The 71587-nt window shown below is 38.4% G+C and overlaps 5 protein-coding genes and 1 long non-coding RNA gene across 10 annotated transcripts in view; 4 read left to right on the forward strand and 2 right to left on the reverse strand.

Annotated features, from left to right (window-relative positions):
* LOC144049357 (multiple epidermal growth factor-like domains protein 9) overlaps positions 1-145 on the reverse strand; it is a 41644-nt gene extending 41499 nt beyond the window's left edge. For both annotated transcript variants that reach the window (XM_077562221.1, XM_077562220.1), the window contains exon 1: positions 1-145. This exon is cut by the window's left edge. The gene's annotated coding sequence lies outside the window, so the exon portion shown is untranslated.
* A 2081-nt stretch (positions 146-2226) lies between these two features.
* Positions 2227-9235, forward strand: ppp6c (protein phosphatase 6, catalytic subunit). The gene is made up of 7 exons (XM_077561897.1): positions 2227-2339; positions 3605-3700; positions 3824-3889; positions 3989-4130; positions 4256-4335; positions 6768-6977; positions 8189-9235. Exons 1-7 carry the CDS (start codon positions 2265-2267, stop codon positions 8435-8437), a joined length of 918 nt encoding a protein of 305 aa, XP_077418023.1. The 5' UTR covers positions 2227-2264; the 3' UTR covers positions 8438-9235.
* Positions 9236-10367: 1132 nt separating this feature from the next.
* golga1 (golgin A1) lies at positions 10368-41467 on the forward strand. 3 transcript variants are annotated; one of them, XM_077561863.1, is made up of 24 exons: positions 10368-10575; positions 11201-11484; positions 14472-14562; positions 21988-22095; positions 24415-24512; positions 24873-24905; positions 26344-26472; positions 27602-27771; positions 29188-29299; positions 29382-29465; positions 29621-29746; positions 29841-29936; positions 32504-32599; positions 33018-33113; positions 33904-34044; positions 35947-36021; positions 36123-36212; positions 36309-36411; positions 37660-37820; positions 37969-38127; positions 38337-38396; positions 39949-40173; positions 40265-40351; positions 40596-41467. In XM_077561863.1, the coding sequence occupies exons 2-24, from the start codon at positions 11356-11358 to the stop codon at positions 40674-40676; spliced, it is 2550 nt and encodes an 849-aa protein (XP_077417989.1). In that variant the 5' UTR covers positions 10368-10575; positions 11201-11355; the 3' UTR covers positions 40677-41467. The 3 variants fall into 3 exon arrangements, with proteins under 3 accessions (XP_077417989.1, XP_077417990.1, XP_077417991.1); XM_077561864.1 differs by having other exon boundaries at positions 21988-22062; XM_077561865.1 differs by lacking the exon at positions 21988-22095.
* A 1691-nt stretch (positions 41468-43158) lies between these two features.
* rpl35 (ribosomal protein L35) lies at positions 43159-46496 on the forward strand. Its single transcript, XM_077562585.1, has 4 exons — positions 43159-43309; positions 43949-44085; positions 45237-45318; positions 46308-46496. The coding sequence occupies exons 1-4, from the start codon at positions 43307-43309 to the stop codon at positions 46455-46457; spliced, it is 372 nt and encodes a 123-aa protein (XP_077418711.1). The 5' UTR covers positions 43159-43306; the 3' UTR covers positions 46458-46496.
* Positions 46497-47223: 727 nt separating this feature from the next.
* LOC144049160 (uncharacterized) lies at positions 47224-55671 on the forward strand. Of its 2 annotated transcripts, none has more exons than XM_077561842.1 (5): positions 47224-47685; positions 48452-48736; positions 50590-50699; positions 50779-50997; positions 53804-55671. In XM_077561842.1, the coding sequence occupies exons 2-5, from the start codon at positions 48534-48536 to the stop codon at positions 53971-53973; spliced, it is 702 nt and encodes a 233-aa protein (XP_077417968.1). In that variant the 5' UTR covers positions 47224-47685; positions 48452-48533; the 3' UTR covers positions 53974-55671. The 2 variants fall into 2 exon arrangements, with proteins under 2 accessions (XP_077417968.1, XP_077417967.1); XM_077561841.1 differs by having other exon boundaries at positions 48498-48736.
* Positions 55672-58099: 2428 nt separating this feature from the next.
* On the reverse strand, positions 58100-59137 carry LOC144048684 (uncharacterized). Its single transcript, XR_013293401.1, has 3 exons — positions 59016-59137; positions 58617-58817; positions 58100-58222 (listed from the first exon to the last, which is right to left on the reverse strand). It is a non-coding gene; the product is annotated as an uncharacterized LOC144048684 (long non-coding RNA).
* Positions 59138-71587: the final 12450 nt, after the last annotated feature.

Genomic DNA, 71587 nt, shown 5'->3' on the forward strand with positions numbered 1-71587 from the left:
ATTCAGTCTCAGCTCTCCATGTAAGCCTCACTAACGGTCTCTCTCAGACCTTTCCCTGAATGGATGCGTACTCCACCATTGATGTCTCCCGGCGGCGTACGGTGCTGTTTGTCGCCTCATGAACCACAAGTCATTGCTCTGCAACCTACCGTGGCTCAACAGTCCATGCCCAAGTGCATGAGCCAATAAGAACCCGAGCAGGTCAGTAGACGACCATCCCGGGGTAGCTGATTGGACAGACTTCATAACAATCATTTCGAGAGGGCAAAGATTCGTGCAGGAAAATAATAATAATGTTTTTGTTTTTTTACCAATTTGACCTGACACCGAAAGAAACATGTCTTTGTTATATATTCTAATTTCACACCACAAAAGTTAATCATAATTTCAAACAACCTGGATTTTTCTTTTTTACATTTGATACTTGAGTCAATGAAAACGAACAATGGTCGGCGAGCACAAAGAAATAATATATATATAAATATATATATACATCATGCTATTTAATTCGTTCAATTAGCAAATGAAAATTGAAATTGCCTCAGAAATTATTTTAAGTGAACAAGGTAAAGGAAGTGTCTTTTAAAATTATTCATCGTTGTTATCCTGTGAAATCCTTTTTTGTTAAATTTGGTTATGATATGGATCTGAACTGCTCCTTCTGTGGCTCCCAATCAGAGACTCTTGTGCATCTGTTTTGGAAATGTACTAATGCTCGCAAGCTATGGCAAGACATTTGCAAATTTATTTTGGACAAAATCCTTTGTAATTTTGAGCTTTCCTTACCGAATGTTTTTTGTGTGTGTGTGTGTGTGTGTGTGAGGGGGGGGGGTGTTCATTTGAAAGATAATATTATTTGATTAATCTTTTAATTCATCTTGCTAAGTTTTATATTCATAAATGTAAATGTGTAGAGTCGAAACCTACTTTTTTTTTTTCTGTTTTTGAAAGAGATAGATGTATATTTACAGTCCATCTTTACTTCCAGAAGGCTATCAAGACCTTAATTTTGTGTTCTCATTTTGGTGTTTTTAATATTTCTTAGTTTAAGACCCCTTTTTTCCCTTTTTCCTTTACTGTTATTGCGAGATTGTTGTGTACTGTGATGATGATTGTTTGCTTAATGTTTGCCATGATTGGCTTTTGATTTCAATTTGTTAAATAAAGCAGTTAAAAAAGTTATATTTATTTTTCCACCTCTCCACTTTCTCAATTAAAGAATTCAATGAAAATACAAATTAATGAATGTATCAACCTCGTTCGTTATATTAGTCACATTAAAAAGGTGCGCCTTTGATAGCACAAAACCAGATGTCTATTACCTTGACGCTAAAACTAGAGAAATTATATTTATTTATTTATTTTATTTTATTTTAATGCAACACCATATTGCAGACAAGCGGATACGTCACCCAAACCGGCACCAAAATAATAAAAATGTATGTTGGGGAAAAATTTGGACCCTTCCTCCGAAATTATTTTTAGTGAATAAGGTGAAGGAGGTCTTTCAAAATTATTCATCATCGTTATCCTGTGACATCCTTCTTTTCTCCCCCTCTTTTTTTTCATTCGGTTGTGATATGGATCTGAACTGCACCTTCTGTGGCTCCCAATCAGAGACTCTTGTGCATCTTTTCTGGAAATGTACTTATGCTCACAAGCTATGGCAAGACTTTGTAAATTGATCTTAGGCAATATCTTTTGTAATTGTAATTGAGCTTTCCTTACAGAATGTGTTTTTTAACTATGACAATTGATTTGAAAAATAATATTATTCAATTAATATTTTAATACAGGTTATCTTGCTCAGTTTTATATTCACAAGTGTACATTTATAAAGTCAAAACCTATTTTTTTCTTTTTTGAAAGAGATAGAAGTATATTTACTTTCCATCTCTACTTTTAAAAATAAAAAGGCTGTCAAGACTTTAACGTTGTGTTCTCATTTAGGTGTTTTTAATATTTCTTAGTTTAAGAACTCTGACATTTTTCTTTTCTTCCTTCCCTCTTGTTATTGTGAGATTGTTGTGTATAATGACTGGTAAGTGTACTGTGCTGCTTAATCTTTGCCATATTTTGGCTCTTGATTTCAGTTTGTTAGATAAAGGAATTAATAAAAATAAAAATAAAAACACACCAAAAATAATCGTAACAGGCTAAACGTAACATACAGACGATAGGTGGCAGTAGAGTGTTTCATAAAACACAAATGGTCCGACCCCAAAGCTTTGCAGGAAGTTGCGCAAGACACATAGCTAGTTACAATGGCGCCTCTAGATCTGGATAAATATGCGGAGATCGCAAAACAGTGCAAATACCTTCCAGAAAATGACCTAAAGGTAACCCAGATATTATATGAACACATTCAGTAAGAAGAAGTAGTGCGCTTGTATTACTTTTGAGTAAGTTGTGGTTAAAATGTGCAATTAATTGAGGTTAGCTTAAGATAGCTTGTAGCGTTTAGCACACTGGCTTCGTCTGTGCGGCCAGGAAGTGAACGTCTTTACCAGGCGAGGAGGTCGTATCTTTTATGAAACAGTTGGCTTGATTACTTTTGTCTGCCACATATTTGTAAAGATCAAATGATTAGACCTCTCTGTATTGACTTGATGGTGGTGACTGCCTTCTTGAGGTAAATGTCTGAACGTTGATGTTACAATCGCTGTATGGACTGCATAGTCATGTGTTTATGGATGGGTAACGACCCAAGTAATTTTCAGTGACTGGGACACATGCAATGTCAGTGCCAGTGGGAAGTCAAATAACAAAAATCACACTATAATATGCTTCCATTCAGAATGTTATTAAAATGATTGTGGGCTGCATGATGCTTCAGTTTATAATTGCTAAATTATACTTAATTTGTCATAAATGCCTCTAAGGCGATCACTATTGTTATGTATGTGCCTGTATTATGTATCTGTCAAAGTACCATTTGTTACCAGTGACCTCTTCTGGGTTAATGTCATGTAATGTGGATGAAGCTATTGGTTTATGGAAAGTGCTCTCACAATGATTAACAAATTTCACTAACATTTAAAACTCATTCAAACCCAGTGGCATATTGTCTTTTAAGAATCCAGACATTCATTCCTAAGTGCAAATTCTTGTTTCTTTTATCTAAATTGGTGATCGGCTGTAATGTTTTAATTTGCCCGATCAATCTGTGTCGTCATTAATCTGCTCCATGAAATAAGACATAAGCCTACAATTTTTATTTAATGTTTATCAGCATTTTTTGAAGATTCACCCCACCCCATGCATTTCAATTGATGTCAATTATACGGGGTTTTTCGCTATTTGTGGACCAGGCCTCCCTATCAACTGCAAATGGCGGCAGTCGACTGTAGAGAAAATCTCAACGTTTTTTTTTTAATAGATATATTGCTACATCATCTGATCGAACTAGGGATCGGTTATCAGTTTTTCCAAAATTGATCGGCCAAAAACTCCTGATTGTGTAAAGCCTAATATTTATAATGTTTTGATAATAAGATGCCCTATCGAGTATATACCATTTTGGTAGTTGCTTAATGCCAAAATGAATTGCTGTCTGTCTGAACCTCCACCACCTGTATAGTATTTTATTTTTTCTCTTACACAGCGATTATGTGACTACGTGTGTGATCTTCTACTCGAGGAGTCAAACGTTCAACCAGTTTCTACTCCAGTGACAGTGTGTGGGGACATACACGGACAGGTGACATTTCCAAACACAGAAAGCTAGTGAAATAAATGCAGTGATTTTTTTTCCCTAGCTTGATGGTATATATGGTATATAATATTTTTGCTAATATTCATTTTTTCTCCCCTTTCCTGCTAGTTTTATGATCTTTGTGAACTTTTCCGAACTGGTGGCCAAGTTCCAGATACAAATTACATATTTATGGTTTGTATTTAAGTTATATTACTCTAACTTGATAACAAATGTTCCTAAAAGTGTTTGTTGCCTTTGACTTCATGTTGATAATAAGTCTCTGTTCTTTAGGGAGACTTTGTTGACCGAGGATACTACAGTTTGGAGACTTTTACATACTTGCTGGTGCTAAAAGCCAAATGGCCAGACCGCATCACTCTTTTACGTGGAAATCATGAGAGCAGACAGATTACTCAAGTTTACGGCTTTTATGGTGAGTTTAGTTTAAAAGAATGATCCGTTTTTAATCCAGTGTAATAAATAGAATAGTATAGTAAAACATTTTTAAAAGCACATGAACAGTAATAGCTGTGTTTATCATTTTTATTTGTTCCACAGATGAGTGCCAGACCAAATATGGAAACGCTAATGCCTGGCGTTATTGCACCAAAGTGTTTGATATGTTAACAGTGGCAGCTGTAAGTATTAGATTGATATTATATACAGTGTACCTCGATTTAATGTATCCTAATTGAAAGTGCAACTCACACCCCCAACCAGACTTTTGCTTCACCACTCACTAATATTTGAAAATGGCGCTCAAAGGAGGACCGTTGGGCTTGCGAGTGGGGAGAAGGTTGGGCTGTGCTAGACATCATCAGTGAAAACTATCATCTAAATAAATGCTATACTACCACACGCTATGCTAAATAAACTAACCAAATACTATGCTAACAAATCACAACACTGAAAAACGATATAAAGATGTTCGCAAACGCTTTAATTCCTCCCACTCCAACTTGGTAAGGAGGCATGTCTCACACTACTGTGCTGGCGGGTGGCAGAGCGACAACGTCGGTCTCACTGAAGTGGGTCGTCTGTGCTTGTGAGGATAGTGCCCCACACACACATTTTGTTTTTATCCCATATTCAAGCTTTCAACAAACACGAGCTAAAATGCCAAAATAGTGACCAGGTCATGTGGACAGTGTAGGTAGACACTAGGCATGGGCCGATAATAGATTTTGACGGTATGATAACCGTGAGCAAAAATATCACTGGTGAGCTATTTTTAGAACAGACTCATGTTGTCAGTAAAGGACAATGGGTTTATTTACTAAATTTCTGTCAATGTTGGAACTCTTATTTTCTAACTTCCTCTTAGGGCGGAAGATTATTTTTGAAAGAATGTGTAAAGGGAGAACGGCGTTGGAGACAGCAAATTGATAGAGAGAACAAGACATTGGAAGAGTTAAATATAGGTTTGCGCACGACAAATCCAACATTTTAAGATACTTAGTCCGGTTGAAAGTGGCAACAAGGTAAATAACTGAGCTTATCTTTCATTAGATTTATGTGCGTGTTTACCTTTTGAGTTTAATTAGCCTAACTATATCTTTATGGAGGTAAAGTAAACATGTCTAATTTACGGCATCAAGCCCCCCCCGCTCATATGGTTGTAAGAGGTTTGTGTATTAGACAAGGAAAAGTAGAATTTAAAGGAAACATAAGCCCGCCAGTAAAGCTTCATTATTTTAACCGATGCTACATTGTCCTTGTGGACACAACACGCTTGCTCCTACACTTGTACACTTATTTATTAAATAATTTTTTAAGGACAATAAACTTATCCCCAGACTTCTTCCCTTTTCCTCCTTCGTGCACGACTGCATGTGCAGTCATTCAAGGAGAAAAAAGTTAATTGAAGGCAAATAACTTCAAATAGGCTCGTTTACACAACTCCATTACCGGTGACAGACAGAAATAGCGGTTATTGAAACCTTGACTTCTTAAAATCACGGTATATCGTCAAACCGGTTATTGGCCCATGCCTAGCAGACACCCGCTTATACTGTTTAGCAGCAAATAAATAAATAAAAGTTGATTAGGTGTTGATTAACTCCTATAAAATATTTTTTTTATTTAAAGGACAGAACTAGGTTCTAGTCCACTCAAAATGCCCCCTTTCACAGTATTTGTCAATGTTTGTTAGCTCTAGAATTGGTCGCTGTTTTTTTTACTGGCGCTCTGTCATAATGAACAGACAGAGACCGGTACATAGATTTGCCGGATGTGCCACTGTGCTTCAGATATACAGTGCACACCGGTCTGGATAACAGACTTGGCCATGTTGGCAGGGGGATGTTCCCATCAAAGGCAATGGAAAGCATGGATCTCAGCATCACTGTAGACACACAGCTCAAAAAGGCTGTGTATATAGCTGTTGTTTAGTTTAGTTTGCACTGTTGTGTACATATCACTTGGACATTCTATGTACTGATCTATTACAGATTTTTTTCTCTGTAAAGTGTTGTATACTGTACGGCTGTTTTTTGTGAAGCCCTTCTCTATGGCATCATATTGTAACAGAGCTGAAAAAAGGAAGAACACTAACCTTGCAGCTCCTGAAAGCAACCAGCTGCACGCTAGTTTGGTCGGAGGCAACCCCTGTTTTTTGTTGAAAACACATATTGGAGGCTTATCAATGTTTTTATCCAAGAATTTTGGGTGTTAAAGAAAAAAAATCATGAAGACAATAAGAAAAAAACAATACTGCAGGCTAAATTGCCATTTTCATAACTTTCAGACCGACTGTCATGTTAAAGCAGGGCTGGGCACACTCGGTCCTCGAGGGCCAGAGTCCTGCAGGTTTTGGATGTTTCCCTTCTCCATCACAGCTGATATATGATCAGCTCATCAGCAAGCTCTGCATAAGCTTGGTAACTATCCTGTTGATTGGAATCAGTTGCGTTGCAGCAGGGAAACCTCCAAAACCTACAGGATGCCGGCCCTTGAAGACCGAGTTTACCTACCACTGTGCTAAAACGTCCATCCCTTTACCAACAGCTGCACAGTTGTTCTTAAACTATTGCTGCATTAAATGTTTTTCTGCTTTTCCTATTTTCACCAGTTGATGGATGAACAGATCCTGTGTGTACACGGAGGCCTCTCGCCTGACATTAAAACCTTAGATCAAATTCGGACCATTGAGCGTAACCAGGAAATCCCTCACAAAGGAGCCTTTTGTGATTTGGTTTGGTCTGACCCCGAAGACGTAGACACTTGGGCCATCAGCCCTAGAGGAGCAGGTTGGCTCTTTGGTGCTAAAGTCACAAATGAGGTACGTCACATCTGTTTTTACACCAGACATTGATATTTGTGGGGAAGATAATGTTCATGTCTATTACTGATGGATATGTTTGGTAGGCAGGGGACATTTCTCCACACTGAAAACAAAGAGTACATCTGTTAATTCAAAAAAATGCTAAATGAACAGTAAGCATGCATCAGTGGACACAACCTAAAACTACATGCACCCATTCCCCTTAAAGTTGAGATGGTGTAATGTAAACCTAAATAAAACACATACAAATATTTGCATGTTGTTTTTAACGTATATAAAGATGAATGCAATATAAAGACAAGTTATTTAAAGTTCAAACGTCATTGTTTTTTTGTTTTGTTTTAAATTTTCCCCAAAAAGCTGGGACGGTGCATGTTTACCAATGTGTTGCATCACAGTTCCTTTCACAACAATTAAGAAGCACTTGGGAAATGAGGACACTAATTCTTGAAGCTTTGTAGGTGGAATTGTTTCCCATTCTTTCTTGAATGCAACTTTAACAGCCCGAAAGTTTGGAAATTAAAGCCGTTTTTTCTAGGGATGGGTGAAAAAATCGATGTGTAAAGCCCGAATATATATATATATATATATATATATATATATATATATATATATATAGATCTTGCATCGACATATGGATGGATGCCTTGGAATTAATGTGCCCATCACAATTGTTTACAAAGTGGTGAACCTTGCCCCATTCTGCTTGTGAACAACAGCCTATCAGGGATGCTCATCAAATACCCAATCATTATACTTACAGTACCTGTATCCAATTTACCAGTCCACATGGGGAATGTTCCAAACAAGTCTTCTTCTTTTTTTAAGCCTACCTCAACTTTCCCATTCTTTTTGTTGGCCCTGGTCCCAGCTTTTTTGGAATGTGTTGCAAGCATTAAATTCAATATGAGATAATACTGTATTTACAACAAAACAAACAAACACAATACTGTTTTTTATTTACATCAAACCCATAACCTCTCGACTGTGAGTCCGACATGCTTTCCCACTATTCCACTGCTTCTATTATGATTATTTGAAGAATATTGTTTCAAGTCGTACTGGAATTTACTCATTTATACATTATGTTAATAGCAGCTTTTAAATCGCTGAGATTTTAGCAAAAGACGGGTGTTCTCACCTGATGATGTATTGTTCTTTTCTTTCCCCCTAATTCCTAATTTCGGTGTTTTATCAAATCCCTGCAGTTTGTTCACATCAACAATCTCAAGCTGATTTGCCGGGCGCATCAACTGGTCCACGAAGGCTACAAGTTCATGTTTGATGAGAAGTTGGTCACGGTGTGGTCTGCTCCAAACTACTGCTATCGCTGTGGCAACATCGCTTCCATTATGGTCTTCAAAGATGCTAACACAAGAGAGCCAAAGCTCTTCAGAGCAGTGCCTGATTCTGAAAGGGTCATTCCACCTCGGACAACAACACCTTATTTCCTGTAAGATAATGAAGTCCTGTACATTTAGTTGTTGTTGTTTTTCCAGTGCAAAGACACCAAGGAGAGTGGTGACAGCACTTGTGAGTCTGTATGACTTTTGTAGTGTAAATTTAAAGTATTTACAGTGCCAACTATAGTTTATTGCCCCCCTGTACATTTAAAGCCATGTATCTGCAACTTAAATCTGAGGCCCCCTCACTCAACCTGGAAGTTAGCGAAAAAGTACAGACGCGTATGTGTAATCAATATAGGTTTGTTGTGCACATTTATCATTATCCATTGCATTACAGTAGCGTTGCAGTGATGGATGGAAACTAGATGTCAACCAATCATTATTTCTTTGTTGATGTTTGTTGCAGTCCAGTCTCAATCTCTTGATCCCTCTTGCTCTTTCTATCCCGTTCTCCTTCTGAATTGAAAGTACCATGCGACCACTAGATGGCTCAAATAGCAGGATGTTTGATATTTCTGTAATGAAAAAAAAAAAAAGAACACAACAGCCAAATATAGAATACTGTACATTGACATACGGAAGCTTAATGTTGCTACCTGAGCTGCTGTTTTAGTAGAATTGTTTTTATTTTTATTTTATTATTTCACTGAAGCAGTGATTCCCTAAACTGCCTCTCAGACTTGCAACTCCTCGCAGATGTTCAGTTCTCACTTGGGGCTTAAATCACAAAGATATTTCACAGCTAAGCAAGCTGGAATCTGTGTTCTGAGGTCATCTGACCATTGTAAAATGTTCATATTTGCAGATCTCTGTTTTACTTTACAATAAAGATTTTCTTGTCTGAACTAATTCCTGTTGTAGTGGTTTGGACATGACAATTTTATAATAGCTTTCTTGGCATGAGAAAATGACAAAGCAACAAAAAATGTGTATCATACATTGTGGTATGTTTTAAATGAGTAGGCTATGATCTTTATATTTTTGTCTCATTATGGAATTAAAAGTTGGTGGGGAGTCCTGGGGGGTGATCTTTTTATTTCCCCAGGAGAGCTGGTAAAAAAAAAAAAAAAAAAGAACAATTCTGGGAAAAACTGGACGGGTGGCAACTCTAGGGGTCGTGTAGGGGAGCGGGGGCCGGTAGGGTGCCTTGTCCATGTGTCGTGGCATCAGCGGCGTAACTTCCGCTTATGCTGCGGAGTAAAAACCAAACAAAAACAATTAAACAATAAATTAATAACATACAACAAGACCAATACCAGACCAATGTTGACATTCGTGTCAAACTCACGCGTATACGCACGCACGCACACACAAAAAAAGATACAGTGCCCAATCACTGGTGAGCTACATATATATATATATATATATATATATTTTTTTTTTTATATATATATATATATATATATACATATATATATATATATATATTTTATATCGTTATCGTTTCTATGTAAGATAAATCAAACAGAACATGGTCATTTAAACCTTAGGTACCTATCTATGTTTGTGATTATGTCATCATAACATGCAAAACACTAAAGCAATAGATATATTTTAGTATTGGACATAACTTTATATGTCTTCTAAGTAAAGCTGGACAAATATAAATATAATTGTATCTACATATACAGTGTATATGGCAAACGGTTAATAAACGGACAGAGCTTATATAGCACTCACTCACTCACTCACTCACTCAAAGAGGCTAGTTACCCACCCATGTATTTATCTCTAATCCATTTACAATAATACTTTTTCTTTGATTAGGTTAGGGGAATAATTATAGATATGAACTAATATGACGTCTACTTTTATTATTTAACTCCCCCCCAGTCATATCGCCCCTACTTGTAGTTAGGTATGGTATGGATATATGGATAATTGGAGGGAAGCTGAAATAATACTGGACACGGGAGCGAATGTTGCTTTTACCTTTCCCCGGATAGCAGGCGCATCTCCTCCTTGTTCTTTTCCACGCCCCTCTCCAATGAACAGGAGGCGCAGTCGTGATGTCATCGTTCATCTGTGTTGGTCGATTACGTGTAGCTCACAGACCCGGGTTGGCTAGCTTGACAGACGAAAAAGCAACGACACGGCTACTACAGCAACGACACATCTGTTATTGGAGCGTAAAAAGCAAAACCAGCAGGCACGAGAAAACCTCACCAACTAAATGTGGAGTTGTTAGGGTAAGAGAAAGTCCACTCTAAAGAGCAACCAAGCTAACAATTGCTAACCATACACGGTCGTTGCAACGTTAACTTTCATTGTTATGACTAGTGTCTGATCGCTTTAGTGCTAGGTGGCTAGCTATTTAGTCAAACAATTTACCAGTCCACCCACATTATACACATCCAACTTAGTCGTTTTTAAAGTATGACCAACAAAATCCCGACAACCAAGCTAAAGCTGTCACCTGACATTTACATATCTGGTTTCGAGTTAAGGATGTGCTCACTGAAACGGAATCAGCAAATTCTTCAGCACTGTTCATATAGTTATTCCAAAAGCCCTCGTTACCATTAATCTGAATTTAGATATCTCGTTCCGTTCTTTGTGCAGCATGTAAAATACGATTCATTGTTAAATTCAGAGGTGACATTGCCCAAAATATAATTTACCATCTTTTCAATGTATCATGGAATTGCTAAATAAAACATTTACCTGTATGTTGGCATGATGCTGGTCAAAATCGGTTCACTGCTATTGCAATCCTAAAAATGACCCTGCTGTCACACTATGCAAAATTGTGTGTTTTAAAGTGTGATCAGATTTGTCATACGAAAGAAACATCTGTTTCTGTTTCCTCCCCAGATTTAGCGGAATGGCAATACTAATGTGTTCTTCATTTGAGGGGTACCACAGAAGGACACGTGTTTGTTACGCAAAGAGGCGATGAAGTCCCTGCACCGTATGGTGTTTAATGCCCTCTAGAAGCTTCTGTTGAGGAAGTCGCTGCTGATAGAGACATGTTTGCCAAGCTCAAGAAAAAGATTGCAGAAGAGGCAGCCACGGCCCCACGGAGTGGCATTCGTTTACCCCGCACCATCAGCAAGGAATCCATCACTTCAATGGGAGCAGACTCAGGGGATGACTTTGTAAGTTCTCTTTAAGAATATAGTATTTTGAATGGCCCTGTAACGTTGCCTTTAAGTCCATACAGTTGCCGTTTCTCAATATCAAGAACACAGAGTACGTTCTTGTGATCCAATGAGTACGTTCTCGGTAAGCCCGGTCTTAAGAACGGACTTCCCAAGCACGCATTATCTTGCATTTCTGTAATTCATCGCAGTTATATCATGTGACTAGATTTCAATGAACTATTTTGACGTTTCAAAATGTGTTTGGACAACATACATAGGTTAAAAACCTTACTTTCATCCTTGTGATCTCGTGAAACGTCATCAATGGCGGCCCAAGTACTGTTCCAATCAAAAGTATGCATAAGCCAAAACCACACAGAATTCCCGGATGTTGTTCTTTTTTGCTTTTTTTGCTAGCTTAAACCCAGGATGCATCGGTTGTTGCTTGGCTTGGCTGGGAAAATATCCCAAGATGCATTTCGTACTTCAAGGAACGATTGGCTTACCGAACTGCAAGTCCAGAATTGGAGAATGCAGGTCCAGAATGTAAAAAACCTGAAACTCTTTGGCTTTAGCTAGAGGTGCTTCTACTCAACAGGTGGAGACAAGCTCCTTTAGCTGCAAGTTGAGTAGGAGCGCCTGTGGCAAAAGCCAATCCGTGGCAGGGTTTTTACTTTCTGGACCTTGATTCCCCAACCCTGCAGCACGTCAAAAGTGTTTAATAAGTTTATACCTGTAGATAAACGGGCTTTTATATTAATTAATGCTTCATTTGCCTTTATTTTAGTATCTTATAATTCACAATAGATATGATATTGTTTGTTGTAATAAAGAATAATAAAATAAAAATACATTAAAAAGGGGCCTTGAAAACAAATCATCACAAATTAAATATCAATTGTAGTTTTGAGGAAATGAACGTCTAATTAGATGATTTTCTAAAATCAGTCAGTCCTAGGCGGCACGGTGACTGACTGATTAGCACATCCGCCTCTCAGTGCAGAGGACGTGAGATCGAGTCCGGGCTTCGACCTTCCTGGCTGGAGTTTGCATGTTCTCCCCGTGCCTGCGTGTGTTTTCTCCGGGCACTCCGGTTTCCTCCCACATTCCAAAGACATGCATGGCATGTTAATTGAACACTCCAAATTGTCCATAGGTGTGATTGTGAGTGTGGATGGTTGTTCGTCTCTGTGTGCCCTGCGATTGGCTGGCAACCAGTTCAGGGTGTACTCTGCCTACTGCCCGAAGCAAGCTGGGATGGACTCCAGCGACCCCCGTGACCCCTGTGGGGATAAGCGGTTAGGAAAATGGATGGATGGACAGTCAGTCCTATGTAGAGCTGTAGGAATATACAAGTGTGTTGGGCAAATAATCCACTAAATTAAATCTAGTCATTTCTTGTTATTACCTCAAACTCATTGTCTATGAGATCACTGCAGAGAATCCATTATCATTACTCCTGCCAAATTCTAAAATATCTAAATATTTACACTACAGGTCTCCAGACTGACCCTAAATGCTGGTATTTTGCCCTAAAATTTTAGACAGTGCAACTATAACTTACATTTTCTGATGTTGTTTTTTAATTACATTTTTTGTTGTAGACTTTTTCTCCACACTTCATTCGATTTATCAGTAATTTAACGAAAATGCGTGGGATCGTGTGTGTAGACTATAGAGTATGCTCCTAAATTTCAGGTTAGGTGGTGCTACTGTGCTCCTATAAAAAAAAAAAGTTGGTCTAGAGCCCTGATTGAACAGTTCATTCATACTCGCATTGGTAAGAGCCCGTTCATTTAATTAATTTCACAAAAGGTTATGCAGGGGTATGCAACCGCAGTACTGCATGTTTTAGATGTCTCCATCCTCCAACACAGGTGATTCAAATGATCAGATCATCTGTAGGCTCTGGAAAAGCACAGGAATACCCCTACCGATGCAGGAGCCTTAAGCATAAGCAAGTACCTCGCAATCATCGTCTTTGATTTAGGGCGGCCATTGTACTTTGCATTTGTGTCGGGCGATGGGGGTCGTACAGTTTACAATCTTTGCCCTGACTTGCTTCCAAGTCACGGGTGGAAAGAGTCGTTGTAGGAGTAATGTCATATAAACTGGCCTTAGTGTTTTGTCATAATCTGCAAAAATTCAGGGTGTCTTGCTCACAGCCACTTTTTCAGAAAAAGCTCATACTTAATGGTAGTAACATTTTACTATTTAAATCCAATCATGCGGGCAATTAAAAAGTCAAATTTCCAAAATAGTCCTGATTCATATTCTTGACTCACCACAAGTAAACTCGAGTCTTGGAATAATGGTGACATTAACTAACCCTTGTCAAATAATACAGTAACCGGTCTGACAGTTAATTGGGTGTGACTTTTTGTAAACTAAAGTGATGACTTAAGGGATGGACTGTTGCATTCAGTGTTTGCCATGCATCAGAATGTTGTGTTACCTGACTCCTTAAATGTAACACACCTCTTGATTTTTTTACTTTTTTCTTTGAAATTTTGTTTTAAAAACAACAACAAATAAATCCTGCTCGTTTTGCTGCTTACCTGTTTTTGTTTTTTGGTTTTTTTATATTTATGTGTTCACTTGTTGAAATGGTGCTGTGAATGTGCTGATATTGTTCCAGGTAAATACTGTCATATTTATGAGGACGATTCTCCATGATCAGGCTATTTTCCTAAGTTAGCATAGTTATCGTTTGGCCCTGCAGTGGAAGGTGTATTCCTAAGGCTGTAGTACAGGCTCAACTCACCTACATCAATTATTTAGAGTTGTCCAAGCAATGATGCCAAGCGATACATGACTCGTTATGTTTATGGAATCATGCAAGCGTTAATATTTTTATATTAAATGTATGCAGTATGTTGGTTGCCATTTTAGAATACCAGTATGTAAAAAGTCTAAAAGTGGTGGTAGTAGAGTGAATTTCGAGTTGTTTAAAACTGCTGCTCACTTTCAAATGTAATACTGTGCCATCTCTCTGTCCCTAGGCATCTGACGGTAGCAGCTCCAGGGACGACCTGCCCGCCCAACTGCTCAGGAGGAACGATCAGATCCGTAAGCTAGAGGCAAAGCTATCAGGTGGGACATTCAGTTTATCGTTACATGATAGGACAGGTCTTGAAACGTAGGTTAAAGTAGAAGTCTGCAAATACAACTTTACCCTAAATCAAGGAAATTCAATGGAAATTTAAAGTGGTTCAATTCAAGAAAATTTATTGAAGCAAAGGTCTGAAAGATAATAATGTGTAACTGTTTATTGTGGTACTATATACATTTAAGTAGGGCTGGGCAATAAATAGAATTCATTTGATACATTGCCATTTTAAAAATCGAATCGTTGAAAATTTGCTAAATCGTGAAATTGAATTTTGTCTTCTGGATTATTTAAAGCTGTTGTTCTTATGTTCTGTTACATCCAGATGTTTTTGTGACTTGTAGTTTTGCAGAATGCTGGATGGGTGGTTTACAAGACATGTTTAGTACAATAGCTAACAACTACTTAATTGTGGCATTTAAGCACAAACTATGAATGTTAAGTTCATGTTAATACTGATCTAGAATCAGTATACGTTATTGTTGTTGGAACGTTTTGCACAGGAATTATTTTTGAATAAATTAAACATTTAAATAAATGTTTGTCGAGTTTATTAGATTTAAATTGATTAAAATCGTAATTGTCCTGATTGACTGCAAAAATCGACATTTAAATTTTTGGCCATATCGCCCAGCCCTACATTTAAGTATACTAGTTGTTGTATCTACATCCGCAAGTAGTTAATAACTCAGTCATATCAAATAAATTTACTACAATTCAAAAGTCTTTTGAATTTTTTTTTTATTGTCATGTAATGCAGAAGTACCATTAAATTAGCAAGTAACAAGTGTTCCCAAAAATGACCGTCTGTCAGAATGCTGGAACTTGTTGGAATAGCCACTTCAACCTGAGTATGAAGCACTAATAATTATGAAGATCAGTTTTTGTCAGAAAAAAAATGTCTTTTTGGACAATGTTATTGTGTAACGCCTATAGAAAATGTGGTTAGAAAAAATCCTTCAAAGAACTCATCATCATCTTTTTTTATTTTTTATTGTACGGACATGTACACAAACTTTGACCTCTACATTTGATCTATCGCAGTGAACACACGCTGTAGTGGCACAAACTAGATCAGCACCTTGGGAGCAGTTTGGGGTATCAGTTTCTTGCTCAAAGACACCGCAACCATGTGACTATCTTCAGCTAGGTTACCCATGGCAGCAGTTGATGATCTTAACCTCTTGGCCATATTGCAGTAAAACAGTATAACTTCATTATTTCTCAACAGATCTCATCGGCGCATCAGTTCAAAATTATCACTAATAATTTCGTATTAGGCCTGGGGGATATGGGCCAAAATTCTGAACACAAAAATTGCATCCCTTCACGGTATGTAACGATATCTATCACAATATAGAATTATGGGTAAAACAATTTCCAATATACTGTATAATAATTTAATGAATGAATAATTTTTGAATAGGTTAATTACAGTTGCGCTTGAAAGTTGACAAACGTATGTAAACTTGAGTGCACTGTCTGGTTTATTATATTTTATTCAGTTACATGAGTTTACATATTATAACCCCTGCAACGTTAAATCGCTGTCATTCTTTACGTCATCTGAAACTACGCTATGCAAAATGAGATGACTTACATGAGCAAATACGGTCAAGCTGTATCTCCCCAAAAAAAGGCACGACCAAAACCTGTGTGGTGCAACCAACTGTAAAAGCTGGTAGCAACAGTGCTACCAGTGCAAAAGTCAGTGTAGAGCCCTGAATATTTTTTGTTTGCACTATTTTGCAGCAGAGTGCGCTGACTTTTAATTTTGATTTGAGATTTGCACAATAAATGTAGTAAGTAAATGTATTCTTTCAAAAAAATCTAAATAGCTTCTATAAATGACTATGTAAACCCGTAAGCAAATTATTTATAAAAACAAAACAAAAAAACAACTGAATTCTATTCCGTGATATATATCGTTACTGTGAAGGGATGCCGTTTATACCGTGATATGAATTTTGGGCCATATCGCCCAGCCCTACTTTCAAGTTCTGCACACAGTACGTTTGCCTTACAGTTCTGAAATTTGTGGTTCGAATGTCGGCTCCAGCCTTCCTGTGTGGAGTTTGCATGTTTTCTCTGTGCTTGCATGGGTTTTTCTCTCTGTAGTTCAGCTTCTTCCCACATTCCAAAAACATGCATGTTAGGTTCACTGAACACTCGGAATGGTCCATCACTGTGAATGCGAGTGTGCCTACTTGTCCTACACATGTGCTTTGTGATTTCCTGTCGATTAATCCATAGTGTAAACCACCTCTTGCACAGTCAGCATCCGTTATTCGGCAATCGTCAACAGTTGTGACACCCTTCCGTCATCATCATCTGTCAATATTTCAAGCCGAGCCAAACCGCATTGTAATCATCAATCCGTCATTCATCATTCTTAAGCGAAATGGGCGTCCGTCAATGTAGGGGTGCGCGATAGAGACGACGTATTCAATATGAAGTATGAATTTGCCCAAAGGTAGAGACTGGAACCCTACTGTCAAATTGCGATAGTTGATTGATTACATTTTTGTATCCTATTTTGTTTGCAGTGCGCACTGCTCCGTGTGACAGAATTTCCCAAGATGTATGCCTCCATCACTTCAAGCTGAGAGTGGATGGCTCAACATGATGCAACGGCAAAAGTTCTGTTTGCATCCGTTGTCTACATAGCATAAGTCAGGGATGTGATTTTTCCGCTAATTCACGGAATTCCGCTTTTTTATCTCCAAAAATAAAAATTTAAAATTTCCGATTTCGTCTCTACAGCATTCCATTTTAGTGTTTCCGTAACTGAAATGAAACGGATCTTGCGATTGGCTGAAGTAAAACGGCTCTTGCGATTGGCTGAAGTGAAACGGATCTTGCGATTGGCTGAAGTCTCCGTGTTGACGCGCTTGTTATAAAGGCATAGGAGTATGCCATTGTTCATTTCTCACACGTTTTTGCCGGGTGTTTAAAGAAAGATGTCCGTGATCGAACGCAAAGATGCTCCGCGAGTTAAGGAAATTGACAAGATCGTAAAAAACAAGTTTCGATGGGACTGGTTAGAGAAGGATATATCTACAAATGTTGGAAAGAAGACTGTGACAAATTTGTTCAGTGACTTTATTCGGAAGATTGATCGTGCCGGGAAAGCGCTTTGCATTTGGTGCCATGATACCATTGACTATGGTGGGAGAGGTTTCAAAGCTCTTGAAAGTCACGCAAAGAGCAAAAAACACGTGAAAGAACTCCAGTCAAGAACAACATATGATTCCACTGCTGGAAGTTTTGGTGCTCAAACGAAAACTCCAAAACTTTACGGCCTCCATCCCTTATTGACATCACAATCGGAAGCGGTAATAGAGAGACGTGATCCACCCCAACAACCTGTACCAGTTGCTGATAGAGTCGTGAATTTTGAGGTAGGTGGTAAACTTTTCAAATTAATTTGACAGTTTTCCCCTTTTTTTCGAAAATATTATAACGTAATAATGATCATGTTTGCACTTTTCAGGTTTCAATATGTTGATATGCGGCCCTCAGACCCCCGGCTAAATTTTCAGATAATTTCACTTTGGTCAAATCACATTCCTGATAAGTGCCTTATCATGGCCTCCACTGCAGCGAAAATGTGCTGCGTTACGACGGGGACTCAAGGAGAAGTTATCAGAGTGCTGTCGCAAAACAGTGTGCTGTTTCTACCCCTAGATGTCAGTAATGCCTTGGGCATGGATTTCATTGCTGGCATGACAAAGTTAGGTTTGAGAAGAAAAAAAAAGAAAAAACCTCAGATCAAGACATACTGAATACGGAGGAGGCTTTGTTGTGATATTTTGCATAAAAATACACTGTCCTTTTCTATATTAGAAAGAGGCGTTGATGACTTATACCACAAAGGTTAAAGAAAGGTTTGAGAGAAAAGAACAATTTTTTCCGGAGAGCCTTGTAATGTGCTCAAAAATGAAGGTTGCTGATTGAAAGAAAGTGACACCTGTGTATCTGAAATTGATTGCTCTTCGTAAAGTATCTGGATGTCTGTCAAATTAATATGTTAAAATAAACAATACCAATTCAATTTATGTGATTCAAATTAAATTTTTCAATGTAATCAAGTTTAGCAATTTGAATTAAAATCTAAATTATATAGATAACATTTCTGGTGGCACTTATTTCAGCCCATAGTTTTGTTCTGTGTGTTCTGAGTGTTTGTAAATCCATTACGGCACGCGACTCACTGGAAAGGAAGGAGGAGGGCAAGTGGACGGGAGGAGTTAAGGCAAACATTCAAGGTTGTTGCTCATCTCGGCACTTTCGTCTGACGCTGTTGTTCTTTTTTCACCGTCGGCTATGGCCAACAGAAGCTGTTTGTGTGCTTAATGCTAAGTTGTTATAATAAGTAAGATGAGATAACCAACCAGCGTCTGCTGTCAACGTACTTGAGAGATATTACACAAGTGGGCATCTGTCAATGTTTCCCTCATTCATCAGTCAATGGCCCGGTTATTATCGATGATTACATTGATAAGCAAAAACCCACTTCCGGCATTTCTGAATCAGTCAATTTTTTAAAAGTTTTTCGTCAATCATTTATCGTCACCAAAATGAGCGTCCATCATTGACAGATTCACGGACCTTCCAGTATGTTGACGGAAGGCCCACTAATAGGTTATAATGTCACCTATGACGGTTCTTGGTGGAAAGCAAGTTTCAGAACTTTGATGGTGATTTGGCTTTTTTGTGATTACTGTACATTCTTGTGAATTTGATGTTTTAGTGTTTTGTTTGTTTTATTCATTTTTTCCTTTTGGACACATTATTACAGGTTACATCGATCATATCATATCATTTGCAACAATGACATCCAAAAGAGGGGTGACGGGTAGAAGCCATGGCTTATTAGTAACCCGTCCCCATCGATTCTTACTATACGCATCAGTCATATACATTGATTATGATAGTCATTGATTCATATTGTTATCAATTCCAGACTTAAGTCTGCACACTCCTCGCTCAGTTCATCTTGAGTAATGTCCGTGTATAAGTTGCAGCCAGTACCAATCATTTGGAATTGGTAAATCGGTTCCCGGACGCCACCAACAGGCCCACCCAACCAGGCGAGCAGACAAGGCGAGCGCATGCTTGTTCACCAGTAGCGTCTTCGCTGACCTTGGATCAACTTTCACACATGTTGTGGTATCTAGAAGAGTAGATTGGCTTGCATTCTGCCCATTGCATCCACAGCAATGTTCACTCCATTCTGGTCAGCTCAGCCACCGGTCCACCACTGTTGCCAGCATCCGATGATGCTTAGATCGTGATACTCCTGAGCGTTCACCAAGACCAGCCCACCTGGCGGAGTAGCCCCTGCTAGCCGCATCTCGGAACCATGTTCACCAACCCCATTGTAATTATTTACAGCAGATACATTGCAGCCACAGTACAACCTTATCACGACAGCCTTGCATGTTACAACAAATGTACAGAATGATGTACAGAAATAGAGCCAGACAATGTTCTTACAGGAACAGCAATACATGTAATCAATGCAGTTGTATAAACAAGAGTTAACCTTGGCAGTGTCAGCAAGTAATCTTATGCTATATTTACATTATTCAAATCATAACAGCTCCAGTTTTGGGTTAATTAGAAAAATAGTTTCATTTGGGTAAATTAGAAAAATAGTTTCATTTGGGTAAGACATAATCCACAATTTAATGATGCGAGTTACTGATAGCAGTTATTGTCTCTCAAACTCCGCTAATTTTTCCATTCTTTTCACGATCCGTATTTTCGTCTCTTCTTTAGTTTGAATGAAGATCCGACAGTCTTTTGTCCATGCGTTCTCGATAAGTCCATTCTTTCTCAATTGTTGCGCCCTTCTGTCAGCATTTCGTTTTGTGAGATTTTCATTGACGTAAACATGTTTACCTTTAAGCTTGTAGCTACCTCTGAAAAGAGCAATCTTTTTCTTCCTGTCAACAAACCTGATCAGAACTGCCGGTGGTCGTGTCCCCCCCAGTTGCAAGCAAAAAGCACATCTGAATGTGCGCTGGATCCACAATTAATCCCAAATCTCTGAGTTGAGTTGTCACTTGCTGTCTCGTTCGCTGAAGTTTGATAAGAATCAACTGCACTTGTGATGGCCCCGAGGGCCCTGCCGCGGTTTAATCTGGATAGACTGTAACTATCACATCGTTGATTCGAAGATTCTGTTCCAAATCATCTACTTTTTGTTCCAAGGCGACAATGCGTCAATCTTTTTCTTGTGTCTCTTTCTTCAACTGCTGAATTTTCTCCATAAGTGGCTCGATGCTCTTTTTCATTTCAAGTAATTCGGTGACCCTTACTTTGAATTTTGCAAGAGAAGATTTTATCTCCTCAGTCTCGTCAGCTCTTTTCCCGCAAGGCATATTGCAACAATGTAGTTAAAAATCCCAATGTTAACAAACTAGTTAGAAGTCACAAGCGAGTGCAGGAGCAAGTACAGATGCGTCCTTCCTCGACAGATGCGTCCTTGATTTGAGTGTAATATTAGCTTTGATTGATTTTAGTTTGTTAAAATATGACAAAAGGTAAAAAAATTGTGCCAAATTTCAATGGGGGCATGGCTCTGTGGTAGAGTGGTCGTCTCCCATCCGTGAGGATGTGGGTTTGGTCCTCTCCCTTGGCGACTATGTTGAATGTCCTTGAGCAAGACACTGAACCTCGATTTGGTCCCCAGTGGACCTGGCAGCGCCCTGCGTGGCAGCAGCCGACCATTGGTGGGTGAATGAGTTTTAAAGAGACTGCACAATAACTCGTACGACGCGTGTACGCTCACACACTACTTTGTTTGTTCGACAGTTTCTACTTTGGCTCGGCACAAAAGCAGTCATTGAACTTGACTCTCAGGAACGGTTCTTGTGTCCTCAAAACGTGCCTTTGTGCTCAAAATTTCCCCGTACTTTTAATTGTGGCTCAAATCTTAATGCTACACTTTAGCCTAAACCTACAGCACGCACAATGGCACGGTCGGTGACTGCTCCCATATTTTTTTCAATCAAACATTTCAAAACATAACATTATTAAATGGTATTGATATTGATCACGTATCTGGTGTGATACATATTAATATTGAATTATTGTCAAGCCCTATTTTGTTTTCTTGTAATAATTGTATTTATAATTATCCCCTCTACTCAAATAGAGTAGAGCCTTGAGATTTTGATAAATGCTGCTTTTTTCCCTCACAATAATAATGGTTTTCTTAAATAAGAAAATAATTAGGTTTATTTTTCATTATTTGTCAATCACATTTTCCCTTTTGTTTTCTCCTTTTGTTCTCTCTATCGTCTTCCTGTTTTCTCGTGTGTGTGTGTGTTGTGTGTATGTGTGTGTATGCGCGTGTGCCATTCATATTCTATCTTGTCCCTGCGTCTCAACAACACTAGACTATGCTGAGCAGCTGCGAATAATGCAGAAGACCAAGGAGAAGCTTGAAATTGCATTAGAAAACCATCAGGATTGTACGTACCTCTCCTCTCGCTCCCCTCCTACCAGTGAGCTTCTTTTCTCTTAACTGCCAATCAGCTGTATTAAATAACTCATTCATTCTTCCCTTTTCCCCGAAATCAGTTCTCACATTTCCTGTGTTACGATCAGATGCTTTGTAAATGTTTTCTGTGGTCATGTTGAAGAATCTTGAAACCCCAGATCTTTTTATTCTGACAGTTTATTTAAGTCATAGTTAATATTTTGGGAGAATAAATGGTTAAGTGGTGCTCTGCATGCTTTGATATACTGATTGCTTTTTTCGCACAGGTGTTTTGAGATTTAAATGTGAACAGCCTTCTGAATGCTACATTGATATGTGGTCATGAGCCAGTGTGTAAGCATGCAATGCTTTGTTCTCTTCTACCTCTGCCTTTAAAACAACACATTAGCCCCCTTTAACTTTGTGACGTTTGTCACCTTTCAGTCTTCAAACATAAATAATGAAACTTGATTTTTTTTTTATATTTATTTATTTTGCAAATAATCTACACCAAGTGGGACACAATCGTTAAGTGGAATGAAATTAATTACATTTTAAACTCTTTTTTTTTTTTTTTTTTTTTTTTTTTTACGAATACATAACTGAACAGTAGGGCAATGTCAAATTATTCACCCCCTTTTCTCCCAGTGCAGCCAACTGACTTTAGAAGTTCCCTGATAATTTCTGAATGACGAGATTCAATGTTGACCTAATAGCTGATTATAACAAATAGTCCACCTGTGTGTAATCTAGTCTCAATGTAAATGCACCTGCTCTGGGATGGTCTCTGATGTCTGGTAAAACAATAATGGGGAGCAAACCGCATCATGAAGACCACAGAACACAACAAGCAGCTAGGTCTGGGATAAAGTTGTGGAGAAGTTTAAAGTAGGATTAGGATATACAAAGATTTCACAAACTTTTAAACAACTTGCGGAGAATGGATCAATCATATTGAAACGGAGAGAGTATCAAAAGCAAAAGGTGGTTCTACAAGGTATCCTACTTTTCATTTTTTTTTATTTGTAAAGAAGTTTAAAATATTGTATACATTTTGCTCCTCTTCACGTTTGTGTCCTACAAATCCAATTGTATACAGTATCTTTGTTTGAAGCCTAAAATGTGGCAAAAAGTTCAAGAGGGGGCTAATACTTTTGCAAAGCACTGTATATCTATGTACTGTATATCTGTGCGGTAACAAATGGCACCGCGCCGCAGACCGGTAGTTAGGGACAACATTAACATAGTGTAGTGCAGCTGAGCTTTGTATATGATTAGTTTGCAAGTCACTGTATAAAAATTTGTCCCAGCACATTTTTTGTGAATTGCAATTTGAAACATGAATTTTGACAATTTGTTCCTGTAACACATAATATGTACAGCCTTTCCAGTATTAATTTGCAAGACTAAATACATATTTTTTTGTCTTGCCCTGATGAAGGCCTACAAAGGCCAAAATGTGTAGGCAAATTTTTAATCAAATGGCCACGTTAAAAAATAAAAGCCTTTTATTCATAAGTACTTTCAGTTCCTCAGCCTCCTGTTTTCTGCTGATCGCTCCACTGAAGATAAGAGTGATTTTTTTTGGAGAAAAAAAATCCAACACATCCTATAGACTTACCCCTGCATACTGTCATTGCCTAAATATTTTTAGATTTTTCCAATCAACTACCTGCATTTAAAAAAACAAACAAAAAAAACAATTGTGAGGAATAATGAAATAACTTATTTTATTTGTGTGTAAAGGGTACATGACATCAGCTAAATTACATTTGTCAAGATACAATCATTTTATCTCAGACAAATCACATTTCTGTAATTGTTGGAGCTCTTCCAATGACCTGACAAGTATGTAAAAAAAAAAAAAAAACTCTAAGCAGTTTTTGCATTAAGGGATCCATCTACTATCAGTATAGTCTTCACACAAAATCAAAAACATTTCCCCGTCCCCCAATATTTCTTTGACATTACTGCTTTTCTCATGCTGCTTTCCCCAAACCATGATACTGACTTTAATCTTTCCATTACATAAAGTACTGATACTTGGTTATTTCAAGTGACTCTCATATGAGTGTTCAAATCCTTGCACGTCATGATGGTACAACACATTTTCAAGCTACTGTCAACAGCAAAACGGGTCATGATCAAGTGTGGAGAAAGCATGTATGGCATTTGTCAGCCTTTGCTTTGAATCATGTCACAGTCTAATACTTTGACTTTTCAAATATGGTAACCGTTTCATTCCTCTTTTTGGCTTTTGCTATCTCAGATTTACTTCCTGCTAGCAGTCAACTATGTGTTTTTTGTGCCATTTGTTTTACTTTGTCTCATCTTTTCTGCCTAGCTTCCATAAAAAAACTTCAAGAGCAGAATGAGTTTCACCAGGTTAACAGAGCCAAAATGGCAGAAGGGATGACTCTAGCACTGGACAAAAAGGACCAGGTAAATGTTAATCTGACCTATACATACATACAAGGCTGTGGTAAAGGATTTGCCCCCTTCCTGATTTCAGATATCTATATTTAATTTTTTGCATATTTATTACAAATGTGTCAGATCACCAAACCAATTAATAGCTCAAAAGACAAACCGATTAAATCTCAACAATAAATTTTTGAAATGCTTATTTTATTTGTTCAGGGAAAGCAAGACCAAACCAAACAAGTGAAATCAAGGGTGTATTCAGACCTGCACTGTTTGGTCCGCTTGCGTCTTCTTGGCACTCTAATTACAGTACATACGTAGCCACAGTCACATTTTTGTGGTCTGAATGCATCATTGTTGTCTATACTTTAACCACAGGACTGGATGAAGAAGTTGGCTATTGTGGAAAAGGTAAGCATTATGTTGTGATCATCATGGTTCATTATTTTAAATACAGTGTTCCCTCATTTATCGCGGGAGTTACGTTCCCAAAATTACCTGCAAAAGGCAAAATCTACAAAGTAGAGGCTCACCTTTTTTTGTCTTGTCTTGTTTTGGGGTGGGATTTACACCTCTATTAAACCATTATGACCCCACCCATGATTTCTACCCTTCTAAACACTTGTTGCACTTAATAAATGTAACTTTTTGTGAAAAACAAATGCCAAGCTGCTAATCATTAGCTGCATTCATACTCACATACTGCACTCCGGCACGTGGGCAGAACATTATTTTCGGGGTAATCTAATTCTGTTGGTGGAACTGCGCTAAGTTAATAGTGCTGCAAAGTCAAGCTTTTGGTCACATTGCAACAACGCGCTACAACTTAAAGTGTATTCTGTCACATTGCAACATCGTAGCAAGGGTGATAGCACTGACATTTACTTTAACCCATTAGGGCCTAAAGTGTCTGGCAAAACTTGTCTCTAAAACCTATAGGTGAATTTAAAGTCACCCCCCCAAAGTTTTCCTGGAAATTCAACAATCTTATTGATCAATTTATATCTCAGCTCCTGAAGCAGATAGAAACATAATTCCGAAAACATTTATGTATGTATGTATGTATGTCACTGTCGACTGGTTACACTGATTCGAATTCCTCCCGCGAAAAGCAGTGATTACAATTATAAAGTATTAAGAGATTTTTGTGTCATTTTGCTTTTTATGCAAAGTGTGGTGTCTGTGACAATCGCTCTGATTGGCTTTTAGCCACTAAATGCAAAACAGTGCATGAAAAATGCATTATCTTAAACTCGGCAAAACTTTGCTGTTTACTTGGAATTGGTCCTGCGTGTTCCTTGCGGATGTGTTGTGGTTATGTGTGATTTTTGTTTCATGGAACCATGACTGTGTGTTGTGTACTTTTAGTAGAAGTCATTTGTATTTATAAAAAAATATATTTTTTTAGGGTAACCTGCCCAATGCCGCACGTGCGTGTGTTCAGAAATAAACTGTTTAGTCACAGTGCCACAAGATAAGGAGCCCAGTGTGGGCAGTTAAAGGTAACGAGCGGAGCACGCTCATCACCAAGGCAGCGGACGAGGACGTTGATGTGGTGACAGTGGTGGCTGTTGACTACGTTAAAGCTTTTCTTTTTACCGTTGTGTCTAAAAATGGCTTACCTTTTATCCCGCATCACATTGCAGCCAAAGGCACGATCCTGGTGGATTCATGTACCTTGTAGATCTAGATTTAGGAAACCCGCAAAGTATCGAGGTAAACCTGCAGTTATGGTCGTGAAGCCGCGATAACCCAAAAGTGATGTAGTGAGGGAACATTGTATTTTGTCATTTTACTTCACTTGATCATTTCCAAAATGACAAAACTCAAACTGCGTGTATTCATTTAGGAAAAGACTGCCTTATCAGCAAGAGTGGATGAGATGATGGAGCAAAGCTTGACACTCTTCCAGAAAAGGGACGATATGGATGAACTGGACGGCTTCCAGCAACAGGAACTTGCTAAAGTTAAACACATGGTACGTTTTTGTTTGTATAAAATACTGATACTCCCCAACCTATTAGGACTTAAAGGGGGATAGAGCAGTCACTATTGAATATTTTTAGAACCGATTATCCTGTCGACTAGTCCATCTAGTCATCAGATGGATTTGTGTCAAACATATCATTTATTAGATGTCATTGATTGCAGTATCAACTTTCCACCAATAGAGGATGCAACTATAATACACTGAAAATGGCATGGGTAGTTTAAATACAGAAGAATGGGGGTTTATGCAGATTGAAAATGTCTGTGTGGATGGCTACATGGTGCAGACGACGCCTCTGTGCAAGAAGTTTATGTCTACTTGTTTTTGTGCTCGACTTATTCAACTTGGTTGATTTGTGTTTTTTCCCCAGCTGTAAATTTCCCCAGCCAATTTAAAAGGAAAATACTTTTGGTCATACTGTCTTTGTCGAAACTGCCATGTCACGACCTATCGGTAGTACATGATAACTATGTGATTAAATCAGCAGTTCCTTGTGCCTTTAAGTTGATTTGCAAGAAACCACACCTGAGGAAACATAACCAATCAGAGAGAAAATGCTTATCATTTTTTGTGCACTTGCAGTCACACTCATAGTGAGCTCACAACTGTGAGCAAAAAACCCCCCAAAACAAAAACATGTTAAGTGTTACAGTAACGCTCCCTTAGAAATAAGTGTCTCTTCTGGGGTAACAAGGTAGAAGGTCAGCACGAGGACATGGGGTTATGCCCGCTGTGAGTGTGCCAGCAAGACCAGGACAAATGATTGAGATCTTGTAAATCGAGCCTTCTGTCTGTGATTGGGGATTTTTCTTCGAGCGCAGTCATTTCTTGCAGTTTAGAAGCATAAGATGAGGCCAGCAACGCCTCATCCCCCCGCAGATCGTATTTATCATTCATGTCATAATGACTATTTTAACAAATGAGAAACAGTCCTCACTTTTTCCCTTTTTTTCCCTCCATTCTTTTCAATGCAAGCTCCATCTTTATAGTTAGCAGGGTCATAAACCTAAGATTGTGGATTTATTTATTGATTTTTTATTGCAAGTTTAAACTTTGTAGTTAGCTTGGGCTTAAACCTAAGGATTGCTTGTTTGTGATAGTCCGCTGTGTCCATCAGTTGCTGAGAAAGGAAGAACAGCTGGGCCAGCGTGAGCGGGACCTTCAGCAGCAGGAGGATGAACTTCATTCAGCGAAGCAAAGGCTTTCCGAAACTCAGGGGAAACTTCAAGCTTTACAAAAGCAACTTGAAGAGAGCTCCAGATTCACAACTGAGCTGAAAATTGAACGGTAAATGGCACATTTTTATTTTAACCTTCACTTGTTTGTTTTTGCTCAGGAATTTACCATAAGGAGTGTAGTAGTTCACACGACAATTCAGGGTGTAGTCTTTAATATGATGAGCTAAGTCAGGGGTCACCAACCTTTTTGAAACTGAGAGCTGCTTCTTGAGTACTAATTAATTATTATTAATAATTGATGATAGTCGTATTTGAAGTAATTTATCATGTTAATGATTATTTAGGAAGTAATTAGGAAGCAGATAGAAAGATAGATATCAATATGCAACAATACTTTATTTCTAAAGGAGATGTCCCCGTGAAATGAGTCGCTAGAACAGGCTCGCCTCATTTTCACAAAATATTTCTACCTCCTCCCGCATCACTCTTCTGTAGATATGAAATGGGGAAAATATGAGCCCAGACAACGGACTTATAAAAGTCCGTGCCTCTGACACGCTGGACCATACGTATTTACTTCCGCAAACACAGCGTTGTGAGTGACGTTGTATCTTCTGCGCATGGGGGTCACTTTGGGGATGCATTACGTCCACACAGCAGACCAAAATTAGTTCGCAATTAATAGGTAATGTGAACGCTTACTCAAAAAAAATTGGATTTCACCCAAAAATTGGAATTAAGCATTAAGACCTGCACTGTGAACATAGCTTAAGTCTGCCTTCAAAAATAGAGTCGGGCCTAATTAAATCATTTGAAATCCTACTTTAAATACAGAATCTTATAAATGTAAAAAATTGCTGAATCAAAAGTCTCAAAACTTTTGCCATATGCATTTTGCAACTCTTACCAGAATTTACAAAAATTGTTTGGGAAGTCACTACAGTCTACTGTGGTGTTATTCAACAATAAATATATAGCAGAGTGAGAACTGAATAATCAATAAATTTGAATTATCATTATTAACACGAAACAATGTACAGATTTGGAGATTTCAAAAAGTAATTCCTTGTCTGAATAAAAGAGTATTTGAATCATAAACATTGGTTTGGATATGTACTGTATGTTGCAGGTGTATCACTCTAACAAAAGACAATTTAATACATATCTCGATACATGGGGTGTGATAGAATTAAAGAACGGCTTAATCTTAAAATGGAACAATTCGATTTGGTTTGATTCAGTGGGATTATGAGTCGATATGGTTCGGCTCAGTTTGAATGAGTTGTTATTTTACATGCATATGAAAATTAACTTGTCAGTTCTGTAAATGTGGCCATTCTCTTGAATAAAATACAATTCTATACATACCTCAATATATTGTAAAGTGGAAGGATTTGGTTGAATTCGATGAACTCGCATCTTTTAACTCAAAAGCAATTTTCAGATTCACAACGTTTTTTTGTCGAACAAGAATCCATTTGAATCGGAAATCCTAGTATGTTGTAACAAAACTGCATTTGTGCAGAGAGGAACTGCTGCTACTCAGAGAAGAGGCAGATAAGAAAATTGGTGAGTTGGAGGGACAAAACCAGAAGCTACAGTTAGCCGTCCAACAGGTCTCAGAAGACTTGCAGAAGGTCAGTGTGAATGAATGTCTTTTGTCATTTTATCTGTTATTTATTATGAGTATCCTACCCCAATACGTGATTTTTCTTTCAGTCACAGAGTATGGTGTCCTTTTCAGAGAGCTCCCTCCAGGATCTTCAGACTGAACACAATGCCCTAAAGTTGAAACAACAAAAGGTCAAAGAAAAACTAATTTGCTTGTTAAACAACTGTGGGTCATTACAGAAATATATGATGTATTATTTAGCTTTTGATGCAAAAGCATTTAATTCAATAGACCAAATTTAAGAATTTATGTTGTAAATTTGAAGATGATTTCTTGAATTCATTAGGCTGCTGTTAGTGAGGAGGACAAGGAGCGTGTGTTGGGGGACCTTCAGAAGAAAGTGAACTCTTTAGAGAGGCAATTGCAAGGAAACCTGAGCCAGGACGACTATCTGCTTGAGCTTCTCCAGGAGGTGAATTAAAAAGCTTAATTTCCCTCACAGTATTAATGAAGTTTATCGATCTGTCTGGGGAAGCCTAGTGATTATTTGTTGTTTTGCTATGCAGAGGTCTAGTCTCGAGCAAAGACTGGAAGAGACCAGAACAGAACTACTAGAATTTCGGACAAAGCATGCTGATACAGTCAGCTCCTTGGAGGCACAGGTTTTCACGAAACTCTATGACCTCTGATTTATACAACTGTTTGTTGTTCACGTTAAAACTATGCTACTTTATTTTATATCTGGAGTGTTTGAGTGCAAAATAAAAAGATTGCTAAGTTTTGCGTAATAAATTAAAGCTGCTCTATGTTGGAATTTGCCCAAAATTTCTTTACAATAACATTTTTATTTGCCAATTTATGACTCAAACATCTTGTAATTAGCAGATTAACACCTTAACTATTCACAATGGGTACTCCTTCTAGCCTCTGGCCAATAGTTTTCAGACAGGATTTGGGTTTGAATTTCCCACCCTCTGACTGCGGCTGTGATGTCATGCGCGTTCTTGTGTCGTTCCAATCAGGCTAAATGTTGGCTTGTTTTCCTCTGTGGCGATTGTAGCCAATTGTAGCTACAGCATGCTAGCGGAATGTGAATGCTATAATGCCGAGAGCTGCACATTCATGGCTGTATAAAACATTTCTTACGTCTCCAAACATAGATAATTTGTTGTGATGATTCCAGCCTCTGTGCCATACTTGCCAACTTTGTGTTGTGAAAAATTGGGAGATTTATTTTTTCCATCTGCGTGCTTGGGGTGGTAGTTGGGCGACAAACATTAATTCGTAGACGGGGGTGGTGAGGTGGCGTGGAGAGCATAGGGCGACTGGCCAGCATTTTCTATTCATCGTTTGTCACCGTGGGAACTGCGCACGGGTGCTGGACACCGGCCCGAAATGGCTGTTCACAAAATTCTCAATGGTGTCTGGTCGTCTCTTTCACTATCCATCCGGTGTAACACTGGCGTGCTGCAGTCCCCTGCCCTCCAGACCCTAACAGCTTTCCCGGTAGATTCTTGGATGTGTTATGGGTAACCAGGAAGGTGTGTTCTGCTTTGCCTCCCTTTTATTCATGCCCGCCGACATCCACTGGATCTCCGGGCAGGCTACCAGTGGCTTGTGCTCGGTCCGTGGCTTAGCTGTAGCAACAAGAGGTGTTCTTTATCCATCCTGTTTTTATGCATGCTCCATTCTAACTCTGGAGCTTGAAATATTCCAAGTTAGTTGCCCCACGGCCCCCACTCCAAGTGAACTGGGAAGGTGCCTTGTGCTCGTCTCAAGGTTTCTTTACTGTCACTGCCTCCAGCGGGAGTCTCCTAACCGGCTGCTTTTCGTGCAAGCAGGCCAGTGTTGCCAGATACTGTGCCAAATATTCCCCACATTGTAAACTGTTTACTTCACTGCAAAATCGGGAGATTAGCATGAGAAATGACTGATCGGAAGCTGATGAATTTGGGAGTCTCCCACATGAAACGGGAGAGTTGGCAAGTATGCTCTGTGTTGCGTCTTCATTAATAAAGTTGGGCTTGTACGAGTGTGCACAGCGTGCACGTGAAGAAGGAAGTGTGCAGTTTTTTTTTCTTTCGGCAAAACAGGGAGGTAGTGTTTCGAAATTCTATTTCTTACACAAATCAGCTTTAAAGTAAACTATAATTCTCAAACGACCTTCTTTCTTCTGAATGGACATACAGCAATACCGAAATAAATACATTTAAAATCAAATCGAAAGCTCATGTATGATATTAATTGACCAACACAAAAACAAAAGACATGTTCACTCTAATTATAGTTACTTTTAGTTAGTTTTAGCGTAAGATGTAGTTTAATTTATATATATATTTTTTTAAGAATATTAGTTTTTATTTCATTAAAGCTCCTGAAGGCAGAAAATACTATTTCAAATTGCTGTTGACAAAAAAATAAAACTGCACACACCCTTCTTCACGTACACAACGCGCACATGACGTCACATCCGCAGACCGACGGCGGGAAATTTTAACCCGAATCCAGTCTGAAAACTACTGGCCAGAGACTTGCAGGAGTACCTGTTGTAAACAGCTAAGGTGTTAATCTACTAATTAGAAGATGTTTCAGTCATGAATGGTCAAATAAAAAGGCTATTGGATAGATATTTTGAGCCAAATTGTTACAGACAGCAGCTTTAACAAAAATGTTTTTTTTTCAATTTTTTGTCACCACTGCAATGCCACAAACAAAAGTGAAAAAGACATTATTGTCGCTGACTTAAAAACAATATAAAGGGATTCAACCTTTCATATGGTTTATGGACGGTTTGTTTTGAAGTGCATGAGGACCTTTTAAATTAATCTCCCCAATAAATGTAATTGTTGTGACTTTGGGTTATCCTATGCATCTTGGGTTGCCACAGCCAGTCACGTGCATGATTTTTGTATGGGATTTGGCAGCCACTGGCAATGCCTGAGTATTTCAGCACTGGCTGGAAATCTAACCCACACTGTTTGCATGAAAGGCAGCAGTATATGTCACTAAGCCATCCATCCATTTCCCGAACCGCTTACCATCATCTGCATTGAAATTAATAATTAATGATAGAGAACACATCTTTTTTTAAATTTTATATGTATATGATAAAATAGTCAGAACTTTGCTATCCCATAGGTGGATAAAGCAATTTTGGCTTAGCAATCATCAAAGTTCTAGCACAAGGTCTTCTCTAGCTCACTGAATGTTTTTGTCTGTCTGACCTAAGGTATCCAAAATGACGTGCAGCATTACAGAGCTCCAGACACTTCTCCGGCATAAAGATGAATCCTCAAGGTCCTACCGAGACAGAACAGACACACAAGTGAGCAAGGACATCCACAAAAGATAACCAAGATGACGTAGAGTTTCCCTTTAGTTGAATGGTGTACTGATAACCCGATGAAAGATAGAATAATCTTTTTTGTATGTACACACATACATGAAATTCTACCTCAACGTTTGACCCATCACAGTGAATGAATACACACTGTTAGTGGCACCTGCTGGAATTAGGATTTCCATAAGTTATGAAAAGTCTTGTACATTTTAGTTTAAAATCGTGGTGAAATCTGGCATTTAAAGTTGTCATGAGTCATCAGCTTGCTTTAAGAAAATGAAGGCAAGAAAACGTCCAGCTCAGCTAGAAACCTTAGAAATGTTCATTCTTTTGAACTGCTATACTGTATATGTGCTGTTAAAGCTTTCATTCTGTTGTATTATTGTGCTGATTTCTTTTTCAGATCGCAACCCTGGAGCAGCAGGTTCAAGCAAGTTGTGATCGCCTTAAGAGTGCACAGCAGCAGATTGAAGTGAAAGAACAGCAAACAGAAAAATTGGTTAGTTCCCATTCAATGGTCAAGAATGTTTTATTCTGAGTTTAATTTTGTAAGTCAGTGAAATTAATTAATATCGGCGGTACGGTGTTCGAGTGGTCAGCACATCAGATCACATCACACATCACGTCAGAGATCCTGGGTTCGAATCAGGGCTCAGGTCTTCCTGTGTTGAGTTTGCACATTCTCCCCCTTCCTACATGGGTTTTCTTCTGGTATTACGGATTCATCTCACATTCCAAAAACATAGATGGTAGGTTAATTTGATACTCTAAATTGTCATTAAGTGTGAATGTGAGTGTGACTGGTTGTTTGTCTACATGTGCCCTGCAATTGGCTGGCAACCAGTTCAGGATGTACCCGCCTCTCTTTTGAAGTCAGCGGGGATAGGCTCCAGCACATCCGCGTCCCGAGTGAGGATAAGCGGCACGTATAATGAATGAATATGAATAATGAATGAAGATACGTATAAATAGCGCTATGGCGTTCATCTTGTTTACTTTTTTAATGAGTTTGAAGTTGTTGTTTTTTCAGACAAAAGTACTTTTTTCCAGTAAAGAGGGGAAAAAATCAATTTACCTTGCTGACAGTTTCGGCTGTCACTTCAACTTCCTTGTGTGACCTTTGAGGCTGAAGCGACAGCCGAAACTGGATCTTTTTTCCTCTCTACTGGATTAAAAAAGTTTTTCTGTCTGTAACAAAAAGAAACCTAAATATACCTATACATTCACCTCTTGTTTTAGTCATTTTACAAAAACAATATATTAATCAAGTGATGCATTTTGTTTTTCAGCAAAGAGAATGGAGTGCAGAGAAAGCGTTTTTGGATCAGCAGTTGTGTTTGTTGAAGCAGCACAGTCTAGAGAAGCAAAACAGACTGGAAGAGACTATAACTGCTTTACAAACAGACAAGCATGCAATGCAAGACACAATGGTAGGCTCTTCAAAATTCTGGGTTGGATTGTCAATGGGCACTTTTTACATACTTTAGTCTCCAGCGTTGCTGAAATACGTCTCTATCTTTTCCAGTTTCAGAACCGTAACCTCCTCCAAAGCACCATACAGCAAATAAGAGATGCTTTAATGCAGTTAATACTTTAAGTTCATGGTTTCGTGGACCAGCAAGCATTCACTGACTGCTACAAATTTTTCTTTACATTGTTTTTAAATTGGCAGTTTTATAGCATCTGGACTGAAAAGTAAAGCTGGAAGGTCATTTAACATTTCATTAACATATGAAGTATGCGGACGTTTTACAAAGTTTATGCCCATCAGTCATAACTAGATGACTGTTCAGAATAAATTTTTGTTTGGGGGTGAGGGGTGCTATGCATCAAGATTCAAGGTTGCTTTATTTAAGCCATTTGTGTAGAAACACAGGAATTTCATATCCCACGTGGGTGTATCTGCTACATCGTTGTTTAAGAAATGGTGCTTTGTGGAGTTTGTCACTTTTTTGCTCACAACTGCTACCTCTGGCCTAAAGTGTAACTGCAGCCTCTGTGTCAAGCTCATATATGGTGCACGTGCGCTCGAAAAAACTCTGTTTTTCAGTTTTTTTGTAGTCTGAGCTTGTGTTCGGGCTGTGCTCGAAGCCGGCCTCTTGTTTGTTTTTTTGTTTTTCATCCCAATTGTTTCATAGTAAACTAATGGTACGTTCACACCAAAAGCGGGGGAATCGTTCCACCTCGCTTCCTTCGTTAGCGTTTCACCCCGTAGAGTTTTTTTGGAACGCATACCGCTCATTCATGCATTTGCGCACAACGGAGAGGAGGCGGCGTGTCACTTGGTGAACAACTACTCTAGAGCACTTTAGTGAGTCAACAAAAGAGCATCACAGTGTATTTCCTCTTCTTTCCTGGGACTATATAATCGAAGCACTATTTTCTCTAGCATCGCCTTTTTTTTTTAGGTTCGTGTTTTAGCACTTCCGCTTTTTTAGTGGCAATCTAGTTGTGCTAAAAAGCATATGCTAATGGATGCTAAACACTGAAGGTGACAACAGACAGGACGCTGTGTGACGTAGCTCATACTTGAAGCTGATTGCCTGCCACAAGGCGAAACGTGAAAAAAGTTCACATTTTTCAACTTTGATAAATACTCGAATGTGCGAATTTTCGCTGCGTCCCACCTAACCCTAACCCTAACCGCTCCAAACGCATGCTCCGCGCCGCCCCACCCACTGTTGACTACAATGCAATCGCGCCGCCTGAAAAGTTTCCCCCGCTTTTGGTGTGAATGCAGTAACACCTAAATGTCTGCGGGGGACAAGCGGACGTCACCCTCCACCACTCCACTCCTCCTCACCCCCAAGAAACTGTGGAGTGTTCACCCCGTCCACTCCACACTAAAGGGAAGATGCATGCTGAGAGGCGCAGTCACAGATTAGAAGTCAGGGCTCTTTGTACTTATCTGGGTATCGGTAGAGCATGCATGCATATTTTTTGGGAGAGATGTGATGTGAACCCATGTGACCCCACAGAACCAAAACATGACACATATACATTATTTTAACATTTTTAAACTCCACAATACACCTTTAATGTTAACTCGTTAATGCACTAATTTTTACACCTCATAGAGGTACATATTTTATTCAACTATGAAGCAAAATTCAATATAAGCAGTTGTCCTCGCTATCGAAAATGTCTCCCATCAGTGGGCATATTCATAGTCCATTCTCTGCGTTTGTTGCTGATGATTTGTTTCTGTATAGAGCATGTTTCTGATGTCAGAGGTGTACTGGTGTTCTTGGCGCTGTCATTTTTTTTATGGATCATATGGGAACGTTGATAAGGAAGAAGCTAATTCTTTGTCATCACTTTTCTTGTTCTAGTCTGACCTAATGGAGCAAAGAGATCAGGCAAATGTCAAACTGAGACAGCAGATGGAAGAGCTGGAACAGTGCAAGGTCAAAGCTGCTAATGATTGGAAAGCATATTGTCTTATTGGTAATATTTTTTAAATGAACTTAATATTTGAATATAAAGAAAATACTCATTCTACATGCAGGTGGAATTGGACGGCAGGCAGACAGTTAGCACTGAAATTGCCAAAGCTCTAGAAGAAAGCAGGCGGCAGAGAGAAGAACTACAAACACAGGTCTGTTGGCATCATTCATCATGTTCTCCTAATCCAATTTCACGTTTGTTGTATGAAATGTAGAATGTTAGTTAGTTATTATGTGTTTGAATTCAGGTTGAAGTGTCGACCGCATCACTTGAGAGATTACAACAAGAATTGTCAACTGTCAATGAGAAGCTATTAATGAGAGAAAAAGAAATCCAAAGACTACGTGAAGGTACATACACACACTTTCAACCCAAAAGACGACCATCACATTTCCGTGTTTAATTACTTTAATTATATTTACAAGTAAATTAAATTAACGCACAGTGGATTATTTTTTTTTTTTTTATTAAATTGAAAATAGTTAAGATTTTGTGTAGGGATGTTCAATACCACTTATTTTCAGACCGATACGAACGCTCATCTCCAGTACTCGTCAATACCAATACCAAGTGCCAATACTACTAGTACTCTTGATGCATAAAATTTCCCCAAAATATAATGACAGATGATTTTAAAGAAATACCTTTGTCACAATGTAGCACATTTCCTTAAAGTTACATGAAATGAATGGCAATTTCTATATTTACCCCATTTATTCATAAAGGGTTTATTTTGTATAAAACACACGATAAAATTAATTTTAAAAATACATAAATAACCCAGTGGCCAGAAAAAGTCCCAATCAAAATATGTGGTTGCATAACTTCTTTTTAAGGAACATACTTAAGGAAAATACTTTGAATACAGTGGTGCTTCAATTAACATTTAGGAATATCTACCATTTACCAGAGTTGTGGCGAAACAAGTTCACAGTTTATCACCGTTTAATTCACCTGTGCTATTTCAGTCTGACCACTAGGTGGCACACAAGTAAAGACTTACATGAAGAAGAAGAACTACGATGTCATTCATAGCATAGCTGAAAATAAAAGAGCTTGAAAATGTGGGGAAAAAAAGAGATATACAAAACTAGCTGTTGATAATTCCGGTATACATGTACAATTTTAGAAACAGATCTGTTTTTGATTTTTGTCATAACAGTGATGTCGTATTTTTATTAGGACACATCTTTAAGCATTTCTTTCCTCCAGATGTGCACAAACTACAGTAAAAGCAAAATGTAAAAGAAAAAGGAATAAGTTATTGGTATAGAAAATGATTATTGTTCATCCTTCTTAATTGATTAACTGCTCATCCATTTTGAACTCTGCGGCTCATTGAAATTGTACCGCCTACCTGCACTCTCTCCGATGATGATGATGATGATGATGATGATGATCTTACATGAAGTGAAGACTGCGTGTTTTAAGGGTCATTGTCATTCCAGTAAATGCTCTCATGCTGTTGTTTTGCCCATTTATTCATATTTTCCCCCTTGAATTCATGTCCCTCATAATGGTTTCAGTTTACAATGATCACCGGTATTGTGAAACATTTTTTCTGTCAAGGAAATACACTGTGTAAAATCCTGTTACAGAACTGCAGAGTCGGCAGGCATCACTGGCCCAGCTCCAGGACGAATTTGAACAGCTGCGGGTCCAACGGGAGCAGATTGAGCTCGACAAAGACTCCCAGCTAGCTCACCTGAGAGAAGAGCTACTCAGCCAGACCCAACAGCAAGATGCTTGTCAGGCTCGGGTCAGTACCTACCGGTACCTGTCCGTTAGGCTAATGATACTTAATTCACATTTCTGCATATCTTAAAATGGCCTCAGACTCCCAACCCATGTAAAAAAATATATATACAGTATTTAGTTGCTTACAGATACAGTTGGTGTGTTAACAGATCTCATATTTAGAGGTGGAGGTAGAGACCCTGACAGAGCAGCTTCACAGCCCTGCTGTGTGCGCGGAGGACTACAATGGCAGCGTGTCAGTGGATGATCTAGATCACATTCAGAAGGTTAACAAAGAGCTCGAGCAGCAGCTCAGTGACAAGAACAGGGTATGATACATTTTTCTTCTCATTGTGTAATCTCTACTTATTAAAGTTTCAAAAGGGGCCACATGCCCAGTAGTTCTTGACTTAAATGACGTAAATCTCTTGTCAAGTGTATCCATTAAAACAGGTGTGATGAAAATAACATGCCGATATTTTCAAATGTAGAGTAATTGAAACTACCATCTTTAAAAAAAATTGTGGTTGACTTTCAGACTATCAAACAGCTGCAGCAGCGAATGGCAGAACTAAAAAGAACCTTGCAAAGAGAACTGGTAAGATAAAGTAGTCTTTGTTGTTGTTGTTTTTGTTGTTTAACAGAAACCCTCATTTAAAGTCCAGTGCTTTAACTATGTCTAATATGCTACAAATGGCTTTGAATGAAAATTCTCAAAGATGCACCTTATCTTTGAACTCACCTAATTGCCATGTAAGAAAATGTTTGAAATTCTTTATTAGCAGTTTTTTTTTGCACAGGTACAGTATATGCAATTACCATAATTTCCAAAAATCACATGCGCTCGAACATTATACGTGGTCGCCGTTCAGTAGATAATTCTCCTTCTCATATATTAAGTGCTCCTACAATTCGCTGGTATTCATGATTCTAAATTGCAACATTATCTGCATCGTAATTTGATAGATTGTTCAGATATATTATTTTGTGCCGAAAAGACCTTGCTAACAATTTTGGCTGTCAACGCTTGAGCCCACAATTATGAGCAGGAAGATACGGCATGCCCCTTTTGAGCTGTGTGCCTATGACGACACGAGGAAGGTCAAAGTCATCAGCACATTTGATGTGTGTGGACAGTTGGAAAACTACCATGACCTTTTTTTTCCCAAATGTCATATATTGATAGCTTATGCTTATGACAAAAAAGTAAACCTCATAAAAATCGTGTTAGAAGTGTGCGAGATGAAACCTAACTTCATTGTCCATGCATTGCCTCTGATGGTAACGCCAACCTCCCCAACATGGCCGCCACGTACACACGTCGATTATCTAGCTGGTTCATTGCACTACCGTATCTACCGACCATTCAGAATTGCATTGCTTGAATTTGCCATTCAGAGTGCACCAAAAATGGCATGTCGGTGCGCAGACTAGGTGCTCCGACTGGGGACACTGTACTGGCAGTACACTGGTGCAATCGTAAATGAATGGGAGCGGAACGCACATTGCCTCTCTGAACATACGCACGTTCAGTTTAGTGCACGGTCTTCCGAGTCAGAGTGTATTTCCAAACGTGTCCCTAGTCTTCATATTTATGCTCGACATTTGCGTGGCATTACAAACATGAAGTAGAAAAAAATCCTCACATGCATTGCTGCCGAGGCTCTATGGCGAAAGAAACTTGCTTTGGAAAATATTCATTGCTGTCATTGGGTAAGACGTTTGTTTTTATTTACGGCTGTTTACTTGTTCCTCCATTGAACCGTTTCAAGGCAAATCCAAAGGGGAAGACATCCTCAAATGTTTCTTTACAACATGTTGTATGATCCCCCACTAGTCTAACCATGGCATTCTTATTAATATTGTGTTTGTGGAATATGAGCAATATAAGCAGCAAAACCCATCCATTTGTATTCATCTCAGGGGGCAGCCATTTTGCTACTTGCTGTCGACTGAAAATGACATCACAGTTGCTCAGGTAACAACCAATCATGGCTCATGCGTTTTCTGAAGCTGAGCCATGATTGGTGATTTGCGTTACCATTTTGAAGTGCAGGGGAGAAAGATACTGATTGTTCATAACCTGGTCCTAGTACTTTACAGTTTTCTGTTGACAATTATTTTCTGTATTCTTTCTTTGCTCACAATAGAAGCTGAAATCTGAGCCAGAAGAGGAAGCAAAGGAAAAGATCACAGAAAGCATTGTAGTAAAACAAGAAATGGTTTGTGCAGAATTGCCTCCAACATCTAGTCCAAGTTTTTACACCCCAAACACCACAGTGACCAACACCTCAGACCTTAATGACTCAAGAGAAATCAACTTTGAATACTTGAAGCATGTTGTTCTCAAATTTATGTCATCCAGAGAGGCTGAGGTAAGTCATCAGTCCTTTTTCTAAATAGTTAGTCAAATTTAAAGCTAGAATATGGATTTTAGAAACTATGCATGTATGTGTTTTGTTTTAGGCATATCAGCTAATACGAGCTGTGTCTGTGTTACTGAACTTCACCCGCGAGGAAGAGGACATGTTAAAGCAAACCTTGGAATACAAAGTCAGTGTTAAATAATAAAATAAAAAAACTATATTTATAAATTTAGATCAGTAGGAAATAAATATAATGTATTTATTGTACTTTTTTTTTCATTTAAGAATGACTGATGGGTTGTTGTTTTTTTTACTTACACTTATCAATTCCTGAACAAGGCCAGTACAAGAGTAAATGCTAGATAAAGTTTTTGTACTGATTTGGGTTCCTTTTATTTCAATCTTAATTACTTTCTCATTTGCTTTTTTAGATGTCCTGGTTTGGCTCCAAGCCCTCTCCAAAGGGAATTATCCGGCCTTCAGTCTCAGGCTCTTCGACCCACTGGATCTGATGAACTACTAGGAATGTGATCTGAGAGACAGAAATAGGAGGACCACCATCAGGACAAAATCAGTCCCCCTTGTGTCGTTCCACACATTTAGTTGGAAGCTAGCTCCAAAACTTTAAGCAGTATCCTGCTGACACTATCCCCGGTTGTGTGGGACAAAGGACTACTGTTGTTTGTTTTGGTTTGTTTAATGTTTTCCGACGAAGGGCTGCATGGATTTTCTATTTTATTTTGTAATATTGATTTTAAAAATGTCATTATGAAGGCCGAAGCCAGTGACATTGTTAAAGACACATTTACACTGTAAGTGGAGTGGTCCCATATGTTTTCACTTACACGACACACCTATTGGACCTACTTGGCGTGAAGGGAACTGCCTTTCTCAGATGTAGCCGACGAAGTCTCGTTTTCCTGATTGATCTTTGTAGCTCTTTTAAGTATTTGTCTCAATTCCTAAATAGGCCTACATATCATTTTAATATACTGTCAAAAAAGGTTTCTAAATGAAATTACCCTAATTTTATGAGCAATCAAGAGTCAAGATATTCCACCCTAAAATATCAAAAGTCAGTCATTACAACATTCCATTATTTTATTTAGTTGTTATTGTTGTTTTTGACTTTGTGCAAGAAGAAGGGTAGACCCTGGCTTGATTGCCAGACAATCAATCTCAATGAAAATCCATGAACTAACCTAAGCTTTTTAACGTTTTTTTTTGTAAGCCATTCAAATAAATTAAATTTCATGATGATTAAAGGACATACTTTTTACAATAAATGATTGGATGAATTATATAGTATAGTGCAGAGGAGAAGTAGGCTTCTATTCTGAGCTTCTCTCGGGCCACTGAGCTTCTCACCCTATCTTGAAGGGACAGCCCAGACACCTTCCGAAGAAAACTAATTTCAGTCACTTGTATCTGGGATCTTTTTCTTTCACTCATGAACCCCAGCTTGTGACCATAGGTGAGAGCAGGATTGTAGATCGACCTGGTAAGCTTTCTTCATCGTGACAGACCGATACACAGTTACTGCAGACACTGCACCCATCTTCCTGTTGATCTCCCGTTCCATTCTTCCCTCAATCGTGAACAAAACCCAAGATTCTTGAACTCCCCCGATTGGGGCAGGATCTCATCCCTGACCTGCAGAGGGCACAACACCCTTTTCTAACTGAGGACCATGGTCTTGGATTTGGAGGTGCTGATTCTCATCTCAACCGCTTCACACTCGACTGCAAACCGCTGTGTGTGTAAGCCCTGAATCCTATTGAACATCTGGCTGAAGCATGCCATCTAGAGAAAGCTTCCTTCAAATCTGAGACAACTGGAGCAGTTTGCTCATGAAGAGTGAACCAAAATACCCCCTGAGAGTTGCGGAAGACTCTTTGAAAGTTAAACAAATAATGTGATTGCCTCAAAAGTTTGTGCCACAAAATATTAAGGGTGCCATCATTTTTGTTCAGGTCTGTTTCATAAGTTTTTTTTTTTTTTTTTTTTTTAATATTTCTGTTGAACCACAATTTGAAAGTAATGTCTAATTTTATATTGTTTAATTTCCATCAAATGTTTATTACTTTTGTCAGATTCAAGTTATTTTTATGGCCAATGTGGGATTTTATTTTATTACGTGAGGTGTACACAGGGATGGCAGATAATTTGTAATACAGTATATTAAAAAAAATCTTAAGTGTCACTTGAGACACTTTTTTAAAATATAAAATGTGGTGTTTTTAACACGACTGACTAAACACATGATGTACATGATGATTATTTTAGGAAAATAAGTAAGAGCCTAATATGGCACCACATATTTTTGCTACTGGTACCGGTCTACGTCAAAACAATTTTTTGTTGCGGGCTACATCGTAGTAATGGTTTCCTTCGGAGGGCCCTTTTGCCTGTGACCCCAAATAAATCTATGATCGCCTAATAATCACATGTTGTATACAAGACAAATGGAATAACTAGTTTGAGAATCAGAGGCCAATATAACTGTTTGTTTAAATATTTGTAGCAAAAAAAAAACATTGCAAAATCAATGTTTTTAAAAGTGAAAACAATTTGTAATATTTGTGTTTCAGCAAGAAACGAAGTAAATGCCCGTAATTTGCTTTTGCTGTCCACGCAAAATGACGTAGTGGGCATGACGTAAACCATATAAGTCATCAAACACCATAAAGTAATACTTTTTAATATGTTACTAATTAATGGCTCTCACGACAATGACTTATTTTTTCTGAATTATTGATAGAGAAATGGTAGAAGCAATGCCGTGCCTGCCTCCAAACTCTGTAAGGTTGCTAAGTCAAGTGTTATTTTGTAAATATTCTTAACATCTGCTAAAGTACATTAAATCTAAAATGGAAATAATAACCATCCTTATATACGTTGTAACTATACACCAAATAGTGAAATGTTTTATTTGTATCTATTTTATTTTTTAAAACTGGTTTATATTCTGTAATTTTCTTTATAACTCGCCATTTCATTTTGCAATGCAGTCACACCGTGGCGCTGTTGTTTGTATGACGTTGACGCACAATCCCGAGAGGCGACGAAGAAGATCTCCGGAAGCTCGTATTTGCGAACACGCGGTACGTCCGGCCTTTCTAGCAGCGAAGCAAGAGGCAACATGGTGAGTCTCTACGGTTCTCTTTTAATGAGTAAATGTAAGTGTTTATCGCAGTTAAGCTTCATAGCAGATGTCAAATATAAACGCATAAGCAACTTAGGTCGCTCTATGGTTGTCTTTTAATAAGTAGGCCACACTCGACAATAAGTAAAATGCTAGTTTAAACTACACTAGCATTTACTGGCGTCGATGAGCTAAGTTGCTATGTGCTAACGCAATGGCGACATTGGTAGCCGGAAAGCTCATTTCGTGGTGCGATTGATGATTTGAAACTCGCGACGGTCTAGTAATTTAATTGATGGAATTTGTGTCTTCTAATATTATAGGACTAGATATAGGGGTGAAGTAGTCGGTGCGTTAAATGTGATCTTTTCACTTAAGAGCTCGTGTGAAGCGAAGCAAAAATACGTGCTTCACTTGGCTCTCTCGTCTGAGATGATATTTGTTGAGCTGATGTACTGCTGATGCATTCACAACTGCTTACCAAAAGACTGAGACTTGAGATGTCAATTTTGGGCACTGTGCTATCCGACTGCATTGTTTTGATTCTCAGCCCCTGGCGAACTGGCGTAAATGGAGACTGTCCAATTTTTGCCTCTTTCTAACCATTTTTGACATCCTGTTAAATCTCATTTCATGCAGGCCAAGATAAAGGCAAGAGATTTGCGTGGTAAGAAGAAGGAGGAGCTGCTCAAGCAGCTGGATGACCTGAAAAATGAATTGTCACAGCTTCGTGTGGCCAAAGTAACCGGCGGTGCTGCGTCTAAGCTGTCGAAGATGTGAGTACTGTGTGAAATAATGAATTCGTTGGACGTCTTGATGTCGGCTGGGCAATATGGCCCAAAATTCATATCACGGTATAAACGTCATCCCTTCACGGTAACTATATATCACAATATAGAATTAAGTTATTTGTTTTTTTTTAATAAATCATTTGATTCCAGGTTTACATAGTCCTTTATAGAAGCTATATAGATAAAAAAACAATGAAAGAATAAATTTACTTTAGATAACCTTTATTGTTTAAATCTAAAATCTAAATTAAAAGTCAGCACTCTGGTGCAAAAAAAAAAATATTCAGTGCGCTACACTAACTTGCACTGGTAGCACCGTTGCTACCAACTTTTTCAGTTGGTCGCACCACTTTTTGGGGGTGGATACAGCTTGACCGAATTTGCTCATGTATAGTTATCTCAATTTGCATTGTGTAGTGTCATATGACGTAAAGAATGACAGCGATTCAACATTGCAGGGGGTGCAATATGTAAACACGTAACTAATGAAAATAAAATAAAACTGCTATACTATGATCCGGACTGTGTACTTCCTGTTCATTGTTTTGTTTAAAAGGGACTATATTAAAGGTTAGGGGTGTGAATTGCCTAGTACCTGGCAATTCGATTAGTATCACGATTCATAGGTTACCATTCGATTCAATACAGATTAATCCCGGCATGAATCTATAAAATTGATTGTTGCAATTTTTTTACTCAAATTTGGAAAATACTAATCAGTAAACTTGTACATGTATAATGTATTTATCTGAAAATTCAGGCTTATAGCCACTGCATTTAGCAAACAGGTTGGAATCTGTTTCATGTTTGAACAGCACTGAAATAAAATCTCAAAATCTTTACCTTCCGCAAAATTTATAGTGGAAGTGGCAACCTTGTATTGAATATACCGTTTATATCCCCCAGCACTAGCTTGATGTGGTTCTGATTTGAATGTCATCAATCCATTATGTACACGTTTAGGTTGAACATCGTGTTGGGCAACAATGACTTGGCTTAATCACATATGTCATGTACTGTGGAGAATGAATATGCTGTCACATTTTGAGTTGATATATAACCTACAGGTTAAGATGATTGCAGATGTAGTTTGTTCTGGTCTCTGAATGTGTTTACACTGTATCTGTCTTTTGCAGTCGTGTTGTCCGCAAATCTATCGCCAGAGTCCTGACGGTCATCAACCAGACTCAAAAGGAGAATCTAAGAAAGTTCTACAAGGTGAGAAAGAGTAATTTGCACCAGTATGTCTGCATGTGACTTGAGGTTTCACTTTGATACTCTTGTTGTTATTTCTTGAGCTGATACGTTGACAACTGCATACCAAAAGTCTGAGGCGTGATGTCGGTGTTATTCACAACCCTCTATTTCTTAAATGCATTACAATCACAAGTAGGCCAACATTGTTTCCATTTACATTTTTCTTAGTTGTGATTTTTTTAGATTTGATTTTATTCCTCTTCAGTGCTGCTCTTGTATTTTTACGTTACTTTTTGGATGTTAGTACTGTATGTGTGTTGACAAGGCCAATATTAGAGTTTGATGGTATGATCCTCGTGAACAAAAATATTGTATTGCATATATCACAGCTGACATTTTGTGAAATATTACAGTGAATAAAACAGCCCATTTTCTCCCAATCAACAGTTTTATTTTTAAACGTAATATAGAATATTTGGTACAGAAGAAATGTGCACCATGTTAGTACAAATACATTTTAACATAGGTTTTAAATCTTAGTGTCAGTGTCTCATCACTGGTGAGCTATTTTTAGAACCAGATGTGAGCTATTCATTTTGTCCTTGGAGCTAACGAGTACCCGTTGGCGGTTTTTTTGACTATGCACGTTAATCGGAGCAAAAAGATATCTGTTTGCAGTGTTTTTTTGTCGCGAACCAAGCCGCATTTTAGACCTATGATCCACCATCGGTCCTCATCTAGATGTGATTGTTGCTGCTCCTGCTGCTGCAATGATTTAATTGCCCTCACAAAATTGAATGTGTTGCAATTTTTTTAGGCACTGAAAATATATGATTACTGTTTGAAAGACACGTCATGTGGCCACACAAATTTTCATGTACTTGAGTTGGGTGCAAGGACAAACATAACCCAAATAAATAAATAAAAAACACACTTACAAACTAATTTATAGCATTGGCTGCTTGATCTTCACTTCCTTGTGTAACTGGGTCTTATTTGATTGATTTTAGGGCAAGAAGTACAAGCCCCTGGATCTGAGGCCTAAGAAGACCAGAGCTCTGCGTCGCCGCCTCAACAAACATGAGGAGAGTCTGCGCACAAAGAAACGGCAGAGGAAAGATCTTCTTTACTCAATGCGCAAATTTGCTGTCAAAGCTTGATGCGTTTTCTATATACTAAATAAAACATGTTCAAGTTGGGCCTTTTGTCCTCTTCACTATTAACTTGGTTAGTCACTTATGCTTCTATAAACTATAATTAAATAGAATCTGAATAGCCTTTTTTGTCATTATATACAATACAACCCCTTTGGTGCCATAATGTAAAAGAATATGCGCTGCTAATGGAATATAATGAAATAAAAAGTACAAAAACCTAAAAGTTATATTCCACAAAAGTACAAATATTGCACGCACAGGTGCTATTAGAATATCTTCGAAAAGTTGAATACTTTCTGTAACTTCATTCAGAAAGCAGCTCAAGTGATTTCAATTATTTGCTTGTTTATTTGCACATTATTTGGGCTTCCAGCTCATAAAATCCACAAAAATAGGATGTGAAGAAATAACCATGCTTACTTCCCAGTATTTTGCATGGGGGGTAAAAAAAATATGAATAGATGGATGGTGTTTTCAAAATGATATGTCAATCTTCAATAGTTGATTGGATTCCCTTTGCCTTCACCGCTGCCTTGATGCGCAGTGGCATTGCCTGGGGGTCCTGGAGGCCCAGGCTTTTTTGATGCTTGCGGTTAGCTTTTTGTTTTTGGGTCTGGTGGCCCTCATTTTCCTCTTGTATTACAGTACTATCCTGAGGAAAGTGACGGCCACCAGACCCAAAAACAGCTGACAGCAAGTATCAAGAAAGCCTGGGCTTCCAGGACCCCCAGGCAATGCCACTGCGCATCGAAGCAGTGATTCAGGCAAAGGGAATCCAACCAAACTATTGAAGATTGACATACCGATTTGAAAATACCATTCATCTTTTTTTTATGCAAGGTGATTTCTTCACATTATTATTTTTTGAGGATCCGGTTTTCATTGGTTTTATGAGCTGGGAGCCCAATTAATATAAAAATAAACAGATAAATGCTTAAAATCACTTAAGTTTAAGACTTTTTGAATGAAATTATGGAAATTCTTCTACTTTTTGAAGATATTCAAAAAAAATTGACGAGCATCAATATGTCAACATAATTGCAGATCTGGTAGAACAGTTCAGACTTTTGATTCTGAATGAATATCTGTCCGAGTTTCGTGTGACCTCTGGCGACCAAGTGTAGCAGTTGGAAGTGAAGTCGCTGCAACTGCACTTTCTTCATCACAGTGATGTTACAGTTGGCAGTCCAGGAGAGGTTGTCAAGAAGTCTGCAAGATCAGAAATTGAATGGTGTGTACCCATTTCACGCAGTCCCCGTTTACATAGAGGATCTGTAAACGTGCAAGCTTTCTGTCAGTGGACAATATCAGAATAGAATTCTGTTTGCTAGCATATAAATACACTAGCTGCCTATATGCTCATAATAAACAACAATGCAGTTGTGAGCAAAATTATTAGTTCCACTTATCAAATTGGACAAAACTTGATTTCTCCGTGGAAATGGCCACTAACAACACATGTTGCACTGTTGTTATTTGAGTAACAAATACAATCCAAAGATGACTGGTGAGTGTTCTTTTGTGACCTCCAGGATGAGTCATCACTGTGATCGTTGGGTGTGTATCTTTCCAATAAAAGACAATGTGATACGTACAGTATCTCCATATGTGGGGTATGATACAATTCAAGAGTTCACTGCAGTCCTAAAAAATTACGATTGACTTTGCAACTTTGCCAGATACATGTCAGTTACCTTACACTTTACGCAACACAAGAAAAGGGCAAGCATTTTTTTTACCGCACTGTGTATTAGATGAGTTTTGTGCCAAAACTGCACAAGCAGTCAATTAAGGACACAATCAAAACGCTGGTGTTTGAAAGATGCTGCTGTGAGCAAAGTTGACCCAAGGAATGTCTGGAATGACCGCCACCTTGATTCTAATTGCTTTCCTAGTAACACCGAACTGTCAGCTGCCCATCAACCATTAACCAACAAGTTTGTCACTGTGCACCACTCCACCATGAGCTTTCTCCTCAGACTGTGTGTCTGTTTTAGCGTGTTTCCCTTATTTGTGTGCCCACATCTGGTTTCCACCAAGAAGTCCGGCTGCTTCAGAGTCAACAACTGCAAATGCATCATGAAGGATGGCAGTGGCGTGATAAATCTGCAAGCTATGGGAGACGCAGATGGTTTCCTGGGGCGGATGAAGCCTATCCATGAAGAGGACGGGCCAGTCAATGCCGAGTTCCTGCTCACCTTCAGCCCGTGCCAGTCTTTCTCGCAGCCGGAGGACCTGACAGGAAGTGACTGTACCAATGTTGCTGCATGCCTCATTGTCAGGTACAGCCACTGCTGAGATAGAAAAAAACAAGAAGAGAAGAGAATAGCCATATTAAATTTGTTTACAAGTATTTTAGTCATGTTGCAGCTTTCCATGATCAGACACTTTTCTATGCATCTATACTCTCTCACGCAATTTAGTTACTTTCTTAGGGTTATCTGCCAGTATTGCCAACTCATTTTCAAGAAAAGATGTCTATTGGTTGCTTTAAGTTGCTCAATAAAGTTGCCATTGAGTGATGAACATTAAGTGGATTACATACACTGGCAATTCAAAAAATGAACATAATGAGACAAAAGTTGTTTATTTTGAAACACTAACCAATATATTGTATGCGCTGTGTGAGAACTTGGTCAGTACAGTACAGAGAGAAAGAAACAGAATACAAATAAGCTGCAATGTAGTAAAAAAAAAATTTTTTTTAAATTTGGGGTCCCAAATTACCAGTTAAGAATCACTAATTTAGAGGGAAAATGCATGTTATAAGTTAAGTGTTTTACTTAAGTTTCAAAACTAATCATGAAAGTACTTTTGTTGTTAGGTGGGAAAAGTTGCTAAATCGGGCAACAAAATTGCTGCTATTACAGTTAGTTTTTTCCCCTGTATGCGATGCATGTTTGTTGAGCTGTTATGTCGCAGGTGACCAGCAGGGGCCACCCTAAACACATGGCTCTGCTGTACAGTATTATGCTCTGATGTTCCTGTGGCAATTGAGATTCCTGTTATAAATGCGTAGCATTTGTTTTTAAAACCTCCTGCATACATATGGCAAGTATAGTAAGTATAGCGACTGGGCAATATGATCTGCAGAACTCAGAATGATATTCAATAGATGAGCTGTAGTATAAAACTTCTGTTACTTAAAGATAATAAAATGCAGAAGTGTTTATTTAACAGCAAGTTTAATGGTGTGCGTTTAGGAGACTAATACAGTGGTTCTAATTGGCTTTCTTGTGTAGTTAACCTAGAACAGGGGTGTCCAAACTTTTTTCCCCAGACCGGGTTGTATACAGAAAAATCATAGGATTCAAGGGCCACTACTTTAAACTTAATTTATAAAACATGCTAAAGCCAATACATCAATCAATAATATTTTATGTTTAAATATATTACTATATTCTTATTTTTGAAAGCTACTACATCAAAGCTTTCTGTTAAAAGTCTTAAGCCAAATAGTTAAGAATTTTCAGGTAGTCCACTGCCTGTATATGCCACCAGAATTGATCTGCTCGTGCACATTCCCGCATTCAGAACAAAAACATGAGAAATTTTGACTAAGCTGCACTATTTAAAGCTCCAAGATCATTAATGTGGTATGTTTCGAAAATCTGACCTTGACATTTCTGAAAAGGAAAGACTTCAGCCAGAGGTCAAAAATATTAATTTGTTACTATAGCATTTGTAAGTTTGTGTATTTTGAAAGGTGTTTTGATAGGCTTACCTTCCTCAGTCAATTTGCAGGCAAAATATGCCTGACAGTGTAATACTGTGTAATCATTCATTTTACCCTTCATTTCTTCTATGTTGCCTTACATTGATTATCACAAGACTCACTTGCTGCCTGTGTGTGTATGTACCCAAGTGCTGCGAGTGAAACCTCTTGTTATCCGTTTTCTTTGGAGACGAGTGATTAGGAACAAATGCTGCACATGGCAATATATCAAGGCCAGGGGAATTAAATTAGGGTTGCAGGCCATGTTTAATGTGATTTGTAGTACATGCAAACAACAAAAACAACAAAAGGATGGCAGACCACAACTGTATTTTTTTAGACCAAAAAATGGTAGATACTGTATAACTGCGTAATGCCGCACACTAATCAAAATTACAAATATTTTGTCTGTGAGAACAGGTATCAAAGGTTCAACAGAGACATTCACCGCTATATCAGCTTTGGTGGACATGATGGCAATGAATTTCATTACAATGATACTCTGAGGACACTTTCTGTCTCCTACTTTGGTGAGCTTTTAATTGCCAGCGTTCATTTTTCATGCCCAGCCATTCAATTGACAGCGTCACTCTTGTCCTCTCGTTCCAGGGCTCAATGAACTTCCACTGACGATTGTGCATTATTATTGTAATCCAAATGAGTCTTCATCCTTTATTCGGGACCAGAGGCTGAAGGTAGAGGAGCCCCTGCAAATCTGGGTGGAGAGTCCCTGTGCTTGCCCAAACGCCTGCGCTATTGGAGATCTGGGTCTTGGCTCCATCTTCCTTATTATCCTGTCTCTCAGTGCTGCTGCTTACTTCATACTTGGTAATTATGTTTTTCTGTTTGACATAGGATCAAAACAAAACTGTCAAGGTGATGAGGCCTACTACGGACTTAATACATGGCGAGGAGTCCGTTTCCACACAAGTCTGATTACTACGAGACAGATTGTCTTGTTTTAACTCACACAGCCACATAAATGATATTTTTATTAATAAATTATAGGAGGAAAACATATAGACTTTGTGGTAGGTTCTCCAGTGTTTGGATAATAGTATGATATCAATATATTTGCTATTGAGCACTAAGCGTGAATAATTGATGTCATATTGGGCGTCTTGCCTGAAAATGAAGGGATTACAGGGTGACAAATAACCTTCCTAAATAGTGCTAAACTGGGACCAACCAATTAACTGTTTGTTTTTGGATGAATACTCATTGGAAAAAATATATATAAAAGTTTAAAAAGCAAAAAATTATACTTTATAAATATACTGTAATTATAATCCCCGATTACAATGAAGTTGGGACCCTGTGTAAAGTGTTAATGAAAACAATGCAATAATTTGCAATTCCTACAAACAAGCTGATCACTATTCAAACTGATAAACTTTTTAAAAATGTTTAATTATTATGGGACTGCTGAAAGCAGCACATATTACTCTCCACCCTAGAAAATCCCCAGATTTGTCCGCAAAAATGCAGCCCGTACCGTAGATCGCACCGGGACAAATGAGGTATCAAACGATGCGGCTCGATCTGACTCGGTGCGGCATTACTTTTCTAGGAATTCCGAGTTACCATGGCGACGCAATTCCCCAAAAACTCCCAAAAAACTCCCATAGGAAATGAATGGAGAAAGGGAGAACAAATTACAGATCAAGCACCTTTTTCCAAGACACGCTGCGTGCGCATACGTTATCCGACCGATATGAATTTTAGCTCATTTTGTAGCAATTTTTCCCATCTTTAGCTCAGTGTCGAAATTTATTTTAAGGAATGAAAGCTCTCCCCCCTGTGCGGGTTCAAAGACAGTGAGTGAAATAGCCTTCTATTACACTCTGTGGAGCAATTAGGCTTTGAGTGGCGGGAACCAAAAAAATATATTTCCAAAAGTTTCACTTCAACTCGTCACCATGGCCACAATCTTTGCTCACTAGACATCAAATTCTCACATTTTGTAGTGACAAGTCTCTTCTTTCAGACAAACTAACTTTTATTTGGCTAAGTTGTCATTTAGTACCTTTATTTTCACTTTAAGCGAGGAGAAGTCGGACTAACTCGCCTATCTTTTCCATGTTAAATTCGCCTCCTTTTTCCTCTTCATTTTGGATAAATCATAAGTTTTCAACCTGCTCTCATTTGGTCATTTTTCATCCGATTAAAAAAGTGAGAACATGCTCGCGTTCCCCAAACCCTTGCCGTTCTAACGAGCCATTTCTTGAATCTGCATTTTGAACCGTTAAGTCGTGAGATGGTTTTGTTTGAGGTGTGTCTCTCATACAATATCAATGGAATGTGGGTGCGTGACGTCTCCAAGTCAAATGTGTGTGCGTGAAAAGTGCATTTTTCTTAAAGGGACAGTGAGATACTTTTAGTTGATGTTGATTATGATTAACTTACACATTTCTTGACCGATTCCAGTCGTTTAAATTTTAAACTGTTCAGCTCATTTACAAGAGTCAGCAGTCCCATTCAAAATTTCTGCAGGAATTTTTCTAATTATCATTATTATTTGCGAATATTGACTTAATATTATGCCTTCAACACATTCCAAAATAGCTGGGTCAGGGGCATGTTTTACCACTTTCTTTTCCTTTCATTGCCAACTTAAGTAGCTCAACAGTTTGGGGTCTCCGTTGTCTTATTTTGCACTTCTTAATCATAATGTGCCACACAGTTTCAATGTGAGACAGTAAGTGCAGCTATTTCTCCAGATACTCTGAATCTTTTGATGATATTATGGACTGTAGATGATTAAATCTCTACATTTCTTGCAATTGTACATTCAGATATGCTGTCCTTAAACTGTTGGACTATTTGCTCATGCAGTTGTTCACAAAGTGATGAATCATGCCCCATCCTTGCTTGTCAACAACTGAGCCTACAATAAGTGAAATCCACGATATAGAAATAGCCTTTTAAATACACCATTGGGATGTTTTCATTGCATTTATGGCACTTATTTTTAATACAAAAAAGTACACTGAGAGAGAGCAAAAGCAATGGACAGGACTAAAATCTTGTACAGTGTTAGTCAGTGTTCCGATCCCTCTGTGTTTATAGTACATAAATCCCTTTTTATTTACACAATCTTCAGTTTCTTCCATAATCATGCCCAAAGATGTACATTATAAAACAAGTCTACAGTTGTTAAAGTAAAAAAAATAATAATTGTGTCCCCATAGGGCCATTATTTTTGCAGCAAGCAGTAAACAACATTTAAGACAAACAAAACATAAAAAACTAAAAGCATAGAAGGTTTAAGAAAATTTGAGAAAAAGTATTCACTTTCTGTAGGCGTAAAAAGTAGGATTTCAGAGGATTAAAATTTGACTTAGGGCCTTTTTGAATCTCGAAAGAAAGAAATTTCCTTTCCAATCCTTGACCCAGTATTGTTTGTCATCATGGGAATTTTACGCTGTGCTTTGTGTAGTCCCTTACTCAGGGCCTGCTTACCTTGAATGACTCTACCAGGGGCATAACACCGTCGACTATGTATAATAGCTCCTAGGATCATTGGGACGCAGAACTCCCATTCTCCCACAATAGGTTAAGGTCAATGACTACAGTAAACGTCAGAATCTTCAATAGCGTGTCTGTTCTATCCTGTGGTGTATTCTTTTGACAGGCTCCTGTGCACTGAGACCTTTTCGGGGGAGCAGTGGTGTTCAAATCTCTCCAGAACACAATGTGTGGTGTATGATCTGCTACCTCTTCACCGAGAAAAGGCCAGCAAGAAGACAATATACAGACATGACACATTCGGATGCAACGCTGAAAGACCAGATGCTGTCTTAGGTTGAAGTTATGTAACTTTGTGCTGTGTGTCTTGTGCTAAGTCATTAATTGTTTCTTTATTTCATGCTTGTTTGTTTATATTCATGAAACATATACACCACACGTGATATGTGTTTACAGTGTTTACTGTTTAGTATCTTGAGAGCAGGAAGCAAAAGTGGAAGTTTCCTTACCTTCCTTATTTCACACATTCGGTTCACCTGCACAATCAAATGAGATCCAATAATTGCCTTTGCAAAGACAATACAGTAGAGCTTCCAAGGACAAACAAAATCCATTCAGATATATAGGTTGACTTACAATTTGTTCCAATTTCCAAACAAATGTTCAATAAAAATAATGAATTCATAATACCTTCTTTAATCTTTATTGATACAAGCAATATTTTTGGTAGCATTACAACATTCTTAACTTAAGTCCCTGACAACTGGCACAATAACGGTGTAAGACAAGTATAGTGTAAGTCATTTATTGTCACATTGTTATTCATTAGTCCAAAGCAGTGTGGCATCTCTCTCAAGCTAGCAGCTCTCCAAAGGCACATATTGGATTTAAAATGTGTACACACTAGTGTTAATTTCGTCAACGAAAATAAAATAAAATAAAATAAAAATAATTTCATCAACACACATTTTTCACCGGGCTAAAACTAGACTAGACTAAACTAAACTAAAACCCTCTCTAATAAACAGTAACTGGGACTAAATCAGTATGCATTTCCGTCGACTAATGAAGGCAAATGAAAATGTACTTCACTTAATAAAAAGTAAAATCTATGGACATTTTAGTTCATGAACAAAAACGAGGAAAATGATATGATTTTGTAAAATCTTGCCTCTGCTAATCTGTCACTGTGACAACTGTTATGTGACACAGTGTCACGCCCTCTTTCAAATTGCAGCTAGCGAGTGCAACATGCACAAACACATGGGACAGACAGGAGACGGATTCACAGTGAAAGGTTAAAAAAAAGTAAATTATAACATTAATCCAATGGCCATAACATTCCAACATTAATGTTAAACCGACTGCTAACTCATGCTGGCTAATTTACTAGCTTACTAGCATGTAGTCATAGTAGATATACAGTAATTGTGTGTTGTTGTTTTTCATCAAAAATATGAGAGAACATTTTATGTGACTGCAATTGGCTGGCAACCAGTTCAGGGTGTACCCCGCCTACTACCCGAAGCCAGCTGGGATAGGCTCCAGCGCGCCCCGCGACCCTTGTGAGGAAGAGTAGTTAAGAAAATGGATGGATGGATGGAATTTTATGTGAAATAGTTTTAAATCCAAAATGTTCAACATTATCTACTTACAAAAAAAATACAGGGGTTTAATGGTTGTCCTGACTAAAATTAGACTAAAACATTGAAAACAACTCATGTTGTCCTCCATGAACAAAATGCCCGTCAGTAGAAATGCACCAAAAAACTTGTGCCTGTGCTGCCTCGTGTTGATATGCTCTCCATTGGTGTGTGATTTACTTTGTTTGAATTCCTCTAACTGCTGGATGTTCGCATGTAGCGCAGTCACGGAGCGTGCAATAATGTGGTGGTAAAGTCCGCAAAACATTCTAATTTTGCACAAGTTTGGTTTTGGTTTCCTGACACCAGTCTTGCTGACTAAGCAAGACTAAACATATATTGGCCCAGTAGCTCCTCCACACTGGACACAGAGATGAAACATTCATCCTAAATAAAATTTAAAAAACATCAACAAGGATGTACTGCTTGTTTGTTAATGATTTTGAACATTATATCAAGAACTTGTAAGGTTTTTCTGCACTTTCGCTTTGCTGTCTTCAGGCTCATTTGAAGTAAAAGTGTGCTTTGTAGGATTTAAATTAGGAGTTTGATGTAGCCAAGCTAAAACATTACATTTCTTAGCACAGCTGATCTCCTTTGTTGTTTGACAGCGTGTTGGGGTCATTATCTTGTTGCGTGATGAAGCCCAATCAATGTGGTTGCATCTTTAAATTGGCAGACACGATGTTTCTCAAGACACATGCGGTCATTTAGCTGCTGCCAACACTTGTTACATCAATGAAGATTAGTGAGCCCGTCCCAGAAGAAGCCATGTCACTAACAGTTGCAATTTCAAAAAGTCGAAATGTCAATATTGCAGTGTTAAAATATATATATTTTATATTGTACCATTCACAGTCAGGATTTAATTTAAAAAACTATATTTCCCAAAAAATAATGCATTCGATTATCAAATCTGGTGACCCATTCTTTAGCTATTTTTATTTGACTAGGTTTATCAGTTGTGTCTTTACGCTTTGAAGAAGCTTTTCCCAATTATTTGTGCTTCTTCACTCTGACTTGAATGAATGAGCCAGATTCAATATGCAAACTGGCATCAGCCATTTTGCTCGCTGTTAGCCAGCAAATCAACACATGTTGTATTACTATATCTAAGCTAAGATAAATGTGTGTGTGCTTTTTTTTAACTTAAATTTGTTCCTGCTTATTGTGAGGGAGTTGGGCAAAATTGCTATGTATGCATTTTATTTCATGAAACCCTGCAGGGTCACCTGATTGTATGATAATGATAAACAATGACGGTGACCATTGGCTTTGTTTTTGCAAAGTGGACTTGGCAACTTCTGGATTGTGAAAACTACTGACATGATGATTAAACCATAAAGTAGGCGAACTCTCCTCCATTTCTACGTGTGACTTGCTATGAAAGGGTGGCCTATTTGTAAATGCGGTGGCATAGCAGACATCTTGCGACTAGTTAAGTGTAGTATAACGTACAGTAAATGACAACTTCTTGCAAATAATACATTTTGAGCATGTTAAATCAGAAAAGGGATGATTTACCACCTAAAACTGTTATTTTTGTACAAAGTAATCTTTCAAATATTTATACTGTAAAATGTATAGAAGGTATTTTCAAGATGACTAAATTTTACCACATTTTTTTACAGAAATATGGCAACGCAGATGCCAGATTTTTTTTCCTGTGGAATTGACTCTTTGTTTATTTGTTTTTCAGTGGTAGTCTTTAAATTCGCGAAAGTTATCTGAAAAGTAAATACTAAGTACAGAATACAAATACCCAAAAATGTACTTAGGTACACTAATGTACTAACTAAAGTATTTGTACTTTGTTACTTCCCACCACTGCCCTTTCCTCCGCTAAATGTTTGCTTGGGACTGTCCTGATGCGCACAACTTCAACAAATTCTGTTGTTCAGAATGTCGATACACTCTCGTTGTCCTTGTGAGGTTTTCTGTCCTTATTTCTTGTGCCTTTGAGGGATTTGTGTAAATTAGCAGCAGAGTGATGTAACACATTTTTCTACCTGGCAGCCATAATTAGTAGAAGTCTTCCAATTCATCTTTTGATGTCGCCCTATAATGTTTTTAGTCTTCTTTACATTTGATACATTTGAAGGGGAGTGTATATATGGGAGTGTATATATGTTATTGCTGATCCATGATGATGTCCTTGCCATTCTTGCAGGTTGTTGACAGTCTGCATGTACAGTAAAGTAGCCCTGTTACATTTTTTTGCTGTTGTTCATCGTCACTTGTCTACAAATACTTTGTAGTATTTACGTATCTATTGCATTGTATTGCACAAGTTACCAGTATGTTACAGAATAGGACAAAAGACTGCATTTTTTTAGTGTGTGTTTTAATTGCCCTTTCATACGCAACTTTTGCCACTTTCTTTCCAGCTTGAAGCCAATGAAGACATTAAGGAAATAATAAAAATCACTCCAATTTTGGCCAGCTGATAAATATCTAAATAATATTGGTTTTAATTGTATATCCTCAGAGCTTGAAAGAGTAAGCAGCAGTGTAGTGAACTAGAGCACGTTTGCTGAAAAATTCTGTGACGTCATCCTCTTTGGCTGCTTTTGGTTACGTGGAACGATCTCATGCCTTGAGCAGATTCCAAGTAGGCGGCGGGCATGCCTTTATATGTGCTACACTTCCTCTGGAACAGGATGACATCACTTCCAAGACGCCATTGTACTTTTTCATATGGATGCGGAAACTACAGATGTGGCATGGAAGACCTAATCAAAGGAAAGGTTCAGGACAGTGACATGCAGATGGCCGCTCTTGCTTGGATTTGCAAGTACGGTACCTTTTGTTCCTCATATCTTCACTGTCAGCACACGCTTCTCTGCCGCATGAAGAGGGCAAATACAGATGTGGCTCTGGAACCCCTGTACCGCCTGGTTGTTTGTGATGAGCATGCACCGTAATGTCAGTCTCGGGAGCTTCTGAGAGCAAATTCAAAAAGTCAGTCATTGTCGGATAAGCAGATATATTATCAGTTAAAAGCGCAGCTGATCCAGAGCAAACACTTGATCTAGAATGGACTGACATATTGAACAAACGCGATATATTGAACCAGAGCTAATAAATTCTGTCTTCTAACATTAAATGCCTCTGAGGAAGATCAATTACAGACATACAAGTCAGACATAATATTTATTGCAATTAGCATCTATACATTTGTATACGTAACTTCTGCTCTTGACTTTGAGTAACTCCTTTCACAGTTCATACTGGCCTATGAACCATGCCTATTAATAATGTTGCCATGACCCCCCCCCCACCCCCCTCTCCATATGTGCCCAACAGTGCTTTCATTCAATTTGCCAATTCATTCACCTTCATTTTCGAATAGTGATCCACTTCCTGCTGAGCTCTTCCCAGTTTGTCTCTTCAACCTCAGCACAGATTCTTTCCCTCTTATCGGCCTTCCATTGTCACTGGTTAGAAGTCTTACGTTTCCATTTCCTGCCCTTCTGGTGTGCAATGGCAGCCTCCCACTGCTCGGCCTTTGCTGAAGGGGGCAGCAGAAACCTTGAACTAAGACAGAAATAATGAAGAATGCTCAGATGAAGTGAAAGATGGCGATGCTGCTGCTGCTAACAACATTCATAGAAGGTTATGTGAAGATATACTTTATCTTTTGATTACTGTTAGTTTTCAACACTTTAGATTGGCAAATAATTTGTTACAATGACAGAGCCACAAGTCAGATTAGAGTACGAAGTTTGTTGTCACCTTGCAGGCCCAGAATCTCCAAGCGTGTAGAGAACAGTCCATTAGCGTCCCTGTAGGACCTTGGAAGGAGTGGGGATGTTGTTGTCACATGAAACTCTTTGGGCTGGCAACTCTCTTTCTGTTTCGCCCGCACATCCATGCTTTCATCAGAACCAGGCGTTCTCCATTGATCCTTCAGTCAACATGCTTCTGGATTTAAAACAAAACACTGGTGCAGACATGCTGTGTTTGCAGAGGAATGCAATGCAATGCTTTTATTTGTGGACACACAAAGACTGTGACACTGTGTGACAGTCTAAAATACATGGTTGCTTCTTTATCTATCTGCAATTAATTTGGCTCTTGAATCAGAATTTCATTTGTCATCGCACAAGAGCACAACCAGATTAGAAGATAAACCTTAAAAATGCTACCACATAAAAACAACACACACAGTAACTATAAAACCACCAGTCAGTGCAGACAAACGATTCTCGCTTTGCGTGTGTGTGTGATGTGTGGGCGGGTTTATCTCACATAATGGGGACCATTTTCTGGGGGTTTACTATCATTGTGGGGACCACGTGTCCTTGTGGGGACATTTTGGTTGTCCCCGTCAATCCAGACCACTTTTTGAGGGTCAAGACTTGGTTTTAGAGTTTAGGTTTGAATTGGGTTTTGGTTAGGGTTAGAGGGTAAGGGTTAGAATTAGGCAATCAGTTGTGATGGTTAAGGTTTAGGTATGGGGATAGGAAATGTGTTATGTCAATATGATGGCCCCACAAAGATAGTACCACAAACTTGTGTGTGCGTGTGTGTGTGTGGTCTTGTTTTTGTTACATTGTGGGGCCAACATTTCGGGATTTCACAGAGTTGTGGGGCCCACCGGTCCATGTGGGGCCATTTTGCTGGGCCCCACAAGTATAGACTTCTTTTTGAGGGTCAAGACTTGGATTTAGACTTTAGGTTTGAATTGGGTTATGGTTGAGGTTAGGGTAAGGAATGGGGGTAGGCATTTTTAATGGTTGGGGTTAGGGGAATTGGCTAGGAAATGCATCATGTCAATGAGATGTGTGTAGAGGACTTTTAAGCGACTGAGGAGTTCCCTAAGCAGAGGACAAAAATGGTGGGCAGAAGAGGTAAGATAAATATTCTTGAAACACTGGATGACAGTAAATTCATGAAACAAACTATTTTTACCAAAATTGAGTTCACATGTGCAAAAATGTCCAGCTTGGCAATTAATACAAACAAATAAATATAACTAACACTATGTGAATGCTGTGCAAGTGGGCCTATGTTTTCCCACATTTTGGAGGATATTTTTTAAGTACATCTTCTTTTAACAAATAATTTTCTTTTTTATGAAATATTATTTACAATTACACACTCTCTGTAACAATATATTCTACAAGTATGGTTTATCGATTTGAGGGTTCCACATTTGCCCATTATCATCCAAAGTGTATTTTTGATCTAACGTTTATGATCAACTAATCACAGCGTTTGAAATGATGACTTACACCTCACAATGAGGGTCATCCACGCATCCTCATTAGATCTGTCCTTTCCTTGCTCAGAGTTCTCTGAAATTGTTCTGGAATCACTCCTAAACTAAGACTCCTTGCTGGGATTTTTAGATTCAGTTAGGAGCTCTTTGAGAAAATTCTCAAACTTTTTAGGAATGGCGTTTATGATTTCCGCGTCAATGTTAATTCAAGAGCAGTAGCCGAAAGTTATCGTCTTGAGGCTAACCCGGTCGATGCTATCTCAAATCAACGGCGAGGAATAATGGCAACGGCACAAAGTTAACGGAAAGCAGTATCGTGATCTCCGTATGGCGTGTGCGCCAGCGAGAGAAGAGGACGCGGAAGACAACACAAGGCAAGTGTGTGCGTGTAGCAACTACGCGCTAGCTTACAGCGATCGAACTTCTTATTCTGCAACTGAAGTGTCGTAGCAAATTGTTTGCTGCTGAAATGCAAATAAAGTCCCCGTTCAATAAGCAACACGGTGCTCGGTTCCTTTACATGATAAATGAATTTATTTCACATGACCGAGACGAGAGCTGCGTTATCAGCAGCGACCCAAATCAATTGAGGTTGACGAGTGACGACACTCGAAAAAGTTCACAATAGTAAAGCTTAAACTCCAGATTATTGCGTCCAACAATGTGCAGAAAAGCACTGTGTCTGTGTGCTATCGACAACTTTATTTATCATAGAATAACAAACACAACGACATGAGACTGCACTGTGTGCTTCCTGTATGCTTGTGGTTATTCTCATTCATCCACCTCATTTATTTCTCAACCATTACTGGAGTAATATGTGTTGAAAATGTGGAGTGGACTTTAGCTAATGGTGAATCTGAGTGATATTTAAAAAATATATATTTATGATTTTTATTATTTTTTATTTTCGGCGTTTCGGTTTTCGTCCAAGCGTTTCTCATTTTCGGTTATCGGTTTCGGCAAAAAAAATTCATTTTGGTGCGTCCCTAACTCAAAGTAATCAATTTATGTTACTTTAATAATATGGGTTACATTACTAATTACATTTTTTAACAAGTAGCTAGTAACTGTATTGGAATACTATTTTCAAGTAACCCTTCCAACCTGAATGTAAAAAAAAATTCACACACCTAAAAAGTGCCTTAATTCCAACATCCAGACTTTTACACCCTTTGAAATAAAACCACAAGGATATCAGGTACAGGCCTGAAGAAGCAATTTAACTATTCAGCTTCAGTCAAGCATGGTTACTAAGCAGGTGGCGTGAGTGTGGTCATGATCACAGTTCATCATGATGCTCTTCCGATTTGAGTCATTTTACGACTGCACTTACCTGCTCTCAATTAGTTTACACTGACCATTGCTCCCGGTGGACTCATGGAAATAAAAGTTGAAATTCCTTTATGTAATATTTTTGTGAACATGGATCCACCCAACTGTAAAAACAAACTAGCTGGACTGTTAGTGTCATTACGCTCGCTTGTTGCCAGGGACAATGCGCTCACTCCTTGGCTTTGTTTGTTGTTTGGTAGGAAGGACAAGGCCGGAAGTGGGTATGGTGGGGGGTGTTGACTTCCACTCTCTCTGTGAGTGATTCAACATGATTTGGATGGATCTTGGTCTCTTGACAGCATGAAACAGCTGATTTAGAGAGTAAATGTGGAAACATGACAATATAGCAGTTGGACCTTGCTACCTCTCAACTGAGTAATATTGTATATTGTGAGGTCACGGTCCTTCCATTCACACCTCCATGGGCATTTTAGACCCTTCAATTAACCTACCATACACGTTTTTAGCAATGTGAGCTGAAACTGGAATACCTGGAGAAAATGGGAATAGCATTGCATAGCATAGCATAGCATTGCAAACGCTACCCAGTAAGGCTATTTTGTGACTCAGATTCAAACCCACAACTCACTGAGAGGTGAATGTACTGACCAGGTGTAAAAAATGGATGGATAAATGTTGACATTAATGCATAATTTTACCCAAAGAAGAACTCAAAAGCTTTTTCATTGATCTTGTTATAATCTTTCAGTGACTCCACAGATGTTTGTAAAGATTGTTGCCCTTTGTGTTTATCATCATGTCCATGTGTTTCTACATCGCACTGACTGAGGACAGGACAGGAGATGTCTGGGTCATGAACCCACATTCCGTCTGCGGTGCGTAATAATTCACAAGATGGGAAACGACTGCAAGAAGGATTACATCAATTCATAATAATCCTTAGTGGATTAAGATTTAGACCTGCTCGGTGATATCACCCCTTCGTGATGTTAAAACTTGAAAAGATGACAGGTGCAGAAAGGAATCAGTTTATTCCACACTGTGCCAGTCTTCCCTTAAGTGTGGGAATGCAGCCCAGGAGCGTTTTAAGGACGAATGCCTGTTTGAATGCACAAGATTTAACATTACTGTATAGGACTATATAGGAGTCAATCCACCAAATGTCATCGATTATTGGTTATGAAAAATTTCTCCTGCACGTTAACAAATATAAAAGGTGTCTTTGTCTTATAATATGGACTTTCACGCTGTTCTAGTTTACATTCTAATGTATGTGTTAAATGCACACTCAGCATCCATTGCAGACTGGACATTGTGGAAGGGGGATTCCCTCAATCTGTGTCCCTTCTCAAGGTTTCTTCTTTTCCTCAAGTTACGGCGGAGTTCCGTTCCTACACTGGTGATGTAACCCGAATTTCCAGTTAAGTCGGATTTCCCCGTTAAAGTCGATATTTACATTAAAATACATTGTACAGTAATAAAAAAAAAACAACATATTTGCGCGACCCGGAATACGCTGGAACCAATATTTCGTGTTTCCGCACGGACATTCATTGCTGACGGACGGCGGAGCTGAACTAATTCAAGTTTAAACGCGGAAATGTGACCCGCCTGATGGCGAGCCGACCGGTGTCGGTACCAGATGCGATCGGCCTGCCAGATCTATCAGGGTCGCCTAACAAACACATCACGTTACAGGATTGGCTAGAAATAATTCAATTGACGACAAACATTGGAAAGAAAAGATGTAATTTAAATAACAAAATGTACGGGCTGAAATTGTAAAAACGTAAATCGACCTAAGAATATAAAAGCAAGATATATTGAATAATTAATAAAATAGATTGAATAAATGATAAATACACAAATCAATTGCCTGTGATGTGACAAACATTGTCAGTTTAGATTGCTAATTTGGTGTGTGATTATCATTAAGACTGTTTTTGTGATGTATTGTGATTTGTGAACTGATAAAAGAGAAACCAAACCGAAGTGAACACGTCTGAATCGCGCATTTCGTTTCGTACTGACATCATCGGCAAGCTCGACAGCGCTTCAATCTATTTTTATTTTTTTTATTTCTTAAATCTTCAAGTATACTGCTTTTATATTCTTAGGTTTATTTACGTTTTGACAATTTCAGTCCATACGTTTTGTTATTTAAATTACATTCTTAATATTGTCTTTCCAATGCTTTGACGTGAACCGAATTTTTTTCTCAAATAACTTTATTGAACAATTGTAAACGGATAATCTCCAGCCAATCCTGTAGCGTGACGCCTTCGGTAGGCGACCCCGATACAATCTGGCAACCCGATCACATCTGGTACCGACACCGGCTGATGGATGTCCGTTGCTGGAGGCAGTGACGTGCAGTGTAGGCAGGCAGTCGCAAATTGAGACGCACACACCAATTACATATTTGTGTGTCGGCAGGCGAGTGTACAACGTATTTTCATTTCCAAAAAAAGAAGACAAGCCTGACCTCGTGATACTTGATACTCAGATACAAGATGCCATACATTCAAACTATTTTAACATATGCCTCCTCTGTGTGGGTAGAAAATAAAACAAAAAAACACTAATTTCTTTTGAAGTCTTACATTTTTTGCTCCGAAATTTGTTATTTTTTATTATTATTTTTTTTTACTTCGAACGCGTTTCGTACCCATCGCCTCCGGTGCGGCAGCTCAACACTTGCCACGCAGCTAAAGTTCCAGTGCGCAGCCACAGTAAACGTTGCAGTGCACTCCGCCTTCCATTTGCCGCACAACAGAAAACAGACAATTTCAAACCTGCCCAGACGCCCGGAAAGAATGTAATGAAGTGGATATCTCCCTGTTCCTCACAAAATCAAGCTAGCAATAGCAATGCCAAACACCATGTAAAGTGAAACAGCCAGTTAATGGAAGCGCGTCCACAAAGCCAATCTTTCTTCTTGCACCATTCTTTGCGAAAAGTACGAATAATTCTGTCCCTTACTTTGCTGAAGAGCCGATAGCTAAGGCGTTGGTCTCCCATCCGTCAAAAGATTTCATTTTCCCTCAAAGAAAGGCGTGAAAATAGTTTGATATTCTCCAGAGTGGCGTCATCTTACCGCTTTACTGTGCACAAAGTGTGTTTTGAATTCACGAATGCACCGTGTGAACGTACGTTCTCATAGGAATAATACAGCGATGTAAAAATGCGTAGCGATCTGCCTATTTGCGTAAAGGACTTTTCGACTGGAAAACTGACTACCCATGCACGAACATACATCGCTACGTGGACAGAGCTGGGAAAAGCACAGCAGCGGTGTGCCTTCAGGAGGATAATTGTTGCAGCATTTTTGCCTGCAGGCCAGAAGAAGTAATGAGTCAGTTTCAATTGAGGTAGGAAAATCACCAGTGCCTGCCCTGATCGCACGTCACTGGCTGGAGGTAACAACAACACAACTTGAAATAACTTTAAAATGGCGTGATTACTGTGGGAAATTAACAAAAAGAAGGTGCTACGGACGAGGCACGAACGCCGTAAAGTCGAAAAGATGTAGGTCACGTGGAACGTAGCTCAAGGACTCCTTGTATTAGTTTTAGTTTTGCTTTGCCCTCTTGCGGGCTTTACATCAGGGGATGTCATTAATGCCCTTTGAAACCCTTTTATGATTATGGGTGTGGCACCCTGTAATTTAAAAAATAAATAAATTATAAATTGTATAAATGAATATACATTTAAAAAGCTAAATTGTTTATAATATGACATAATCCATTTCATTCATTCATTTATGTCCATGTTGATTATTAACTGACTATCAATATTTGTGTGCTTGTGTAATTATTTTTTGATATTCTTTGATATGTATGTGAGTCCAAACTGTTTTGGAGTGAAGAGAGAAAAAGGAATGTAAATGATGAATCCACAGAACTGAGGATTTGTATAAAAGTTGCCCAAAACTAGTGTTGTTCCGTACCAAATTTTTGCCCCCGATACCGATTCCTATTCTCATTTTTCTCAACATGAAAAAGCTGCCCTGCCATTGGTTCACAGCATTCAAGGGCCAATAGCGGATGTCCAATCACGCTTTATTGTAGTACAGCAAAAATGAAAGAGGGTGGGGGTGGGGGGTTCAATTTGAAAAAGCTCTACTGCATAAGATTTACTGATACGGTTGTTGGCAAACTGAACTGAAGTTTAGTTTCTTTATGACTCAGTTTGCAAATTTTTCTACATAGCAATTTAATTTGTTTGCTGGGCCGTGTGTGAGATCCCAGAGGTTTGGTCTCCTGGAAGCCTGGGTGCTTCAAGCGCAGGTTTGGTCCCTTCTCCAACGTATTGGGGCCCATTGTGGCCTCCTACAACCCCCCTTCCAGGGTGTGGTGTGCTGGATCATCAGCTTTGGGCCGACCGGCTGGGGATGTTCCGTGGGTTGAGTTTCTGGCCTCTTCACTGCTGAGAAACCGGAGCCGTGCGGGCTTGGCCTTCATTGTAACCTTAAGAAAATCTCAAACTCATTGAGTGCACAGCAATTCTGCCATCTTCATTTTCAAATCACTTCTCTGATACTTATACATACTCTCCCGTACTGCATGACTACAGTAGGCTATGGCCAAACAGTACAAGAAAAAAAAAAATCATTTGCAGCTGCATGACTGGTAAGAAAAAACACCATCTGTCCAACTTTGTGTCATGAAATATAATAAATTTTACACGCCTTGTTTCTTGGGCACACCTTTTTCGAACGGGCTGAAAAGCAATGTTTTGATTTAGCACTTTAGCGAATCATAGCCTCATCCTCAAGCTTGTAATGGGAAGCATGTGTGTGTGCTTTTTTTTCCAGGCCGCTGGGGACAATGTTTCACATGACCTTTAGTTGCTGCTGCCAAAGTCAGACGGCTCTGCGATGTTTCTTACCTGATGTTAGCAAAGTCAGGCAGTCGGGACAGTCAATGAAGAAAATGCTTCAGAAAAGAAAGAAACAGTGTTGATATAGAATGAAGATCTGGGATCAGGCCTTTTTGTTAGAATAAAACATTGAGAGTGACCCTTTGAAATCTCCGCGGGGACATTTCTTCAACAATAAACAATCAGAATCATTCATTGCATGCATTTTCCCATTCCTTCAATGTTCCATAACTGCCTACATTTTCAGTTTTTCTAATCATCCAATGCTTTGTACTCCAAAATACAAAACAGACAAAACAATAGAAAGCCAGACATGCTGACCGGCTGCCAGCTGGAGCTTTTTGATACTGGTTTGCTTTTTATTTGGATACAAATACAGTGGTGGACAGTGGTTGAGAACTTCATTTCTGGGTTAAGCATTTTTTCATTATAATTTAAATGGAAGAGAAAACTCTCACACCTCTGAACAATTGCTCTCTTTTCTAAGGGGGTGCCTTGTACAGGATCACAAGTGCTAAATTGCTATAAAAAGCCATTTGCAAAATTCAATTTTAAACACTTGACAGACCTACAACTTATTTCACTGGACTCACTCATTTACACAAATACAAGAGCGACAACACACAAATGTCCACCTCGTACTGTCCTTGTGTGAGGCTTTAAGTTGACCAAATTTAAATCACACTTGGTAACATATTGAGCGCATGTGTTTACTGCCAGGCTGTAACCATGGATGGGCACTGCTTCTAATTTTAGCAATGATCATGAAGCCCCTTTGTTTGAAAGAAAAGTGCCTGGCACCAATTCTAAGGTATAAGATGATATAACATTCGCATTAAATCAATTATCATATGAAATTAACTGCTTTGGGCCACACTTTGATTTGATCACGAACAGTCCTGCTTATGTGTCTGTATGCCAGCACATTACATAAAGTAAGTAAAAATTAGAGCTGCTAAATGATTAAATTTTTTAATCAGATTAATCACATCTTAGAATTTTGATTAATCATGATTAATCGCTTAATAAAAAAAGGCTTTTTTTAATCACAATAACCCCCCCGCCAAATTTGAAGAGCACCAGTTATGTGTTAATTCTTTTGACATTTAATGCTATGAGGACGTCTTCAACATTTTTGGACCCACTGCACACGCTCATCCTCCTCTTTTTCTAATCAGTTAATTACTTGCATAATTCAAAATGGAAAAAAATGACCCCCGATATTTTGACAACAAATATTCTAAATGTCATACGCAAATATTTATTAAATGCTTTCCTTTAATGCACGTAATTATGTTTATTGCTAAAACATAACCAGTGCTATCTTAAACGTAGCCATTCGCTGTCACGCTAAAGGATAATCTATGGTCAAAATTAATAGTGCGATTAATCTGCGTTAATTTATGATTAATGCAATCATTTTTTTGTGATGAATTTATCAGTTAACGCTTTAACTTTGACAGCACTAGTAAAAAAAAAATCAAAAAATTCAATATCATTATTTTCAATAATACTTTGTTAACTTGTCATGTTTGCATTTGACCCATTGAATCTCTTTTGAAAATGTGAATGTTTATGGACTGCTATTTTCTGGAAAGAGGATTCTTGACTGGATTGTCGATTTCTTTTGTCTGCCTTCTACTGCACTGTAATTTCAATGTTGAAAACGGAGTCAAGGAGACCCTAATATTAAACCCTTTTAGATAACATTTGTCAGGTGGCTGATAGGAAAGGAAAGGATAGAGTTTAGGGACAACTCAGCGAGCCAAGCAGGACACAGGTTGTGGTTGCAAGTACAGTGTTCCCTCGCTAAGACGCGGTTCACTTTACTTTATTTTTTGTGTGCAATTTTGCATGCATTTTTTCCACAGTAATGTACCTACTTTATAAAATTCATGAAGGTTTGAATATTGAGAATGTTTAAACAAGAAGGAAATGTGAGAAAATGTAAATGCCTCAATGAGAAAAGTGTATAAATTGTGTGGTGAGGGGTTTCGGGGTTTCGGGGTTTCGGGGTTTCGGGGTTTCGGGGTTTCGGGGTGTACAGCCAAAACCTACACTGAACCCATTTTTCTTTTACAGAGATTTTGCTATTCGTGTCATTTTCTGTAGTAGATACAGAGACCACACTTCCAATATTCATGCAACTTAAAACTTTAACATTTCATGAATTGATGGAGTTTAATTGCCTTAAAATAATGTATGAAGCCCATCATGAAATCTTACCAATTAACATGCAAATCAAAAAAAAGGAATAGTGAGTAAAAATTAAGAGGAACAGAATTTATTTCCAAACTTAAATACAGAACAAAACAAAAAGAACAATGTATTTCAACTCAAAGTGTCAGTTTGTGGAACAATCTGAATTATAAAACGAAACAATCTCAGTCCATTTGTATTTTTTTTTTAAATGTATAAAAGCACAATTACTGCAAAAATATATTCAGCAGATATTGACTTATTTTGTTTAATTGTTACTTTGAGGCCATCTTGACTGTTTGCTGTTATTTATTTTGTGTTGACCTTTATTTGTGTGCGTGTGTGTTGATTAGGGGCAGATATCACAAGTTTTTCTTCTTTCTGTCCCATTTCATTTATTTTTCTTTTAAAGAATGAAATACATGTTTTGAATTGAATTGATCTGAAATGAATGTAGTAGACAGATGAACATTTATTTTTTGTACGGCTGTGATTGAAGAAATTCTTCAACAAAATGTGTTTGATTTTATATCTTTGAAGTACTCGACTGAAAAGTCAAGTATTTGAAACACAGCATATCAAAATCTGTTGGGATGAAATGTGGAGCCTTTTATCCAACGTCAATCAGAAATAATTGACTGCAAAGGCTTACCTAGGTCAAGTTTCCAGCGTATGGAATAAGAATCCAAGTGAGATGTGTGAACGTGGAACTAGTCGCCCACACTGCTGCCCTTGTTGAAAGGATCTTGATGTCACTGTGGTTTTAGGGGTTTTCCTGGTTAGATGACATCATCATGGCTTCCTTAGACTCAGCTGTGGGTGTCCAAAATTGTTCTCTGTGGGTGGGAGGCAATAAGACACCTGCCCTTTTCTCTTGTGTCTACATACCAGTGCTTAAGTGTTTGCATTAGACCTATGGAAAGCCATCCTGTGTGACTTCAACACGAAAAAATATCATTTTAATATAAAAGAAGTCACAGTTTCAATTGTTCTATGTTCCAATTTTAAACAAGCCGTATGCAACATTTTGGAATCTTATTTGTGTCAGCATTAGATTTTGTGATGATGAATATAATGCACACTAAAATGTAAACAGGAGCAGCAAATGTGGCCTTTAATTAAAAGGAAAAAACATGTTTATTTTTTTTTGCAGCACCAAACACATTATTACTGTATGTTATTGCCAGAACATTTCAAAATACTTCTACAACTGCAAAACTCAAAGCCTGTAATTATCCCAATAAAGAAACCAGTTCAGAATTTCCTCAAGTGTTATTCGCAGAACATTGTAAACATGTTACCGTAACTCCTCCCCATTAGCTATGGTAAGAAAATAGCAGTACAGCAGGAAAGAGTGAGCAGTGTCTCATTCTTGAAGACAACCCCCTCAAAATGACAGTTACGTATGTATCTACAGTTCTAGGAGTCCCGGATGACCGCCACAGGCAATGCCGAACAGCTGTCTGAGAATGCATACCAACAAAATTGAGTGGAACCGAATGGCATACAATATAACACGCATGAAGGTTCCAAGAGGCTGATTTTTTGGTGACACGGTCTCATATAGCCACCCTGGGTCACCCAGAGGTCACTGATGATGTTTGTTGTTGCATTCTTGGACTGCGCATGCACGAAGGACCATTTCGACCATTCTATTAGGCACCGCCTCTGGTGATCAGGAGGGGCAAAAGAGAACAGGTTGACTTTTGAGAGCATTAAAAAAAAAGGTATAGTGTAGTAAAGTGTTCTGTAATACTTGATCCTTACTATTACAGGCGCTCCCCTACTTACGAACGAGTTACGTTCCGAGCGATCGTTCGTAAGGTGAATTTGTTCGTAAGTTGCTTCAGTGCTATATTTTGTATTATAATTTATGTTTAAAGAGAATACGTACAGTACTGTACTACGTATGTTAGATAGAGAGAGCGAGAGACACACACAGTATGTACATGTACGTAATAAGATAAATAAAATGAAGTTTAACTTACTTTTGGAAGATGTACTCGATGCTTAAGGAGAGGAGGAGGAGGAAGAGGAGGACTTTATATCATGAGAGGTTCTTCGTTGTCGCTGGAATGGGCTTCAAAAGTTACTTCCTCCTCCGTAACTTCAATGTAGGAAGAAGTTGAGGGTCGAGGAGAAGAAGATGAGGGTTGATGAGTATCTTCCTTGGAGGATTTACTAGAAACTGGCCGAAAGAAGCGATCTAACGACGATTGCACAGTTTTCTTCTTTTTTCATCATAAATGATGCGGTAGCACTGTATGGCATCATTCAATTGATTTGCAACCTTTGTGCAACGTTCAATATTTGGGTCTTGCTGCTCGAAGAGTGCGATGGCTTCTTCATGGGGACAGGCGTTTCTTTCTCCTCCTCCTCGACACGTTGCTGAGCCTGGGTGAGCTCTCACAGCGCAAAGCGTCGATATTAGCGGCGGAAAGAAGCACTACAGTACTCGGAAAAAGGCGCGCAATACACAATCGAACTTACAGCATCTCTTTCCGAACATTTCTTGACATGCGCGCATGCGCGCAGACATGTTCGTATGTACCGTTGTTCGTAACTCGAATGTTCGTAAGTAGGGGAGCGTCTGTATTATAATTTTTTAAAGAAAGCATTTTCAAAATCTTGCGAAAAACACCCGGCGCCTGCTTTGAATTGTGAGAGAAAAAAAAAGTCTCCTTTTAAGTCACGGTTCAAGTATTGA

Source organism: Vanacampus margaritifer, chromosome 3 (assembly GCF_051991255.1).
Source record: "Vanacampus margaritifer isolate UIUO_Vmar chromosome 3, RoL_Vmar_1.0, whole genome shotgun sequence".
Classification (NCBI taxonomy): domain Eukaryota; kingdom Metazoa; phylum Chordata; class Actinopteri; order Syngnathiformes; family Syngnathidae; genus Vanacampus; species Vanacampus margaritifer.

Coding starts and splice junctions, on each gene's coding strand:
- LOC144049160 (XM_077561841.1), top strand. Junction 50,700..50,778: donor ACTTTCTGTCTCCTACTTTG/GTGAGCTTTTAA, acceptor CTCTCGTTCCAG/GGCTCAATGAACTTCCACTG. Junction 50,998..53,803: donor TGCTGCTTACTTCATACTTG/GTAATTATGTTT, acceptor TTCTTTTGACAG/GCTCCTGTGCACTGAGACCT.
- rpl35 (XM_077562585.1), top strand. Junction 44,086..45,236: donor GCGTCTAAGCTGTCGAAGAT/GTGAGTACTGTG, acceptor TGTCTTTTGCAG/TCGTGTTGTCCGCAAATCTA. Junction 45,319..46,307: donor ATCTAAGAAAGTTCTACAAG/GTGAGAAAGAGT, acceptor GATTGATTTTAG/GGCAAGAAGTACAAGCCCCT.
- golga1 (XM_077561863.1), top strand. CDS start 11,356: ATGTTTGCCAAGCTCAAGAAAAAGATTGCAGAAGAGGCAGCCACGGCC. Junction 32,600..33,017: donor GAGACAGAACAGACACACAA/GTGAGCAAGGAC, acceptor TTTCTTTTTCAG/ATCGCAACCCTGGAGCAGCA. Junction 38,397..39,948: donor GAACCTTGCAAAGAGAACTG/GTAAGATAAAGT, acceptor TGCTCACAATAG/AAGCTGAAATCTGAGCCAGA.
- ppp6c (XM_077561897.1), top strand. CDS start 2,265: ATGGCGCCTCTAGATCTGGATAAATATGCGGAGATCGCAAAACAGTGC. Junction 3,701..3,823: donor GTGGGGACATACACGGACAG/GTGACATTTCCA, acceptor CTTTCCTGCTAG/TTTTATGATCTTTGTGAACT. Junction 6,978..8,188: donor GTGCTAAAGTCACAAATGAG/GTACGTCACATC, acceptor AAATCCCTGCAG/TTTGTTCACATCAACAATCT.